At 40.3% G+C, this 72,089-nt stretch overlaps 3 protein-coding genes across 4 annotated transcripts in view; 1 reads left to right on the top strand and 2 right to left on the bottom strand.

Annotated features, from left to right (window-relative positions):
• Nucleotides 1–12,626: 12,626 nt before the first annotated feature.
• rnd1b (Rho family GTPase 1b) lies at nucleotides 12,627–27,001 on the bottom strand. Its single transcript, XM_014982210.2, has 5 exons — nucleotides 25,555–27,001; nucleotides 24,970–25,057; nucleotides 16,379–16,488; nucleotides 16,147–16,281; nucleotides 12,627–13,830 (listed from the first exon to the last, which is right to left on the bottom strand). The coding sequence occupies exons 1-5, from the start codon at nucleotides 25,672–25,674 to the stop codon at nucleotides 13,585–13,587; spliced, it is 699 nt and encodes a 232-aa protein (XP_014837696.1). The 5' UTR covers nucleotides 25,675–27,001; the 3' UTR covers nucleotides 12,627–13,584.
• Nucleotides 27,002–33,068: 6,067 nt separating this feature from the next.
• Nucleotides 33,069–40,287, bottom strand: LOC106914965 (voltage-dependent L-type calcium channel subunit beta-4-like). Its single transcript, XM_088007540.1, has 12 exons — nucleotides 40,168–40,287; nucleotides 39,897–40,085; nucleotides 39,643–39,765; nucleotides 39,428–39,549; nucleotides 39,152–39,204; nucleotides 37,946–37,965; nucleotides 37,673–37,753; nucleotides 35,318–35,376; nucleotides 35,030–35,130; nucleotides 34,745–34,896; nucleotides 34,471–34,566; nucleotides 33,069–34,251 (listed from the first exon to the last, which is right to left on the bottom strand). Exons 1-12 carry the CDS (start codon nucleotides 40,285–40,287, stop codon nucleotides 34,069–34,071), a joined length of 1,299 nt encoding a protein of 432 aa, XP_087863666.1. The 3' UTR covers nucleotides 33,069–34,068.
• A 19,922-nt stretch (nucleotides 40,288–60,209) lies between these two features.
• Nucleotides 60,210–72,089, top strand: part of LOC106914961 (adenylate cyclase type 6-like) — a 47,181-nt gene continuing 35,301 nt past the window's right edge. Inside the window, exons 1-4 of one of the 2 annotated variants that reach the window (XM_088007387.1) lie at nucleotides 60,210–60,403; nucleotides 60,763–60,885; nucleotides 65,271–65,448; nucleotides 65,736–66,609. In XM_088007387.1, coding sequence (XP_087863513.1) covers nucleotides 65,737–66,609 — 873 coding nt within the window. In that variant the 5' untranslated portion in view covers nucleotides 60,210–60,403; nucleotides 60,763–60,885; nucleotides 65,271–65,448; nucleotide 65,736. Of the gene's footprint in view, nucleotides 60,524–60,762; nucleotides 60,886–65,270; nucleotides 65,449–65,735; nucleotides 66,610–72,089 lie in introns of both variants that reach the window. The other variant, XM_014982201.2, reaches the window with a different exon arrangement.

Raw genomic sequence — 72,089 nt, 5'->3', positions numbered from 1 at the left:
AGTTAAAATTATTTTTTAACTTTAAAAATATATATTTCATTGTTCTGTGGCTGGTGAGTAAAAAGTGTGGACACCACTGACTTAGGTGTGGTCCAGTAGAGGGGAGGGTCAATTACCCACTGCACAATTTTTTTTTTTGTTTGTTTTTTAGATTGTAATTTGTTGAAAAATCTAAAACCACAACTCATTTTCGGAATTATGCAAAACTTTGTGTTGGTCCATCACACACACACATAAAAAAATTTCAATAACGTACTTTGGAGCTATATTGAAGGAAAACAGTGCAGAGGATTCCTAAGAGAATTGAAATCATTTTGTGCCCCTCTGGACAGGTACTTTGCCATTTGGTCCATCTGGATAAGAGGGCAAAGAATGACAACAACGCAAGCAGCTCCATAAATATGGACATAATAAAAATTTTGCAGAGCAGTAAGGTTTCAAACATCCATCAAAGTAAATTGCCATGAAAAAACCCCCTCTAAACATTAATAATAATCACCTGAGCTCTTGGCATATGTTTTAATACGGGTGGTAGCTTCGTCCCTCTGATGCTTTAGTTGCTTTTCATTGATTGTTGCTCTCTGCTGTTTTTTTTTTTCTGTTACATCCTGCTGCTGCAGAGCAGTAAAAAATAGCACTGAGACTGTTGCTTGCATGCTTCTTGGTGCGACTAGACGTCTCCTTCTGAGACGCTCCCTGGAAGCACGGAGATGCATGCGTACATCCATCAGATGAGAGGCGCGCCGCTTTTTCTGCGCTGCGGTTGATAAGAAAATCATTATGTGACAATGCAGAGCTGTTGTTCTCCGCTCCATGCTCCTTAATTAGAGGGTTTTTTGGCTGTGAGGAGGGAGAGCCGTGGCACACCGCTTTCCTCCCTCCCTCTTTCCTTGTCTGCCTACTCATCATGCTAAAGGTGCCCAACTACAGACAAACTACCTGTGAATCGTGCACTCCTACTTTTATTTCCTCTTCTCTGTAATGAGAATCAGCTCCAGCAGATGCAACCTACTTCTGCATGCCTTTGAAGGTATTTTATATCTTCACCCAGTTTTTTTTTCTCCCCCTGTAATGTCAAAGTTGACAGAATAAAAAAAAATGGTTTGTGGAATCCAAAAACAAAAAACAGTCTATCTGTGCACCACAAAGATGAAGTAATGAGACACGAGGCGGTGCTGGCGTGTAAGCCGAAACGCACAGGAGGATGCTGAAGAGGCATGTGTCTCCATCCGCTCTCTTTGTGTGACAGAATGTCAGCCCACACCACTGACATGCTCATCCTCTGAGCCTCAGGCTGTTTGCTTAAGAACAGCAAAGTGAAGGTGGGTGTGTGGGTGCTCGCTTGCGCTTCTGCCACTTTTTGTCTGTCTGCGCGGACCTCCCTGCATCCGTGCGTGCACCGTGTACGCAGATTGCAATGCATGAATGTGCAAGTCTATGTTTGTGTGTGGCGGTCAAGGATGAGTCTAGCATTCTGCTCTCTGATTCATAGCCGGGGTTACGTGGCTTTTTGCCTGCCTGATTTAGCCTAACAGACCCTCGGCTTTTCTTAGTAACGCTGACAGATTTACTGACTTGCTTTCCTGACAGGACACGGCAGCAGAGACGTTGTGCATCAAGGTTTTTTGGGCCAGGCCTGTTGCAGATTGAAGTCTTGCACTCAAGCTGCTGCTCATCAGCAAAAACCACAGTTCCTGCATGAGATCAAAACAACAGCTCCAATAATAACTTTCTGTAAAAATGTGCTTTTCTTCTAACATCATGCAAAACCTGTTCTTCTTTAGTACGCAACGAGAATAACGACATAAAGCAAAGCGGCAGGCTTTGCCGGTTAACATTTTGTTGTCCTTCCTGTCTGCAGCTCGTCCATGGCCATCCATTGTCAGACATCATCGTGTTAGAGCAATTGGCTTCGGCTGCCATGACAACTAGCATGACCTTTTATGCCGTTTTGCAAACAGGAATCTTCTTTGCCGAGGCCTTTCTTTTCAACGGCCACAACAGCAGCTGTCTGTAGCACATCGGGGGACAATAAACGGGCTTTGCTGATGACAGAAGCTGGCAGAAGCTTTCTGAAATGTGCCTCTGTTAAGAGACTGCATCCATCACATTTCCACTGGTAATAAAACACGGTTAGCTTGGAAATAATTTGCATTTTACTAAACACTGGAACAGGTCTGAAGCTGCGTCTCGGTGTGAAAGAGTCACACCGAAACAGATACATGTCGACGGACATTTTATCTGCTTTGCTTCTGGTTTTCCACTTAGTGGGATGCACATGTTGAGGAGTTTTAATTTATCTTTATGTTCTGAAATTGCCATTGAAGAAAGCCATCTCATACGATCTCATTTGTTGTCTCTTTTACAAATATTTTCATGACTGGTCTCTGGAAGTGGATAAATTTGTCGGCCTATGAATACTGCTCTCTCTGTAAATTGTTTGTCCCTTTTAAAGATCCACTTTAACATAAAACTATTCCTGTACATCATGAGTGTTTGACAGGACTTAGAAGTGCGTGTCGGTCATTCATTGCGGACGCCATGTTTAGCTGTCTTGAATGAATGAATTGCACAGCCAATTGAGAGAAACTCTAAATATGGCTGGAAACAGCATCCGAGCATGGATTTCATCACATTTGTGGGTTGGTGTTGAGGGATTAAGAGAATTATTGTTAACCTGTTTGTTTATTTTAATTAAGCCGCCAGATTGTAACATCATGATGTGTAGGCTTAAGCACGATCCTGTGCGCAAGCTGTTCAGGATCCGCAAATTGAACAGAGACGCTAAATATAGACCGGCTCAAGGAATGCTTTGTGTTTGCACAACTGCTTATTTTGTGTTGAGATGCCAAAGTGTGGGCTGCTGCTGCTGCCGCCTCAGTTCTTGGCCAAATAACCATGGGCCATGCAGTGGGGTTATCTAACAGAAAACAGGATATACTGTAACCCTCTTATACCATCATGCCGGGTGTTGCATCTTTGCAAATTCCTCACAGACAGTCAGGCGGTGGTCATAGATTTTAAAATACACTGAAAGTTAAGGTTGAAGAGACAGGGGGGGCGGGGGGGGAGAGAGAGAAACCCTTATAGTAAATGAAATGCGCCTTACCTCTGTTGCGGTTTGAGGACGTGTGTTCGTCACACTTCCAGAGGGTCTCAGTGGGGGCTCTGATGATTAGCGAATGAAAACAGCTGCACCTTATAGCAACAAACAGCTTACGCAGCAGTGCAGACGGTGAATCATGAGCACAAACGGAGAGCTTAATCACATCAGATAAATATAGAAAGAGTTGTGACTGTTGTAGGCTCTGCTATACGGCATGCTGCATAAGTCAAAATGAGTCATAACGCGCATATTTATACGTACTGGTTTTAGTAGAGCACAGGGGGAAGGAGTAAAATTAAGTTTGTTGCAGATATAGGACACCAATCGCTCGCACGCACGCACGCACACGCACACACACACACACGCACACCAGCCCCTCTCTCACCCACTGACACACACTGAGGCCTTTTGTAAAACTGTGCAGCTCTATGGTCAATACAAGTGCATAAGTTCTTAACTGAACCTAAACACAGCAAAATGAGTGTGAAATGAAAACACGACACTGCAGTCAAATGAGATGAAAACATCGACACTTCCTAGTTGTTCTTCCTGACAATGCAGGCCATGTCACTAATTAGAGGGGATTCTGATAAGAGTCGGTGTTTGCAGAGCGGGAGACTGATCCCTGCCACAGAGACGCCTCTAAGCCTTTTACAGTCAACATATCAAGGCAGGAAGGATGGCAAACTAGGAGAGAACACTTATTTACTTTTCCTGAAAAGCACCCCCACCATTTCCCAATTGCTCAGAATCAAAAGCTTGGGAATATGTGAGCCAAACAGAGGGAGAAGAAGAAGAAAGAGAGGAGAAGAAGAAGACGAAGCACATAGATTTTCAGAGAGAGAGAGAGGAGGGGATGCAGGCAGATGGCAGATGAAAATTCTCTACGGGGATATCTTTGCAGCTGATGTGTTGCGTAGTAACACACTGCTTTCCGCCATGTAGAAAACACATTCATTAAGCCGAGTTCCTTTATTTTCAAAGCGGCCGTTCTCATCAAAAACAGAAACTAATGGAGGAGGGAAGGTCAGGGTAAGGTAGTGGAGAACAATGTGTTTTGTAGCAGGTGTTTGGAATATTCAGTCCACCCCCGTCTCTCACAACAGGAGATCTTATGCAAACTCACCTGCTGTGTTGTCATTAACGTGTGCTTGCTCTGTCTTCATTAAATTTGATCTGTTGGTCTTGCAAAGTCTTGGAAGATGTTATTTGTTGTCAGCTTGTGCCGTATACATAAACTGAATTACATTTTATTTAATTGAGTTGATCGTCACTTTTGTAGCTGCCTTAAATTGCAGTTGAAATGAGTTTTATGACTTTTTCTCCTTTAGTGGTTCAATCTGTCATCAAACTGTGTGTGGTTGTGGGCCGCCACGTCAAAGTACAGAAGTATACCTGACAATTAAAACTGCTGTGCGACTTAGGGACTGGTGATACAGCAAAAATATCATATTATTTATCATTTCTTTTTATAGCTTTATGCTAAAAAGGAATATTATTCTGTTCAGTTTCACACTTTAATCTGTCTTTTTTTTTTGTTTCTTTTGGAATAATGGCTTGGAGGACCATGCTTCTAGTTTCAACTGTATATGCTCACTTGCTAAAGCTACCTGCCTCTTTTCTGCATTTGGGTCCTTCGTCCTTGCCATTTATGAAAATGTCTCCAGACAATGATGCTCTAACTTGTCTATAAGACTTACCTCCTGATTGTGTTTCTGATCTAAGACGTAAAATTGCTGTTGTTTACATCTTCAAAAGATTTTAAAGGACAGCTAATTTTCTCAGAAATCCTTTGATCATCTTCTCTGCGCTGCATCTGGGATCCCTCCAACACCTTGCAGATATTGCCAGACAGTAAATACTCCCCCCCCCCAGTGCTTGACTTATGCAATCTGCACTTGCATGCTCCATTTCCCCCTCTGAGCCTGGACATGTTGGGGTGTCCTATCTCAAGCTAGTATTCTTGGAAATTTCTCAGCTCACTGGTCATTAACAGTCAGCATCATTACTCAGGCCAATATTATCCCTCAGATCCAACGTGTTTCTGCAACACTGTAGTTTCTTCAATGGCGCAGAAGGAAATGAACACATAAGTTCCCTCTTCATGTCTTCCAGTCAGATCTTAGTAAAATTCAGAGGAGACAGTGAGGATGTTTTCAGATTTATGCGCTCTCTGCCTCTCCCAGACCTTGGTAACTCCTCATCCATCTTTTTTGCCCAACCCGCCTCTATGGCACCCTTTCAAGTAAGAGCAGGGGAATTAAAGCTCAGTGGGAGGGCTCTTTATTCCCAGAATAAGCTGCACATACACATAAGTCTCTCTTGGACCACTGAAAGCACATAGTTTTGCCTGTAGCCATGGATGTTCCCTTAAGAGAAATGGCGGAGATAAAAATGAGCAGAGTGCAGCTCAGAGGAAAGGCTCGCCGTTCTTTTGTCCGCCTCCCATCTTCCGCTTGCACCGATATTCCTCTGATAGCTGCAGGGAACTTTAGGGTAACACATGGACTCACACACACACACACACACACACACACACACACACACACACACACACACACACACCGATCTCTCGTGGATGTGCTCCGTTTTTTTTTTTTTTTTTTTTGAGGAATGCTCATTCCTGTTAATGGCTCCTTTCTCTGAGTTGTGCAATGAAACTTTCTGCCAAATTTGTACTTAAGGTTGTACTTTTGCAGCTGACCCTGGAATACAAAGTAGAAATGCGGCGGTAAAACACGGCAGACACATTGTGGTGCAATTACAGAGTAATTATTACTGCTGTGCACTTAGTCTGCTGCAGCTGACCTAATCTGGCATTTTAATCAGCATGAAAGACACCGAGCTGAACCGAGCTTATATCTCCATTGGTGCTGCGGAGGGGATGGTGCTTCAAACCACTGCATGGGATCTCTCATGTTAGTTTGGCTTGTGCAGACACATGCTGGATGTGGCCTGTAGCCAGATCCACAGTGTGTGTGTGTGTGTGTGTGTGTGTGTGTGTGTGCGTGTGCGTGTGCGTGTGTGTGTGTGTGTGTGTGTGTGTGCGATCAGGGTACAGCTCAGTCCTCCTCGCTAACCCACTCATGCACAAAACACTGTCACATTGGGTGCAGCAGAGCAAGCAGAGCAAACTCTGGGTATTGTGTGTGGTTGCCCCAGTGATTGGAAGCAGGGACATAAAACATGTTCCTGGTGTATCTGTGTGTGTGTGTGTGTTTCTCTACATGAGTTGATGGAAAAAAAAGTTACTCAGAAATGTTATTTGAACTTTTTTTTAATTAATTCATTTTTTTTTACATTGAATTTAATGGAAATTGGAATATTATTTTCTACCCCTCACTGAGAATTCACATATAAAACATTCATTTAACTTTGAAATAGTTTTGGAAATTCTCATAATTCCACTGTTTGGATTTAGAAACTACATAAAAGATGCTGAAAAGAAACCCTAAGATACAGAAAACTGTTTTAAAATGATCTACTTTCAACAGAACATGTTATCGCAACATTTCTATCTTTGTCCACTTTAGAATGACAATTATTTCCTGTTTTTTTTCCTTTTTCATTTTGTTTGTGTTCTGTGTCGCTGTGGTTTTACCCAAGAGTTTACAGTTGACTGAATGGAAACTGACCCAGCTGACCCAACTGACCCATATCATCAACCCCCCACCATTATGCTTGACATTATGATGAGTTTTTACCAGGTGGTTAATATTAATGCATTTCGGTGCTTTAATCTAACAACCAAAACAACCCAAGTAAGTCACGCGTCTTCAGCTTTTCTGACTGCGTCGTCATAAACTTTATAGTTTGAGATGCTCTGAGCATTGCACAATTTGACCTTGGAGTTACATTTGAGGACGATTGTTGAGGAAGAAAACCCAAATGAAAACAGGAGCGCCGTATTTGGTGGAGGATGGAACCAAAACTGAGGAGCATCACTGCGGCGCCTGCGAGCGCTGTACCTGTCTGACTGATTTAGGAGTTGGTCTACGTTCCTGCCCTCATCTATGACGGATGGAATTGACCTCTGGAGATAGGGACCAGCCCCCCCGTGACCCTGCACAGAACAAAGCAGGTATAACAATGGATGGATGGTGTGCATGAGGCTGGAATCCAGCTAATCTGATGATGAAATACGTTGCTGACGGCTGGAACCTGAGGCAAACCCTCCTGGACTCTTTCAGATTATTTGAGAAGATGAGACGGACAGGCTGGACCCTCCTCGCCGCTTTGGAGAACTTGGAAGGCCCTGTTGCAAAACTGTGCAGCTTGAAGTGGACACTGAGAGCCCCTTGGAGAACGCAGGAGCATGAGGAAGATCGTGTCTAATTCTCACAGCGTGAACCACCAGTGAAACCCTGCGGCTACAAAATGCTAAAGGAGAAGATGAAGTTCTGTCCTTCCAGTGGCGCCAATACTTTTAAAAGCATGTTTTGTAAGGTGGGTTTGCTTCTCACTGAATAATTGAAGGCCAAATTTCTCTGGTTTTAGCAGGAGTGACGATATAGGGAAGAGATTACTTGTACATTCATGATGATCTTTCAGTTTGAATCAAAGCAGTGAGCAATTTGACACGGGACTCTAAGTTAAAACAACGTAGTGTTTTTTTTAAATTGCTACGTTAACATTAAAGACAATCTGTTTTAATGCTAAAAAGGATCTTATTCTGCTAAATTGTAAGTAAGCGTGTGGAGCAGGAAGTCGATGTGTTTGGTTATTCTGTCCATTTCCCTGCACTGCGGCAGAGGCAGATGATCTGGTGTTGGTGTGTCTGTAAGCAACAGAGAGGGAGACACAGAGACGAGGCGCTTGCTGCAGGATCTGACACCTCATCACACCTTATCAGTAATCAAAGATTAGCACATAACTGCGCAGATGGCTGTGCGTGGTTAATGTGTGCAGATTATGTTTTTGTGCCGTTAACGGGTTTTTTTTTCTAAGCAATACGGCAGCTTTTTTTTTCCATCTCCGTGTGTACAAACAGGAACTCTAGAGTGACAGGTTACAGCTGAGCGTCATTTGAGAACATGAATGTTACACAGCAGCACCTGAAAGCTGTCAGTCCCGTGTTATTCCCTGTAGATGACCTTTTGCAGCCAAAACCTGGAGTGCAACTGTCTTAGTGTGAAGCTGTTGATTCTGTTTAATGTACATTGTGACGGCTTGTTTGTGCATCTTTTTTTTTTTTTTCCCGAAACTTGATTTAAATATCCATATTTGGGAATGAATGCTACAGTTTTGGATTTGTTATCTGATGAAATGAAACAGAGTGGAGTTGGGATTAATCCAGTGTGTTGTACATCCCCATAAATCCTGGCCTTTTGTCTCTTTAAGGTGGCTGTGGATGGCGAAGTGATAACACAGCGGCAGGAGAGGTGCTTAAAGAAGACTGAACTATGTCCTGACACCACTTTTCTCAGCCGAGCCCTCCAGGTACAAACTGCAGCTGAGTGGGTAACTACACTCTCAGCGCCAGTCCAGATGTTGACCTAATTTACAAAGGCGAGCAGCGTATGTGGCCCAGTTGTATGTCCTCGTGGCCACTGCTTGTGTATGCATGCATGGATGTCAACAATGTCAACATCTACAGAAATAGTTCTATGTTTCCCCAACGGTAAGCTCTGGAGACCTTTTTGACCCTCGCTTCCTGCTCACTGTGTGTGGACGAAAGAGAAAATATTCGTCAGCTGCTCTAAGCTTTCAGTTAATGCTCCGTCTGTGAAGATGTCCAGGTTTATGTGTGTGATTATTTTTCTACAGCCATTTTCTCTGATTTATGAAGATCAACACACACCTTTGTCCATCCGTCAGCTATTTCATCCCAGCTTTTATTTCAGTTAACTGTGATGATTTTCTGCTCACGTTTAACGAAAACATCTGATCTGAGACTGGAATGTACCGTCAGATTAAAAACATTTTTGTACATGTGGGCTTCATGTAAAGTATGTTTATTTTTTTTAAATGTTTATTTTCAAAAGGTACTGAAAATTGTAATTGCTTGAATGTGGAATATGACTCCATAGGATATATTTTATTTTTAAATCAACATTTTCCAAGGGTATAAATAATTTTGACTTAGCTGTAAAAGAGGAAGAGACCACAGGAATGTTATTCTGCAAATAATATTTCATGATTGTCATCTTCATTATTTAGGAGATGCTACGAGATGCACTTCTGCATTTTTTACCAATATTGTTTTTATTTTTTTAAAAACATAAATATTTTTGATCACATGGACAAATTGTAAATTCTTATGACTTTTAACAAAAATAAAAATAAAATCTTAACTAAAACTAAAAACAATGTTTGCACAATAGGCAAGTCTTATTTTTTGAGGATTAATCTCAAATCTTAAACCTCAAACGTGAATGTGTAGGAAATTAAAAGTGAGATTTTTGCCTTATTAATCGAATATCTACATATACGTGCTGAATTATTGGGCAACTAACTACTGAGCCAACAATTTTCTGTAATCCATCACTGCTCTGTGAATGTTTCAGAGTCAGAAACAGACCTGTGGGTAAGTTCAAAGGTCATTTTGGGCACGTCCAAATGTGTGCATTTGCAGAAAACCAGTTGGTTTGAAAACAGTGAAAGAGACCCATCTGCCAGTCACCTGCCTGCACAGTCTCATCGCAGTGAGCATATACATGTGCTGGTTGGCCTGTTGGCACTGCAGCTGTATTCACGAGGCAACAGGCCAGTGTTATTACACATCTGCAGCATAGTGGTGACCAGATGTGAAGCGTTTGAAGGCAGATAAGAGATGCAGTCCTTTGAAATACAGATCTGTCTAAACAGAAGAGTACTTTTTACTCCCATTTTTCTTAGCAGTGTTATCAAAAAAAGAGGGGGAAGAAAAAAGGTCAATAAAGAATCTTTGATTAAAGCTCCTTGAACAGCAGCTATGATCTGATATCAGGGTTGATGTAATGGAAAGTGACACTAATCCGCTCATGCACGCTCATTTAAATTTGCTTTAAAATCAGACAAGGTCCTCTCGCATGTTTGATTATTTATAAAGACTAAGAGTGATAAAGACGAGCAGCTGCCTCACTGCAGGGAATTTAATTTCACTGAATTTATTTGATAAAAAATAAATAAATAAAAAAACGATGGAGGGAAACGTGTTCCAGGACAAGCTTTATTTAACACAGTGGTAAACACAAACAAAAGTATTAAAACAGGAAGGATTTCAAAAACGGATATTAAACAAATGTACAGGTCACTGAAAAAAAAAGATGGCCACCAAATAAATACCAACATCAGGAACAATAATTTCATAACTATAAAACAAGAGACAGTATATATAACCATATAATAGGACATGCGTAGAAGTTTGATTGCACCATTTGTACCACACATTGACTACAACACAAAGGCTGCATAATAACTGACATGGTCACTGAGCCGCCTGAACAACCCATCATAGAAAGGCTTTGCATCAGACAAAATATATCAGCCAATACTTTTAAAAAAAAAAAATTTATTTGAAAGCTTGGTCATAAACTGTTAAATAATGGTTTAGTAATAGATGCAGCGGTGTCTACCTGTTGACTGAAATGATCCGTCTACATAACAGAGAGCTGCAGTCCGAACTGTAGCGAGTTGCTGAATATTGGAAGCCTTTGTGGAAACGACCGCTTCAAGCTCTCTTAAGCCCATGGGGGATCCACAGCACAAAGACAACAGCCATGTCAGGAAGATATTTCCAAGATAACGAGAACTCACATCATGCGTTAAATAGTGAAAAATACACATAAAAGAAGAATGGAAAAATAGCTTTCTTTGGACAGGGCCAGCCTGTGCAGTTTGATTACTTATTCCCCTCAGTCCCACTTTATTTATTTTTTTATCTTTATCACACACTAGCCCTTAATTAAAAATTGTTCACTTTTGGAGTTAATCTCTAATTTGAAAAGTGTGCAATTGCCAACTCACTCAAAAAACACAGTTATAGAGCCTTGCATAAGCATTCATAGCCATTCAGCCTTTTTCCCCACATTTTGACAAGTACAGTTTTTCATTTGGATTTCATTTGAAAGGCCAATGCGGAGTAGTGCGTTAATGTGAAGTGGAGTGGAAAGCATGCACAATTTTTATTTTAAAATCTAAAAAAGGTCACCAGCAGTTGGGTTATATGTCATTTACTCTGACATCCAGTTGAAACAATAACCCTAAGAAATAATCTAATTGTTAAAAAAAATACAGTCCCATTGTCACTAATTTAACCCCAGAATATATCCAGCGTTCTGTGAAGGCCTCACAGATTTGCTAGTAAACATAAATTTTACTGCACTGTTTAACCCGCCATCTGAATTTAGAGCAGAGTAACCAAGAACTGCAACCAAGACATGATCAGCAGAGCTGCAGATGAAAACAGCTACATTCATATTGATTTGAATGCAAATTACTCTCTTTGGGCAGATCTAGTAGATCCAGCAAACATGGAGAGGAACATACTCTGGCAAAGCAGGATGCTAATTAAACTATTATCTGCAGCTAACTAAACCAACGTTGCACATCACCCTGAACACGCCATCTCCATGGTGAGACAAAGAGGTGGCAGCATCACACAGCACAGAGATGAAAGATTTAAGATCAGGGAACAGGTTCATCCTCAAGCAGGTCAGCAACCTTGCACATAGATCCAGAGGTTGTAGATTGGAACTGGTCAAAGTATTTTGCACTGTCAGAATGTGAAAAAGTTTCGGCAATGTGAATACTTTTGCAAGACGCTGCAATTCCTACGCCATCAAAAAGCCTAACGTTTTTAGCCGACAGAAGCGTGTTCCCTTCTCCTCCCTTTTTTTTTTTTTCCCTCATTTGTTTTTGTCACCGGCTCTTCCAAAAACCAGCGACTGCACAGAAGAACGGGCAGACATGAGCTCAGCAGCCGGTTTGTACAGCAGAGATGGTTTCAATCAATGACGCGTCTGTCCACCGACCACTTGGAGCACGACAGTAATCACGAAGCTGCATCTTTTATTGCCACACCTTGTATCACGAGCACTTCAATCGTTATTGCTTTACGGTCAGAAGCGCAGAACTCACAGCTGCACAGACACACAACCATGAAGCCAAAGATTTAAGCCGATGACGAAAAGCGTTCGATTTTTGCTCCGTCGTCGTCGTTCTCGCCAGCAGTGAGCGAGGCTTGTTGGAGGTCAAGAGATTCAAGTGTGCGCGAAACATAAGCTATAATTTGTCTTGGAAGAATGGAGTTGCATTTGAAGTGCTACATTAGATCAATGCAAATCCACAGGCATTTTACAGTATTGGTAAATCTCACTGACCTTCATGGGAACATGAAATAAAAAGACATTATTTTTCAAACTGCAAACAGTTCTTTTCTTAAAAAACAAAAACCGTCATCATTGCAATGCTACAACTCTTTTCTGAAGAATATTTGATGAAACAAAGCACATTTTTAGCATCAATTGACCCCAACAGCGGCGATCTGACATTTTAAAATCGGCCTTGAACCCTGGAAGCAGTGAAGCCTCGTAAATAAGACCCACACAGCTTGAAGCTCGAGTGTTTGTGATGCTGATTTCAACAAAAGCCTCTTTGCCTTTCTATTTCTGATGCATTAGCAGAAGTCGGGGCTCCTGCAGTGGATGGAGCCCATTTCAAACCTCCACACATGTTTCCCGGCCTTACGTCTGCTGCTATTTTTTCAAATCCAGAGCCTCGCCGGCCTTTGCTACTTGCTCAACTGGAAGCTGGTGGAGCAGAGTCGTTCACAGCCACGGCTCTTCTGACCTGTCCAGGTGGACGAAGGCTGGACTCTGAACGCACAGCAGCGCTGCTGCCTTCTGCCGCTCGCATCGCCACTGAGAGGGCAAGAGAAGCTCTCTGTGGATTGTGCCTCTGTTCTCCCTCTTTATAATGTTCCTTCATCAGGAAAGGGTAAAACAGGCGACACCTCACAAACCACGCTTAGGAAGGGACGTACGGGATTTTTGCTAATTCCCCAACAGTTTCATGCTAGATTTATTTAAGTACTTAGAAAAATATCTATTCAGTTTTTCTGAGAGGCATTGACGTAACAAGGTTTGAAAATCGCACACTTCCATATCGGACTAAATTGAGATGTGCCTGTAGATGCGTAAAATCAGACAGATGGAGCACTGTTCTAGTTTGTCTAGAGGTGGGAGAATAAAGAAAGTTCAATGGACCCAAACCTTTACTGTTTTAAGTTTTGTTTCAAAAGTGAAATAATAATAATAATAATAATACTAATAATAAAAAAATAAAATAAAATACGGATGTGCGCTCAAAGGTTTCAGGAGAGAGCGGACAGCTGAGTGTCCGCCTCTTCTGAGGGTTCGTTTGGTTTTCGGGGGGGTGAGGGAAGGATTCAGCAGGAGAGCCCTGATAAAACCATCATGCCCACCCCCCTTCCCCGAGACCAAATAGGCTGGGGCTGGGAGTCGCGTACGAGGACCTGGAGCCCCTCCTGCCCTTCTTCACATCACAGAGCAGCTCTTGGTCTTTTCCTTCTTGAAGGAGGAGGAGAGCAGGTCCGACTTGCTGGGCAGGTGGAGGAGTCTTTTGGAGAGGCGGCGGGTGGGGCTGGACTTTGGGAGGGGCTGCAGCTTGTTGATGCAGGCCATCGCCGCGGTGCGAAATACGCTGTGAATGCTCTTCTCCGAGGTGAAGGCTGAGCACTCCAGATAAGCTTCGGCACCAAGCTGCTTGGCCATAGCAGAGCCCTGTAGCAAATGATGTCAGGAAATGCTCTGAATTAGCATCTTGCAAGATGCAAAGTTACATTTTTTCCCCCCTGCATGCAGTGCAGTGGGAAAGCATTTCCATCTGAAAAGTTTCTTCTCTTTTTGCTGTGCTGTCACACTTTAATATGTCAAAAATAAATCTGTTTTCTAACTAGTGAATAAAGTCAACATGCAGTTTTCGTAATGATGATTTAGTTTACAAAGAGAAAAGAAAACAACCCGAGCCTCGTGTCAAAAGTAATCACCCTCTTGTTAAAAACTGAATCAACTGTGACAAAACTTTTTTTGTTTTGCATAGTTAAGATCAATTGATGAATGTCTCATCAAACCCAAGACAGGTTTGGGACAGTGTAGGCCTCACTACATCTGCTGTGAAACTAACTCAACATTTCAGGAAAAGAACTGACAGACATGATTGTGGTTCTGTGTTGGTCTGGAGTACTCGCTATAATTGATAGAACCAATCAGAAACTCATCTGACTTGTCAACAGGATGTCTGACTATCAGTTACTTTAAGCTCAAGAACATTTAGGTTATCCAGTAGGAGAATGGGCCACATCCACCTCAGAAGGGGTACAAAAAAATAAACAAGCAAACAAAAACAACTAAGGTTTTGGAGAGGCCTAGTCAAAGTAGGGACTTAAATGTGATTGAGATGGTATGGGGTGGCCGTTTCTGCTCAAAATCCCTCAAACGTGACTAAACCGAAACATTTCTTCAAAGAAGAGTGAGGCAAACATAATCTACATACAAACTGATGGCAGCACAAGCACTTCTCTGGTTTACCACACAGAGTCAGGTTGCTTTGAAAACTGCATTTAGCATTTACTCTTGGAGTCTCATTTTAAAATGTGTTTGATATTTAAGTGTTAAGTATAATTTACCATTTTAAATTAGAGAGAACAATTACTCCAGAGAGGACAAAATGAAACATTTTCACTTTAAAATGCGTTTCTTTGACATTTAAGTACAAGTTAACATTTTAGATTAGAGAGGACAAATACTTTCTGACGACACTGCGTAGTAAAGCAACAGCCTAAAAGCTTAAGAAACTTCTAAAAAAGGCATCAAGACAAAGGCATGTTCTAACAGATTGGTTAGTTCATTCTGAAAACCCATTTCCCACTCATAATCATGTCTCCTTTAGGTGGAATTAACATTTTTCAACCTCTCTTACAGGAAACTACAGACATAAAACTAATTGCTTTCAAAATGAAAAACATAAAACGTAGTTTTGTTGTTCAAACAAATCCCTCCTCACTGGGATAATTTTATCAAATGTAAAACTAGGTGGATGAAGACGATAACGACTATTACGCCCCATCACTGATCCCCTTCGGTTTCTGATTGCATTTGTAAAATACTTCGTGACAGGAAACCTAATGAGTCAGCAGCCAGCTTTGAGCCGACTCTCTTTTTACATACGAAATGTTTTCAATTGATCTGATAGGAGAAATACTGTATTACTGAGCGAATGCAATCAGCAAAGGTTTCATTTAGCAGGGTTCATATTTTCAAACTGGCAAAGTTATTACAGAGTTGACACCAATTTAATTTTTATTTTTTGCCTCTTATATTTGTGATCAATGTGATTTGCACATTGATCACATTGCTAGCTGCAGTTAAGTGCAGCTAGCATTGCTAAAACAGAAGTGTCCAAGTATACTGCTAAAAAAAAATAAAAGGAACATTTCACTTTAATTTTGTGAACTGTGGCTCCAAATCCAGGCCTCCATTGGTTAATAAATTTGATTTCCATTGATGATTTTTGTGTGATTTTGTTGTCAGCACATTCAACTTTGTACAGAACAAAGTATTCAATGAGAATATTTCATTCATTCAGATCTAGGATGCGTTATTTGAGTGTTCCCTTTATTTTTTTGAGCAGTGTATATTCCCCATAAAAAAAAAAAAAAAAAAAAAAAACATCCTTACCTCAGATTTCCAACTTACAGCTTTTTAAATCCAACATTTTCCATCACACATTCACTTTTTAATTTTTTCCTCCATAGTAGCAGATCCTATACCAAACAGATCTGTTACGAGCTGGCAGTGTGTACATATGGGGCTTTCTCTGACCTAAAACTAAATCTTGATTACGCGCTGCTGACCTGTCGGGACTGATTAGGCTGAAAATCATCTGGTTCTGGTCAACACTCCAGTCTTGGTGCATCTCTACAACTTATTTTTAATTTATTTCATGAGAAAAACACACATTACAAAAGGAAAAATATCTGATCCTCCTGCCAGTTTTAGTTTAGCCTTACTGAGATATAAGCTCCCTGTGGTTCTCACCTGCTCATAGGTAATCGGAGTCTGTTTCAGGTTGGACAGCTCCATCAGTGTGCACACGTCGGTGCGGAGGTCTATCTTACAGCCAATCAGCAAGATTCGAGTGCTTGGACAGAAGTCCAGGATTTCACTTTTCCACTGTGGACACAAACGTATAATTGTTAAGTTCTCTTTTGTGAGAGTATTTAAGATGACAGTATTGAAAATAAAATTAATAATAATAAAAAGACATTACCTTTTTGAGACTGCTGTCCATTGTGTCTGGGCGGCTGATGTCAAAGCACAACAAGACGGCGTCAGAGTCACTGTAGCACAGGGGCCTCACATTGTCATAGTATGGAGAACCTTAGAGGGCAGAGAGGGAAAATACTATTAATGTGGTTAAAAGCAGGAATGTGCAATTTCTAAAGAGACAGAATCTCTTTAGAAGATGTTTTAGATTTCATATTTTACCTTAGTTTAATTTTTTTTAGCTCCTTAATCCCCAATTAACCATTTGACTCTCATTAGTTATGAAACATTAAAACCTTGATGAAACAAAAGGCAAATCTGACCAACATCCACTAGATAGAAACAATTATTTCCTATCAAAATAGATATTTTTACAGTCAATGGGAGGAGAATACAGTTGACAGAATGCAGTTCCTGTGTGAAGCTTTTCCAAGAACAAAGCCTCTTTTTTTATCTGAAAAAAAATGTTAGGTACAAAAGATCCAAAATGGCAAATATTTAAAATTTGACAGAGCAACATGACCATCACCCTTCTGGGAAACAACAGCATTTATATCCATACATGGTTGTCACTTGGCAAACAAACAAACAAAACAAAAAAAAAACAGCATTTGAAGATCTGGCTTCCAGGAGTTTCAAACTGCAGCTTTTCTTTTTTCTACATCTAGCTGTACTGCAGAGCTTACGCTGGCTAGCTTCTGTTGAAACAGGAACAAGTGAAGATTCATTTCAGCTCTTTTTTTTTTTTATAACATTCCTGTTCTACAGCAGCACTACTTTGCCGCTGACTTATTATCTATTGAGTTAGTGCAGCCGCCCCCATTCCGGTATAATGATTGGAGATATTTTCTTATTACTCTCAATGTTGCTTTACAACATGTGTAGACGTTTGCCTAGTGAGCCAGTAATTTTTGTATAGAAAGAAAATAAAAAAATCAGCATGCAGCTGTAGGGTTTACATGCAACCACCATTGCTTCTTCTTGATTAGCTTCACTTTTCTGTTCTTGAAGCTGCCGTTTTCCTTGCCTCTGTACCTTCTGCTGGTATTTCAGAGACAGGAGAAGATGACAATCGGTCACTAAATCCTCATTGATCTTCCCTTGCACTAGATTATGCAAGTGGAACGGTGGGGTTTGGGGCAGGCAGACGCTCCCACTCATGCTCAGAATCCTTAAGTAATCCACCCCCCCCCACCCAAAAAAAAAAAAAAAAAAAAATCCTATGCTCGGCAGCAGTACCTCCAGTCCCTCTGTTTCCACAGCAACAACCTCAGAATCCACCGTCTACATCAGCCATTCCTCCTCCTCCCACCTCTCCATAAAGGCTTGCCCTTGCTGCCAGTCAATCACTTCAGACCAGAAAAACCAACCCACCCACCTACTCCTTCTCTGCTTTAGAGACTGAGACACACATCCAGTAGATATATAAATATATATAAAAAAAACGACACACCTGATTACACACAAGACTCGCTATCTAATTTTGGCTCCATCCAGAGGTGAGCCTGATCCGCTATCTGATGAAACAGAAGAAGAGTTCTGCTCAGGGGGGATTAAAATGTTTACTTCAGTCCCCGCGCGGACCCCGTTGGGATCCGCGCGGGGACTTATCCGCAGCTATAAAAGGTGCATGCCTTTTATAGCCGCAGATAAGGGAAGAAGCATGTGTAATCACTCATTAGACATTACACAACTGTTCCGATTGTTTTCTGCGGAGGAACATCGGAAGAAAACACACAAAAGCACACGCAAACATGGATGAGTGCATGTGAAGCAGTTTCATGAATATTTAATGATCCTTCGCATTATCAAAGGTTGAAAGTGAATTTGCCAGCTGCTGGGTGCTGTGAGTGGAATAATGACAAGCTGTGATGAAATTCCTCAGGAACCGGAGTCCTGAAGAACAACGTGAACACGGTGGGAAAAGAACAAAAGGACGCGCTCGTTTCATTCCGACTCTGGTTCTGTGCTTGAAGAAATAAACATGCTTTCAATGCTGTCATTTGAGACCTTGTTATTTAGATTTTTTTTTTTTGCAAGAGAAATGCTCACACATAAATCCTCAAAGCTTTTTTTTTTTTTTTTAAATCTACCTCAAGTAAAGAAAGTTGTCGGTACGTAAAAGCCAGAAATTAGTCTTGTTTTAGTGATTGCACAAAAAATAAAAAGAGTGCATTCTGGCTGAGGAAAATGTTTGGCCACACTGCTCATGTTCAGCTGAAAAATGTTTGCTGGGTTTTTTTTCCATTGTGCAGCATCTCAGTGACATCAGGGGCTGAAGCTTTGGCCAGGCAGGAACCATTATTTAATTTTAAGCCAGGAATGTTTTTCGGTTATCGTCATGTTTCAACATCTAGTTCTGCTTCATCTTTAAGTTTTTTTTTTTTTTAACAGCTCGTCTCATATTCCTCTCTTTGATACACGGCAGATTTCACAGGATCATGAGCTGACCAGGTTCTGCTGCAGGAAAATATTCTGAAACCATGACACCTCCCATGCTTCACAATTGACATCAGTTTTTTTTTTTTGCGCCATTTGATGGATTCTGTTTATGCCAAGTAACCCAAAAACTCTTCCAATTAAGACTAACCTGACCAAAGAACAATACTCCAGAAGTCCCGGTCTTTGCATTTTTCTTAGCATGCCAACAATTCCTCTGGACATCTTCCTTATTATTATTACCAGTAAGGTAATAATAATAAGGAAGACATGAGGAACATGTTAGTTTCATTTAGAAAATCCTGGAGGCACATGGAGTGAAAGGGAGCAGGAAGCTCCCATGTGAGCCAACACAGAGGAGGGAGCGTCCACCCCAAGAGGATATTATTGCTTGCGTGGTCGAAATATGCAAAAAGACATGAATCCTTTCCACGCTGCCATCCTCCCCCAATCCTGCGGCCCGTATAGTCGTCCTCTACTTCACATGACTGTGACAAAGATTAAACACTCAGCCTGGGACAAAAAGTTACTGTAACTGCATTTTAACAAAAGCAACAAGCATCATCAATATCCATTTAAACCAAGAGTCACAAACGGCCTGAAAGAAAGTCTGCATTCAATGGCTTTTAAATCAGCACACATTTGAATCAGAACAATCAGAGGATGCGTTTCAGTGTTTCTTATCTGTCATGCAGGAGAGTCTGCAGGGTGCTCTAAAGATCTCCTCCTCCAGTAAGAGGTTATCTCACAGCCAGGAAACAGGATGTGATTCTGCATTAAACAACCCCTGATCTAAATGCAGCAATCAATAGAGGGCTGCACCAAGGGGGCCCCGAGAGCCTTTGCATCTAAAGCTGACAAATACGATATCCTGCCAGCATAGAGGGAGAGAGAGAGAAAAGATTAAGTAGGATGTTCCAACCTCCCCGTTTTAGATCTCTGCTGCTACAAACCGAGGGATGATTTGGACCGTCAGATCGATGCCCATGCGGCGATAAGCAAGGCCAAACGTTTCCTCTCCCCTCCTTTCTTTGCGACAGATGGAGAGTTTCTGAGGCATGAAACATGCGGAGCGAAGCTGACTAACTGGGGGATGGCAGATGAAGAAAAGATTGCAAGTTTTGTTGCTGAGATCAACTTCATATGTGTTTAATGGTGCAGCACCCACAGAGGAGAGAGAGCTGGAGATGGGAGGGCGAGCTTTACGGGCTGGGAAGACGACTGTCGGAGCACACAGGTGGGGGAAGGGAGAACCTCGTCTCCTCTGTGTGCATGGGTGACTGAGACAGAGCTTGTGTGTTCAATCAAGTGAGCGACGGAGTCCATTTTCATCATTAGCCGTCCTCTCGCCATCAGAATGCACAGGTCAGACAGACTAATGATCGAGGGATGGGATGACTCGGATTGTTTTTTGTTTTTTATTGGGTAGGTGGGAGTTTAAGTGCTGCCACAGCTCCATCACTCACACTCAGCCGACTGAAGCTGTGGCGCTTCTTCAGCCGATAACTGCAGACATTAGTTTACAGTCAAAAGAAGAAACGCACAAAGCTGCCTCAGATTGTCATTTTACAGTTTTGCATCTGCCAGGGTTTCTGTTTTTAGAGGGGGGAAATAATTTAGTTCCCGAAATACTGGTTTACTGTTGGAATGAGGATAATTATTAAGACTAACCCACTTTTTTTGATACTTTAGTTTATTTATCATTAGTATCCCGACCAACCCTGTGAGCCTCAGCACCTCTCTTTTGTCCTGACTTTGTTCTAAACTGAAAGTCAACCATCAAAGAGGTTATAACTGAGAGCAAATGGCAATGTTGCATCATAAAATAAATATCTTTGATTTAGTCTAGCACTGTTTAGCTTTGCTGAGGACTTTCTTCTTTTAAATCTTGATATTTTTAACATCTGCATCACAGCCCCCTCCAGGCCCGGAAGAGCATTACATCTCCTTTGGCTGCAATTCACACAGTAAAGTTTTGTTTTTTTTTATCCAAAATTCCTGAAACTTACACAACTCTGGATATTTTTGACATAGCCCGAGTCCTGAGTCACAGACGAATTACATGAGCTGCTTTAAGGTGATGAGAAGAGCAAGAAATGTGCAGAGAAAGCAGGAGAACAGTCAGGTCACTCTTAGAGGATAAGGTAGCTCCAACATTTAATAAAAAAAGAAACCCTTTTTTCAGGTCAGTGAACACATTCACTACACCAAAGTGAAACCAGGTTGTGATAACCACAAAATTTTTAACAGTGCAATTTGTTACTCACGGAAGAAAGCTCAAAATAGCCATTTTCAGCATCTGAGGTATTTCCAAATAAAGCAACAGGAAACTGTTAAGTTTTTATTCCTAACATACTAATTTAAATTGACCAATGAGAGGAATTGTCTTCACAATATCAGACTGAAGACAGAAGCTAAAAACACAAAGAGTCGTAGTGCAATATAGCAATATTAAATATTCTAAAATGCAAATTATTCTTTATTCAGTTATTTGAATAAGTAAAAAAAAAAATCTACTTTATGTTCTCTAAATAAACTGTAAGATGTTTCTAAAGAGAGGAGGATGTCTTGTTTGGGAACTCTGTGGTCTTATAGTGATATGGCTCCGTTTTCACAATAAGGTTTTACATGGACTGTGGGTGACATCCACTTTTAGTGGCTGGAACAATTTTTACACCAAGTTTGAGATGGATGCAGATCAGGAGGCAGCAGATGGACTGGGCCTCTGAATCACAAAGGTCACCTTAGCTTAAGGTTTCTGACCAGGATGCTGCTGGGTGTCCGCCCTCAGGAGATTTCCCAGGCTCATCCCACTGAAAGGAGACCCAGAAGCAACCGAAAGGATTACATTATCCCCTCTGGCCTGGGAACACCATGACAGTCACTAAATCATCCATCCATCATCCAAAAAGGAGCTGGAAATTGTGAACATCTGGGATTTTCTCCTGGATCTGTTAGATCTGCAACCTGATCTCTGACAATCAGACGACACGTGAAGCTCTAAAGATATGACACTACAAGCTGAGCAGTATACAGTTAAATGTTCTGTTCAAACAATGTGTTCTCATTTTGAGTTAGACTGGAAATAATAGTTGCCAAGTCGATGGCATCAATCTGAATTGTACACGATACAGTAAGCAATTAGATTACACTAAATTCTACCAAACTCAAAGGCCTAATCAGCAAGATCACTGACCCTGAAATAAATTAGTTAGTAACACCACCAATAATGAGATTCATTATTAAGTATTCATGAGTTACAGCCAGTGGACAGTGTTTGCTTTCCCCTCCTCCTCTCTCCGCCCTGTACGTCCGATCAGATCAGCCTGATTAAAACCGGAGGATTGATTTTAGCCTGTAAATCCATGGCGGAGCTGAGAGAAGGAGCTGCCTGCCGTGTGGAGCCGGTGAATCGATGAGTGGGAGCTGGGATAATGAGGAGATGCTCTCGCCGTGGACGGGCCACAGCAGCACAACTCCGCGCAATTAGAGGATATTGCAGTAAAAAAACAAAATGCAGAGACGGTACACAGAGACTAAAACACATTGCTTTAGTCTGTCATCTATCGTCAGGAGTCAGAGGGAACTGACGTTCTGATCTCAGTGAAACACAAAGTATGTGTACAGAGGCAAATGATTTGTATTGGATTACCATCCATCCAGCCATCCAACCATTTGCTATACCAGATGACTGCCTCTCATCTGGACATGGGCAGGTCTTGTTGAGCTTACATAGTATTAATTAGTTAAAGGTCTAATTGGGATCCTGTACTGGAATGTGCAGGTTTGGATAAGTAGGAGGAAAAATGGCACCCTATGGGAAAAATGTTTGAGTTTTCAGACTTAACTGTATTCTCTAAAAATTTTTAAATCTAAATTTTCACATTTTAGACGTCAATATGTACATTTTTGATTTAATGACTGAGAAACTCAAAGCTAAATACACTCTCCAAAAACAATAATAATAAAAAAACAATTTCACAGCCTTTTCTGTTTCAAGACAACCAGACTTTTTGTTTTCAAACCAGTCAGGTCCAGATGCTAGCCAACAAAACTAACAAAATATTGTTGCTTAGCATTTAAAAATACAGTAGAAAGTACTAAAAGACCCCAAATGGTGCATTACAGAACCCGTTTAGTCCTAATTTTACAAGTCTAAGAGACTGGTAAAAGTGCTTTAAACTGATTCATGATTTTTAAATATATATAGATGGTACTATCTGACAACTACAAAAGCATTGTGAGTATAAATGGAACCCTGCTTTGCAAGTAGATGGATGTACTCATGCATGTTTGGGTCAGTTATGTCCACTGGTCCTATTCAGAGTCTTAATCCCCTGGATGTTGCTGTTCGAGTGCGTGACCCGAGCAGCATATGGAGGAAAATGCAGGTCACCACATTTTCTCCACTCTGTCTGCTCTAGAAAACCTTTCTGCTCAATAGGAAACCACATCATCCCCGGCCGGGCAGCAGGCCCACTCCCACTGGCCAGACCAAAGGTCCACAGTCTGGGATTAAAAGATGGCATTTGGTCTGGGGCAGGAATTATACTGCTCCAGACCAATTACATTTTTATCCATTTATTTTCCGTTTTTTCTGCGAGAGAGTGAAAACATTCGCTTATACATGTGGGTCTGTTATATAAAGGATTTGTCCTAAAACCGATGCACATGACACGCGAAAACACACGTAAACAACACTCGCGGCCATGGGATTTGCTCCGTCACGCTGACCCAGTAATTCTGGAGACGTGAACATGGAGGGCGAGCAATGAGCACTGAGCAGAGAAGGTGTGGAGCGGTGAGCAGAAGGGAAGTCTGACTCCAACAGGTGCCGCAGACCCATGATGGCAGGATTCAGGTCAGCACAACTCCAGGGATATCTACAAAGACACATTGACCCTCTTTTCAAGCTTGTGGTGGAAGCGAACACATGATGCCCAAAGTCACCATTGAAAGCAAGTGAACTGGAATAATAAGTGTGTTTTTTTCATTCTGTACATGAAAAGTATTTTGAAATGTGTCATTCCTTTACCAAGCCACAAAGAATAAAAGGGCAATGAGGCATCCAGTGTCCTTTCACAGCAAGGCAAAGCACGAAGCATGGCAAAAGTATTCAGGCCCCTTACTCTTTATTTTCCCCCCACATTTCTTCTTGATACAAACAAAAACATCAGGGCTTCAATGCATTTCTTAGAATTGTGTCACATAGAAACATAAACCAGTGAATTCTCATGGTTTGGAATAAAGTTTTTTTTTCTAAATAGAAATCTTAAAAGCATCTCCTGTATTAACACGTTGCTGCAGCGAGTCTTTGTGGGTATGTTCAGCTGAATGCGTTCTCTTATTTAGCAATTATTGTTAGTCAAATAACTTCAAGTATTGCTTCTGAAAGGTTTCCTTCCAGGCTAAAAGTTTCTTTACTTTGGTGCTTCTGCAAAAATACAAAGTAAAACACACAGCACAGTGGGGGGACGACTGCTCTAACCTTCTGCAAGTTCAAGGTAGAATTTAATGAAAAAAAAAAAGAAGAAAGCAAGAAAAATCTCAAGAAATTTTGCAAAACCAAAAAAACTATTTGTTAACATAAGAGGAATAAAAACAGATTGCTGTGTCTAACCCCATCTTCCATTCTCACCACAGTGAAAGAAAGCAACCTCAGTATGAGTGCAGTGTATTCAGGATGATGTGCAGTACTTTGCCACACACAGCACCGAGCATGTGTCGTCAGACCAGAGTACTGTCTTCCTGCCACTATTACATAAAGGCCGGCCAGGAATAGTGCATCCAACTAATAGTTGTTCTGTCATCAGAATAACTAGATAAAGATGTCCTCAAGTGCCTTCACTAGATTTTATTGAGGTGTATTCAAGTAAAGGGGCGGTGAATACTTATGAATAAAATACTTATTAGATTTTTATTTGTAAGAATTTTGAAAACCTGGAACGAATACTTCAGTGAGGAACTGTTTCTCATAGCATTTAACTCTGATAAGTACACTTGTTAATCCTCCTTATTGCTTCAAATGTCTGTCCAGGTAATAATGTCTGTCAAAGAAGCTCATTAAACGCATCGGTCATCGCCCTGTTGCGCATCCCTGTGCGCTGCAAGCAGCGCTGAAGGTCTTAGTCCACATGGGAGCAGGCGGTCGGTTACCTGAGGTGTCCCACAGACTCAGCTCCACTCGCTGCTCCTCCAGCTCCAGACAGGCTGTGTAGTTTTCAAACACCGTGGGTACGTAGGTCTAGGGAGTAATTAGCAACAGGTTGCAATTAGCAGGAAGGTGTCAGTCACTCAGTTACACACAGTGGAAGTTTGTTTAGTGCAACGAACACGAGAAAGGGAAAAACAAGACAGCAGCAGCAACAACAAAAGAATGTCCTTTGCTTTGGTCAGTCGCTAGGGTGCAACTGGATACTTATATATATATATATATATATATATATATCCAGAGTCTCTTTTTAATCGTAAAAAGAGACACTGTAATAATCTCCATTCGGAATACAATATAAAGCTTGTGCAAAGTGTATAAGTCAGTGAGCACAAAATAAACCAAAATAGCCAAATCCCAGTAAATGCGCATGCAACAGCGCACTCGGGTCCCCCCCCCCCTCTCATTTTCTGCTTTTTGTTTATATTTCACAACACTTTGATGTTTCATAAAATCATAAAGTATCTTCTTGTGGATGAATCCCAGTCATGTATTATTATTATTTTACAATTATAAGTCATATTGCATACCTCCGGGTAGCAGTCCTTCGCCAGCACTTGCAACATCGCCGTTTTTCCGCATTGAACATCTCCCACAAGAACCAGTTTACATCTCACCACCAGCGGTTGCGTATTTCTCCTTTCCTTCATGATGACGAACACGCTCCAGAGTTTTCTCCAGGAAAAAGAAAATGCTATAGACAAAATCAAATAATACCACTACTACTACTACTACTAATTAAAAAAAAAAAAACAAGCTGTAGAACAGCTCAGATACAGTCCCAGTAAGATAAAGCGTCCCAGCTTCTGTCTGTTGGAGGATGCCCGCAGTTGATCTGATTGAATTTGCCACTGCGGCTCTTTATACGGGCGAGAAGCAGCCAATAGGAGCTCACAGTCCACAGGCTCTGTAACGTCGCTTCGCTGCGCTCAGGAATAATACGAGGGGAACTACAAACATGCACATTATTCAGTCAGGGATCATCCATCTATTTAAAAAAAAATGTATTAAGAATTTTCTTCGGAAATTTCATTATAGAGCTCTATTAGCCACAAAGGAAAACATTTTTATACACTGTAAAAACGAATTTTGGATTGTATTAAATTTCAGTCATTAAAACCTATTTTAAAGCTAATCAAATATAATTGTATATGTAAATATAATGTGCAATAATATTTTTTGAGCCAAAGCAGACTTTCGCCGTCTGAAAACAACTCCGATCTCAGGAAGCAATCAGGAAAATGTGAAACACCTGTAGCTAACAGGCTAAAGAAGGTGGCGAAGAAAGGGAGGATGAACACTGACAAGGGAATTCCTGAAACTAATATAAACAGAAGAGAAACTGCTTAACTAAGGAAACTAGACTCAAATACACAAATAAGAGATAAGAATAACCTAAACACATGAAGGAAGAAACAATACGATCTCATTAGAATAAACAACAGGGAAATTATCAAAACAAAACAATCACATTGTACCCAAAGTTCAAACACACATAGATCATAACTTGAAATGGTGAAAATCTGCTTTAGTATTTACCTAATTCATTCTAGATGTTGTTTCTAACTTCCCAGACCAGCTAATCTAGATTTATGCTTATAATGATTCAACAGAGCTTTATTTCAAAAACACCCAAAAAATCTATTTCATATATAATATGACCATCACCAACTGACATACTTTATTAATTTTAACTGTTTTGGCAAAAAAAAACAAAAAAACCTTCCTTTTCATAGTGTAATCTTTCTTTGAATTGAATGGTATTCTGCGAATAATGTCAGGTAAAAATTGTTTGGATAAACTTCATGATAAATTAATGATTGTTCCCTTTGAAAACAATGCATTTTAGGAAACATTAAATAAATTACCATACGCAGGCAAAACCATGATCTGTCACTTGACCCATTCCAAATTGATTGGTTTAATGACTTAAGTGGCTGGATCGATTACCAACCAGCACAGGGATAATTGGTTTAATTTTCTCTTCACCTCAAGATAGTCGTCTTATTAAAAGCAGCAACTTTCCCTCTACAACAGCTGTGTATTTTTATCAATGAAACTCAGTTGATTATTGAATTTAAAATGATCCCACATAGTTTTAATAATGGTTAGAAGTAGTTCCTGTGTCTCCTGTTGACCTTAGGTCCTCTCACACCATATGGACTAGAATGGTGACTGTTATCACTGGGGAGCTACTGGGTCAAAAAGCACCGGGTGGTGTGAGCCCCGTCCTTTGACATCAGTCAGAAGTTTTCACACACGAGCACCAGAGATGTAGTTTGACACCCTGGTTTTAATTGTGTTGAAACAATGAGACGGACTGAAAGATAAAATCAATTAGCTGCCCTCCCTGATGTCTGACGCTCCCCCAGATGATTTACATACTGATGTCTGTGATCGTTATTGGCGCTTTGTCCCAGTGGGAAGAAGCAATTTGGTTTTGTTTGCAAACAGCCCCCTTCTTCAGATCTCCAGTGCTAAAACCTGTTTCTGTTCCTGTTGTTGATCTTCAGACTGTGGGAAACTATAGATGATGCAGCAAATCATTGCCATCGGTATCCGCATCTCAGCTCCTTACTCTCTGGTTTTATTTAGACAAGTTCTCTTCTTCACACTAAGTTGTAAAGGAAAACTTAAACATTTCTCAGATTTTGCGACACGCTGAAATAACCCTACATCAAATTGTAATTTAGTAAATTTTATCAAATAAATGTGAAGGATGCTCTATTCATTGTTGATATAGCAAACAATTGATTCTTTTATTTTTTTTTACTGCTTAGAGAGAGTTGGAAAGAGTTGAAAATAATAATTAAACAAATGCAATCACTGAACTCTTTCTGACCCTTGTTTACTTACTGCAGCATAAATGCATGTGGGATCACCAGATCCCCTCTGATGGGGGCAGAGAGACAGGTGGCTGTGAATAATAATCAGGTATAAAGTGACACCTTCCAGAGTGACCTGGCCAGATTGCAAGTCCATCACAGAGACACACAACCCTGCACACGCACGCGCGCGCACACACACACACGCACACCCACCCCCACACACACGATTACTCACAAGGTCAGTTCTGAAATCTCCAATTAACCTAACAAGCTTGTTTTTATAAGCAAGAAAACAGGTGCAGTCAGAAAGCTGAAGCTCCAGAAAGACACAACTCAGATTTGAAATTCAGACCTTGCCGAGAACTTTCTGATCCACCTTATTCATACACCTTAAGACATTTTCAGTGGAAATAAAGGAGAAGTACAAGAACGTTAACATCTACTGATTGCATACAGAGTCTCTTCCAGTCATGATGTCTCATCATGATAGACTGAAACATTTAAAGTTTTGATGTTTTTTGCTTTTTTTAAACAAATCTAAATCTGTCTATATCCCACTCCACCTCAACATCACTCATGAACAAAATACAAGAAGGTATTTATTTATGCTAACGTACTTTGAGGCGAAGACTTTAACCCCCAACCCGAGGGAGCCGCCATCTTTTAACTGTTGAGACTCACGGCCTCAGACTACCATCAACATTTAAAACCATCAGGAAACCCGAACCAGGACACGAGTATGGCTTCTCTTCACTTCGTTTTCCTGCCTTCATAACCGCACAATACACGCCCTCTGCTGGTGGATATGTGAATGTCTTTAAATAAATGCACAAAGAATGTCACTGTAATATTTTTATTTACCCCTTCGTTCTCGCGTGGCGTTGACAGATACACACACCAAGCACATTTCATCATCAGATAATGTCGGACTGCTTTAGTCCTGTTTTCGGAAACCAGCAGCGTTGTTGGGATCACAGCTGGAGGTACATACGGCATACATTGAGTGCATTTATTGCATCAAAAAGAGAGAGAGAGAGAGAGAGGGAGAGAGAGAGAGAGAGAGAGAGAGAGAGAGAGAGAGAGAGAGAGAGAGAGAAAAAAAAAGCATCCATGTAAACAATAATAGTGCAATTATACCCCACCCCAACCGAGGAGATATCTTGATAGTCTCAGCTTGTATCTTAACAATACTAAACTTTATATTGCATCCAGAATTTAGGCCAGTGAAATAAATAATAGTAATAAAAACATTGTGCTTTGGATATGGAAAAAAAATAGTTTAGTTACAATAGAATTATTCTGCAATACAACTCAAAAAAACAAAAAACAAAAACAAAACAAGGATCTGGTTTATCCAAGGTTTAATCCTAAGAAGGTCTTGTGCTCTTGGTGTTTTATCAGGTGGAAGGTATTAATCTGCAACCTGACGTATTAGAAGTGTCAGTCTCAGTGAAAGACATCTCTGGTCCTGGATAAAAAGTGCATCATATTAAAAACAGAGGATATCACAAACACATGCTTTCTGAGCTGTGCACTGTGAAAAAAACAAACAAACAAACAAACAAACAAAAAAAACAAAGAACTGAAAACTTTTTGTTGGTCAGAGTTAGCAACGTTTGCATGGAATTTAATACTAATCATTTACAGTATTTACATCTTATCTTTTATAATGCATATGTAAGTGGTTATGTAGGTCATGTTGATTTGCTCATGTGAGGATGATCCTTGCAGCCCTTCTGATGCAACAGGAGTACAATATATGCCATGCACATACAATAGGTTATTTACATGAGTTTAGATGAACATTGTCTCCTAATAATTTCGAAGCAGTTGCACTGAGATGGAAGTTTAAGAACCGTGAGGTGTCAAAAAAAACAAAAAAAAAAACAAATGAGGCAAATTTGGAGACAGACTGTACCACTGCATGGCTTGCAATTTCAGACTGAGATTCAGCTAAACATCTTCAGTAATCACCATACTGTTTAAGGTCTGCCATGCTTATTTGACATAAACATGCCAGAAATGAACAAAAGTCTCCCTTCAGGAACTTTAAAATCTCACATGCACAAAAGACAGCAGCCACTGGGCGAGTTAAGAGTTTGTTGCTTTTCAGTCACATTGGTTGGACTTGCTTGAATGACAGGATAATTATTATTTACTTATGTTAACACACAAGTCCCCAGTGGGTGAGTATTAAAGTGTTAATTCGTTTAAAGTTTAATTTAAAAAATGATTGAAGATTAAGATACGATAAAATCTTGGAGTTTTTTTTTTTTAAATGTCCGAAGCAGTAGTTGAACCTTCTCACAATATTTAGGAGGAGGAACAGAATTTAAGTAGAAACAAACAATATAGTAGACAAAAGTCTTTACTATTAATGCGGCTTAATGTCAGTCTTTAAGTACATCAATTGTGAAAAGGAGATTGCACTGTCTTGGATTTCTTGTTTGTAATGCGGTCCGCACTGCGCAGCTGAAACTTTTCTCTTTTTAAGGACAGAAAGTCTTCTATATTAATAGTTAATCCGCAGAACTGACACAAAGATCTGAGTTTCAGACGAATTATTTGGCTTTAGTAAACGCGATGCTGAATGAATGACTCTGAACTGGTCTGGACATGGATTCTGAAGCATTTTCATTCAGTCAGATGGATCTAGTATTTGAGGAATACGCCTGTGTTGCGAGCCGTTTAGCCTTAAATGTCTGAGCCACAGCGCGACTTTGATGACCCACGAGCCAAAATGCTTAGTAACGCGGCACGGAGGCTGAAACAAGCAGTGAGGACGACAGCAATGGTCTACGTTGCAATCGGTGTGAATAAAAATATGGTCAGCAGCAGAATGACTTTGACGAAGACTGTAGCTGTGTGTTTTCAGCCTTCAACAGTGCAAAGTTGAACTGAAAACACACAAGTTGCGACAGAGTATCAATTGCCGTCAACTAAAGAATGAAGACTTGAGCAAAGTTTGGAGCTCAGTAGGTATCGGCTACAGGTTTTTTCTCAAGCACTCAGATTGGTATCAGGGACAAAAACATCCTGACTGAAAATATCGACTTTCTAATCAACACAGATAAGTGTTTTACTTGCAGATCTTCACCATTCAGTCCTAAATCCTATGAATGTCTTGTCACAATCAGATTTGATTTTATTCCTACTTCATTAATACAAGACTGCTGTGATCATCATTATGAAAAAAAAAGAAAGAAAAGATAATTCCTTTCTGCACAAACCTTAAAGCTTAATATCAGCAGCAAATGACATTTTCATCAGTAGTGGTTAAATTTACAAGAATTTGATTCTGTGTATCTCTCATTTGGACTTGTGTGAGAATATACTGTCTTAGGTTTAGTTCATGCATAAATATTAGAAATTCACAAACTTAATTAAAAATGTAACAATATAATTCTGTGAATAAAATTGTCTAAAATATTTAATAAATATGAATAAATGTGTTGGTAACATGTTGAGCTTCAACCAGTGGAGTTTCTGAAAATGCAAAACACATTTTAGTCAGAAATGACAGACGCTACTCCTTTGGCTACACCCCTGGCTACAGCTTCCCATGCATCATAAGATCATTTATTTAATAAATAACATACCTATAAGTATTTGGTGGCTGTCATTGTTACACAAACATCTTTACTTTTTTGGAAGGGACAATGTGACTACGATCAGTGGATAAATTTATTTTAGATTTAAAACTAAATGTGACCAATTTCCATCTGGTTTTATTAGTTAAAGGAAAAAGTTACAATCCCAGGGCTGGACTTCAACTGCCTGCGCATTTTACCGTAAGGACTCTGTAATCGACCAACACACCGGACTTAACTTACATTCACCAGCAGTGGCAAAGACGTAGAAAATGTATGCTATCAGTGTTTGTTATACATTATTTGCATAAAAGCTACATGTAGAGATATGCATTTGGTATACTCAGAGAAAATATATGAGTAACAGATAGTTGTGTAGACTGTTTTAGTACAAGGGCAGACAGAAAGAAGAATCCTGGATAAACCAGGAGTGGAAAGTAAGAGGATAAAGGAAGACAAAATCGCTATTTTCCCCCCCCCCATGTGTCTCCATGCAAATGTGATACTGCAATGACTCTGACAGGAGCAAACGTACTTTTAAGGAAGCATTTTAGTTAAACATTTAAAATGGCAGCTCACTTAAAGCTGCAGACATGGAAGACATACATAATAGATTTTCTGTCACTCCTTGCACCCGCGAGGAAGCAAGGCGAATCAGACATTAAACCCTAAGAGCCCTGCACTGGAAACCTGGTGATGTGCCAACAGCTTTTCTGTGCCAGTGGTATTATGGACTAACATACCTCAGCCCCTTAGATGTGTGATGCATCTCCGGTGAGAGATGAATCAGCCTTTGTGTGCTTCAGACAGCTACAGACACTCATGGGCTGGCTCATCTTTCATGGATATTAGGGATTTTTTTTCTTTTTCTTTTTTTCACCATCTGAATTGAAGAAAGTATGACATGGGAGGATTGGTGGTAAGGAGGTGAACAGTGACTGCACTGTTCCCCCGGTTTCTGTAAACCGGTGCTTTTGCAGCGGCAGAAAGCGGCCCTGAGTTATCAGTTGACGGTGGGAGCAGGGATGTCTGGCCCCTGGGGCAGCAGTGAGGCTGCAGGTGGGTGCATCTTCCTCCCTATGTGGAATATTTCTCCTCCTATCCCAGCTCACCACACTTCCGCTCTTTCACCCTTTGCGTGGACCCTGCTCTTCTCTCTGCCCCACATGTGGAGAAGGTGATGGCTGGCTTTGATGAGAGGAGGAAGGCTGCTGCCCCCTGGTGGTCCCTGTTCTCCATGTCCTGACTGTTCTGACCCCAGCCGACAGCACAGGCTGCACCTGCAGAAAAGGAAACACACACACACACACACACACACACACACACGCACACGCACACACACACAAATGTGTGTGTTTAGAAATATCCTTTAACCTTTAGTCTGGCTTTGATGTGAGAACTACTCTCATTTGTCCTCATTTGTTTCCACAAGTTTTTGTTAAGTAACATTTTCTTAACTAAAAATGTTACTAATGAATTTCTGAGGAGGAAATCAAATTACTCGATGAAACATCTTTTTAAGTAGGGTCTTGTGTGCAGCGAATAACGATCTTGATTTAGATAAGAAATCATAGGGATCCAGTTGCAAAGCAGTTTTCTGCCAGCTTAGAACCACTCCTGTCTAAAGTGTCAGGATCTTAGGTTGTTTTGGGAATTTTTCTGGGTTTATATTTGTGATCATTTGTTGTCTGTGTTTGACTTTAGTTATTCTTTGTTTTAATCAAATCAACATCCATTTCTGTCTTACTTTAAGTCACTCTGTTCTTAGTTATTTTAGTGAGATAATGTTTATAGTTCTGTCACCTTGGCTCCCCTTGTGTTTACCTCTGTATTTCTGTAAGTTGTTTTGAAACTATTAAAACTTATTTCATTATTTGTCTCCAGGATACTGGCTTGCGTTTTGGTCCAGCCTCATCCATAAACACAATGACAGAAAGTTTTATTTCGGTTCATATGAACTGTTACTTTGCATCTGTTACAAATTCGTAGCCTGACAGTTTTTGTGCAGCATCAGCCTTTATTCTAAAGTTTGGGACATTTATAGTGAAACCCACGAAGACAGATGTCTAACAATCTGAACACAAAATAAGAATTTCTAGCATCTGTTTCTGTTCCACACCTGGACCCATTATAATAATAATAAAAAAAACAACTTCCTTCCTCTTGAAACACTGCAGTCTTTCCAGGATCCAATATGTCCCCTGTTTTCTGTGCCGTCAGAGGGAACATGCTCTTTCATGCAACACCTGGAGACATCCTCCACAGTCCTATAGTTCCTTTTTCTATGTTATAATCACAGCTGCCATCTTGACCAGATAACAGATTTCTGATTGATACTCCACAGAACCCTATTTAAAACAACTTTTTTTTTTTTTTTTTTCGGGTGAATGAAGTTTTAAAATATAAATAAATGTCACATGGTTTAACTCGTTAAAAAAAAAAAAAAAAAAAAAAAAAAAAAAAAACCCATTCAAACAAACAAAAACATTACTTTCTGCTCACCTGCATCTGAGGCTGGGATCATTCTATCAACTCTTGAGTCTCTGAAAACTGTTTCGGACAAAAAAGCAGAGAAGGTGAAGCTAATTAATGGAACTTCAATATAAGGTTAACATTTTAGTCTGCTCTATGTTTGTACCTGCTGGCTGGAGTTGGCTGAAGGTGGGGTGACCATATTTTGATCCTGTAAGGGATTAACTGGGGCAGAACCAGGGAGATGTGTAGCTCGCCAGTAAATTTCCAGGTACTCCGCGAGGTGGTCGCAGGCTTCTTCCAGCTGATTCTCATCCAGGATTACGTCAAACATCTCCTGAAGGACCAAAAGCACAAAAAATACTTTATAAAAACTCTCTTTAGTCTTTGTTTCTGTGTCTTTTCTCACATCAGACATTGGAACTAGTGATGGAAACTAGTCTGATGGATTGCTCATGTTCATTTAGCTGTTTGCTTATTAATGTGTGCTGTACCTTTTTAAATATTTTAAATAAAACAGATGGACTTAGATTGAAATGAAAACAGAGGGACATACAGGAGGACACTGAGCCAGCTTGTCTCCGGCCATCATCTGGACATTGAGGTGCTTGCTTTGGGACTTCCCTCGAGACTTTATCAGCCTCTGGAGAACCTGTAGGATGAATCAAAGACGATTGGTCATTGGTTTCACTAAATCAATTCAAATCAAAGCAGCTGACTGTTTGCTTCCATATTAAATCAGCCTGGTTCGCAGTTATGCTTTTTGAAAAAAGACCGTAAACCTGTTTTGATTGATCCTTTTTCAAAACACAATGCAGGCTTTACTGTACTTTGGGTGATGAAACTTTAACATAGACGATGATGGGAGCCAGAGATGTTTTGAGGAGCTGGGCTGGATGGTTGATGGTATCTGCATCCAGGACGACCAGCTGAAGAGACTTTGCCAACTCAAAGATCCTCTCTATCTCACTCTGGACTTCAGCTGAGAGCAAACCAGAAAAAAAGAAAAAAAAAAAAACATTTAATTCAAGAGTCAGTGGAGGTATCTATTCTTAGCTCTTATTGATCTTCATTCACCACCAAAAAGATTGAAGGCAGCTTTTCTCATTATTTACCCAGACTAGAGCGAGTGTTGGATCTCTCCATTATCGCCTTCTTGTTCAGCACCGAGCGCTTTGCCAGGGACAGATCAGCAGTCACCCGTGTAATGGTGATCCTGAGGAAGGAGCATCTTATCACATCTTATCCACTCCTGTTCCATTTCAAAGGAGTGAAACTGTACTCTCAGGGAGCTAAAAATAATTCCTCATCATGCTGTATCCTAGCCACCATGAAACGTGATAGGCAGAACGCCACAACGAACCCAGACACGGTGTTTGTGCAGCAGAGACAGCCGTGCTCACCTGTCGACAAATCTGTGCTTTAGGAAGTCAAACAAAGCTTTCTGCATCATGTCAGTCACCTGAGAGAAACAAAGTGCAAAGGAGTCAGAAGACAATTGCTCTAATAACACAACGAAGACACAATGTGTCATATCTTCGTCTGGTTTGTAAGGCTTTGTTCTCTTTCTCATTGCAACCACGTTCCAGATCATTAGACGCTGGTACAAATATTGTTTTCACTGGACTGTAAATATATTCCTTGATTTTGTCTTTTAATTTTAGGCTAGTAGGCCTTCTCAAGTAAAAATAATAATTGTCAATAAATGTGACTATTTTCTGAAGCTGTGAGAAATGGACCACTTGAGGCTCTGGGGCTGTTCTCAGTGGCATTTAGAGGAAAAAGAAAAAGACATTTAACCCAAAAAACAAGGACATCTACCCAACTAAAATGTGTTTTAGTTGAAAAAAAAAGTTGATGTAGTTAGTTACCATGGTAAGCTAATGTTATATAACTAAATAATGTTACTACAATACATGTTTGAATAACTTAATGAGATACAAATAACCATAAGCGTAAATGAACAGATTTTATTACTTATTAGAAAGCTTTGGATGTTAGGTGGCCACATTCACTTCAGCAATGAGTTTCACCGTCATTACCTTGAAGCTCCACGAGCTTTAGCATCGATTTGTTACGGACAATTAATGAACATTTCAACTAAAAGAGGGACAACCCTAAAGCTGTAGTTCTAAAACAAAAAAAAAAGTTTCAACATGACTTCATTCTGGATTTTTCTAAGGCGGCATCATCACGGTCTAATTTTCAGCAGTTGCAAAAAATATCAATGGCTTTTAGATAGGATTGCTCTTCCATTCTGATGCAGAGAAATGGAGTGACCACAAGAGGGGGTTCAGAGAGGAGAGAAAGGAGTTAATGTGGAAGAGCATCAAGGAGTGGCAGCATGCAATATGTACAAGTGAGACAAAGCAGAGAGAATGAGAACAAGAGGGAGAGGGAGGCAAGCTGGTGTTCACCACCGGAGCATCCCCGAAGCACATCGCACCACTGCAATGCATAAATATTTCACACACATGCACACAAACACAGACGGCTTGGCATGCAGTGTGTGAGATCACAGCGGAGAGATCAGGGCAGAGAGAAAAACACAGAGGCTCAGAAACACACCACTCGCCTTGCATTTCAACATACTCAAACGCAGACTCATTCCATGCTGAAGGGTTCGTAGGTTTCATACACGGTGCGACTGTCTGTGAAGTAATTTTCCAATACGAACTGTGTTAGGATTTATGAGGAGACATATTGGTTTGGCTGATCCGAGAGGCAGCAGTCTTTGAAGAATGTGACTGCAATGTTTAGTAACGCTGTGCATTGGATAATTCTGGAAAAACAACCAAAAAAAAAAAAAAAAAAACCCACTGGATCTGAAAATCCACTCCACTTTTGACTGAAGCAACATTCCAACAGACTGAGCTCAAACACAATTGAATGTGTCTGGTACATTTCTAGGGTTACAGTTATTTTGGTGTTCTGCAGATTATTTATGAACCGTTGCACACATTTACATGGAAGTGTATTTATTTTTTGGTACCCCAAACAATGCCTCTTCTTTAAATTTAACATGACAAATTATAAATCTCTTCTAGGTTGATCACAGTGGCTAGAGGACTTTTAAGTAGTAATCCGCAATTTCCTATTTCCTATGGGAAAAAAAAATATTACAGAGGCCAATTTCAGTGAACTACTCTACAAAATAGGAAAGACAACAGAACATGCTACTCAAACTGTGCAGATAGTCTGTGTCATTCTTTAGGTTGATAATGGGTGCAAGAAAAGAGTCACTCTCAAACGGCCTGTAAGTTAGCTGAGGCATTTGTTCCTTTATGGCAAGTGGCAACAAGTGGTTTCATAGTTGACAACTTCAAGAACTCCAAAACCTGAGCTCTAAGAGAGGGAGTCCTTAACCTCACTTATATCTACAGTCAGAGCAACTATTTCCAAAAAATTGTTTCTCGGTCTGTGACGGCAAAGCCTTACAGGTTGATCCTATAAGTGTTTAAAACAGGGCTGTTTCTCTAATTTAATAAGTATGCTTCACCTCCTATCTAAATGGAACATTTATGAGATGCAAAGTTTACAAATGCCTGCATATTTTTGTTTTGCTCACTGCTTGTTTTAATCTGAATAAAGTATTTTGTAATGAAGGGGATAACGTGAACTGTAAAGTCAGTGTTGTGAAAATGTCCCAACTGGGAGTCATTGACGTTGTAGTTTTGAAGTCTCAAGGTGTCTGTCCTATTTCTTTCTAACAGCTTTTGCACAGTGAAAGCAGATAACTCGGTGGGTAATCAACTCACTTCATAGCCTTTCAGTGAAGGGCCCACCAGCACCACGGGCCTCATGGAGGGAACCACGTCATAGGGAGGAACATGTTCGGTCTGCAGAGGTCACAAACGCAGGCAGGGGGTGGAGGACGGGAGAGCACAGAACCACTGAAGTGAATGGAAACACACTCCAGGAGATAATTTGTTAAAAATTGGATGGCTGTGCACTCAGTAGCAGAGTATGAACTGCAAAGTAAAAGAAAATAAAAAATACAAAGAGACAAGGAAGGAAAAGGACAAACATACCTGTTTCTGCTTCTGTTTGGCTTTTAGGGCAAATACAATTAACATTAAACATGATTTATGAGGAAAATAGCAGAGGATACAAAGCTTTAAGTAAATAAAATACCCAGAGAGTCCAGAGTTGAGTCAAAGGGTTCCTACACATTTTTCAACATGCAAACTCTCAACTGGATGGATGGATGGATGGATGGATGGATGGATGGATGGATGGATGGATGGATGGATGGATGGATGGATGGATGGATGGATGGATGGATGGATGGATGGATGGATGGATGGATGGATGGATGGATGGATGGATGGATGGATGGATGGATGGATGGATGGATTTTACAGTCAGGTAAAAATATTAGGGTCCATGTGCATTTCTAACAACTCTGGACGTACAATAAGTAACATAAATTATAAAACAATATCGTAAAACACCAAGTAATGAAACCAAGCAAAAACAGCAAAAAAGACATTTTAAAACTTTCTCTAAAATGTAAGAAAAATTTCGACCCAACAGTTGTTCCCTGCTAACTTGGCTAAATTCATGTAGGGTCACATATGAGAACAACAGAGGATGGGAACATTGCTATTCAGCATTGTAAGGAGTTTGTCCTGTTTAAACCTCAGACAGCTTAGACAGAATATTGGATTAGCATACGAGTCTAGCAAAGGATTCAAAGAGGTTTCAAATGAACATGGACTTGCTGTGATTGTATCGGATAATAGTTTATAAGCTCTGAACATGTTGTCAAAATGGCTGCCAACATGGTCATCCAAGCAAGTTTATCCTAAAAGCAGATGACAAGGATGCTAAAAGAAGTCTCCAAAAACTCCAACATGTCATCATGGGACCAGCAGGCTCTTGCAGAGACGGTCCATTTACAGATCTATAACGTAAATATTGAGTTCTGTAGTTTTCTGTGAAGTTGCCGGGTGTGATTAACCTGATCATTCGTCACAATTAGAAAATGGTTCTTAACCAAAAAAAGTGACTTTCTACTAGTTTGTGTGAAATCTTTGTTTCATGCAAGCAAAGACTTTATCAAGTCCAGAGGACCCAAGAGTCATTCACATGAATGTCATTCCAAATGTTATTTCCTTTCTTTGGCATTATTTTAAAATGAGCCTTTTCACTACTGCATATATAAATCTGACCTATGGGGATCACCAGGCTCCAGCAGACGAGAAACGTAACGCAGCTCTTCCTGTCCCCCTTACCTGCAGATGGAGGGGTGGACCTCCAGCCTCCCGATGATGCGTTCCCTCCTTTCCTGCAGAGCGACATAATGCAAAACTTTATTATGCGTGATGAATCCCCCCAGGAGGCAATTTGGAGAGCTCCAAAAAAAAGCTCAACACATGAGCAAAAGCTATTTATAGCTTTGAAAAGTTTTCAGTGTGTACTGAAGAGCTAGCTGGTAAGAATCAGGGCAGAGAAACTCAGAAATACAGAGTGGCAGCAAACAAATCCATGAGGGCCGTGTGTGTTTTGACCTGGCAGCTGCTTTTTGCTCTTGTTTTATCCTCATGGCCTCCAGTTTCACTGGGCTCGGGATAAATGTAATGTCTGCCCCTTCTTTCACTAGCCGGCCAATCCACCAGTCATTGTTATATTTCTGCAGGGAAGGAAATTGCACAATGGCTTAACATTATATCTAAAGATTAATTTGCCATGGATTATTGTCATGTTGAGTTTTGATGTTTTCTACCTCTTTTATGTGCAGAAAGTCTTTGGTTTCAAAGTTGATAGCAGCACCTTGGACCGGACAATCTTCATCAAGGGCCCCACAATAACTCACATTGGTTTTCACTGCAAATGCCACCGGCTTGGACTGTTGAGGACAAGTATATAAAGCAGTTTCCAGCAGTCCTTTGGGCTCCATAGACGTAGAAGACTTAACACCATAGTAGAGATCTCGTACTACTGATTTTTAAGGGATTAACATAAATTTGAGCCTCTTACCTTGGCTCTTTCCAGCTGCAGCTGAGCCTGGCGCTCGGCTTCACGCCGAGACGCCTCCTGGTCTTCCTCCAGGGACAGGTCGGAATCAGAGGGTCGACTAGCGTAGGAATCAGCTGAACCCTGGACAGGGAGAGAGAAAATGTAAAAAAAAAAAAAAAAAAGTAAAACTCTCAGAGGTGACCTGAAGGAAGAGATGAACCCGTTTCAATGCAACATCCGGCAGGAATTGCTTATAATTTTATTAAGAGTAAAAGGAAAGTAACAAATGTACCACTTCACACAGATAATCCGTGTCCTCCATGCCTGTCCCATCGTATACCTGTCCCTGCACCTGCTTGTCCTTTCTTGTAGCTTTCCAAAGCAGCCCTTCCCGTGGGAACATGGTGTTCATGAGTACCGCAACACTAACAACAGGCACAACCTTCCCTGTTTATCCACTTCAGCATGTGTTGGAAGAAATCCAGTCTGCGCCCAAAAAGGTTGAGTGTAAAAATAAAACACTATTTGGCATTTTATAGTTTTACTGGTTTCAGTACAGAAATTCTTTGTGAGCCAATAAATAACCTTTGCAAGAAAGAATAAAGGACAATAGAAAGTGCTGGAGAGATCCTGAGATCTGTCCTTTTATATTGATTAAAAATTAAAACACAAACCTCACCTTACTCATCTTCTCACACCAACATCATATTTAGAAGTGAGCAACCTCATAAAAAAGCCAAATAAAGTATCTTAAAAGGTTTATTTGACCCTTTTCGTCACGTCTAGCTCACTTTGCGCCTCTTCCCTCCTCCTGTTCAGCTGCAGCTCTTTGATATCAGCCAAGTTCCCCCAAAACAGGTTGAGCAAAAATCTAAAGCAAAGGATTTTGGAATTATTTATATATGAGAGCCATTTGTAGAGCCACAGAGTCCATTAGAAGAGAGAAAAAAGGGACTTTATTCAAGATAAAAATGTTCTGCCTTGTTATTTTTGGCATGGTTCAAATCCCAAAGATCTGAAGGAAATCACCTCATCTCCTAAAACGCTTCGCCTTGACCGCTCTGTTTGTAACCATTAAAAGGTTTTCCAACTTAGTTCTCCTCTATGGTTTGACCAGTTTCATCAGAAATGATTGATTTAGTTAAAACCAACAACTTTCCTGGGCATATTCTTCAAATGCTTATTTGAGGACATGCCAAGGTTTTGAATAGGCCGTTGCAGTAGTCTGCCTGGTCCATCCCAAAGCTGCTGTAGGCGTGTGTTTGAAATCACTGTTCAAGTGAAACAATCACGTTGAAGAATTTGTACGTAGCACTCCTTTGTTACTCCGCAAATATTGAATAACTACAGCAAGCAGAGAAACAGCCCCACAGCATGATCCTGCTGCCACCATGCTTGACAGTTGACACTGTGTTCTTAGTTTTAAAAGTATTTGTTTTCTTTAAAAGATATTTGTTGCCATCGTGGTCAAATAGTTCAATTTTTATCTCAGCTGAAAATTTCAGATAAGCTTTAGGGATTTAATTTTGAAACAAGGACTTCTTTGTTGGTTGGCAACCTCTGCATCCACAAACGAGAGGAATTTGTGTCACATTAGACACGGTTGCACATCTGGAAAACCTTTTGTCTGAACTGATCGCCGTCGACTCTGTAATTGGTTAGAGCTTCCTCAAGTTGTGGAAATGTACAAATATAGTTTCCAGATCTTTAATGAGATTGTTGGATTTCCCGTTTTCCTGAGGATTGCAGATGAGGGTTGATGAGTGTGCTCCAACAAATGCCCCCCTCCGCTCACTCTAAACAGTCAGGTCCTTGTTGAAAAGTTAAAAGTCCAAAGGATTCACATAAACTTAGCTGAAAGTGTGAGCCTGAATGTTGAATTATGACCTCGTGAATTAAATAAAAAATACAAAATGTTAAGAATAAACCTCCGATTATTTAATGAATAGCAAAATTAACTTAAGTATAAAGGGTCATTGCTGATAAATGATGTGTGTGCTTGTGTGTGTAGTGTATGTGTTTCACAGACAAACATGTTCAGGTGAAAATAACTACTTGGTACGTTGAAAGGAGAGAATTTGGCACACTAACCCACTTTACTCTAAACTTTTAACCATAAAATTTGTCTTTCTCTGGTGTTTTAGCTCAGGTAATCAGGTGAGTTTTGCCTCAAAATCTAATTTCTATTTTCTTTCTTTGGCTTTGATATTCATGAGTATTTATTCATTTAGGACTGCTGTATCCATGGTTACTGAAAACGTAGGTAAAAATGTGTTAAAGGTTTTTTAAATAACTTCATTTTTGACTGTAGTAGCATACTTCTAAAACAATACAGCATTAAATTTTGAGCATATGATAAAAAAAATATTTCAGAATTTCATTGGTTCCAAAAACATGCAGCTTTTTACAGTTTTGTGTTGATTATGCGTGAAAACGTAAGGGTATACATGTGCAAACAACACACAATGAGTCTGGTTATGCTAATATTCCTGGTGCATTCAGGTGCATAGAGTATGGGAAGCTATGTGTATCAAAAATTGTGTGTGTGTTGTTTGGCTGACAAATACCCATCAAGTATTCACATGTAAACAAAGCAAAAGCAACTCATCAACATTGTCTTATTTATGTGCAAACAACCCGTCAACAATGCATCCAAGTTTCTAGTGGTCTGGTTTAATCACTTTTGGTCTTCCATACAAAGCGAAATTCAAATGCAGGGATACATAATACAGTCAGTTTCTGCAGCAAATAGGGTTTAAAATGATGTGTAAGAGCAACATCACACATCACATTAGGTATTCAAAGCTTCAGCATACAGTCCACACAGGTAGAAATGAACAATTGTCAGACTATTAAATCTTTTATACAAAATTTAACATATGCCAAGATGCTACATATGTTCAAGGGTTTTGGGACTATTTTAATCATTCAGTCCACAGATATGTTACTTCCTGAGCTGTTAGAGGTTTTGATCCCAAGTGTAAGCACATATATATCAAATAGAGAATCTCATTCCTTTTATGAGATGTACTTTATTTTCTTTTGTGAGGATTGTAGGGTTGTAATTATTTTTCTGTCTGTTTTTGCTCCCCCATTTTAGGACATAAACTGTTGTCTCATGACATGATCACAGAAATTAAGACATCAGTCTATTCTCTTTTAAAACAACAAATGCCTACTGTACTCAATAATACTGTTAATGAGAAAGCCCTCACATGCTGGAAGTCCCACCAGAGACTGAAACACGAGATGATGACACTGCAGCAGTTATAGATCTCCACCAGCAGAGGACAGCACATTCACATCACTAACAAGTAAGACAGACAGCAATGCATGTTTGTTTTCACGACACTGGCTGAGTTTGTTTAATCTAACGGGTTTTATTAAGACTTTGTAACGCAACAAGTATGGAGGTCAGACATATAAGTAGAATATATGTAATGGCACTTTGTTGTTGTTGAGTATCTATCCTAATTTTATGAAACACATGCAAAGCCACAAGTATAGGCTTAGCTGAAACACTGACAGAAACTGGAGCTTTAATAGAGTAAAAAAAAAAAAAAAAAAAAAGATACAGATAGTAAATTAAAACATGAGCTGAAAAATTACAATACTGGCACATAAAGAAGACAAAAATTTGCAAAGCAGTAAACATAGTACGGTCTTGAATAACCCCAGTAATTTTAAAATAATTATTATGGCAATGCATTAAAATAGCACTCACAAAAAGCATAGGAAAATAAGGTTAAGGATTCACAAAATTACTAAAACATAACATAAACATTATAAAACGTAGCTTTATGCCCCTTGTGACATCCAATGAGTGTTCAAAAACAAAACAGTATAAATAAAAAGATAACTGAAAATATTATAATAAATAAATAAATACAGACAGACAAAGACACATATTTATCCCAAGGAGGTTGTAAATGTTCCAGGATATCAGCAAGCTGTACAACAGTGGTACGTGCAATTTTATGCCTGTAATCTCTGAGTCCAGATGTACTGACCCTCAGTGGGACAGGAGCCACACGGCTCTCTGTCGACTCAAAACACATTCCTAGCTGAGTGATGGACTTTTAAAACAAACTATTGATCCAAATTGATGATGTTCAACAGATGGGCCGCTCAGTGAGTCGCAATCCCAGTGAAATGCTACAGTTTGAGCTGAACACAGTAAGCGTGATAAAACCTGTCGCATGTGTTCAGTGCAGCATGTCAACATTGGGTGAAGAACAGGGGGGAGGTGAAGGAGAGACACAAGAAGGGGAGATGCAGGCAAAGTGACTGAACCCGTGCACACTTCTGCCGAAACAGCGGTGAAGTCCCCTGAATGTCTCTGAGCAGCCATTTAGAAGACTCGTGGACGAAAAAGCTGAGTTTGCATGCAGGGAGATTTTCCTCTACAGAAACGGAGGCAGCGTTAGGAGCGTACCTTGTTGATCAGTCCTGTAGCACTCGAGTCGGAGGCAGACATGATTCTGCTGCCAGTGCTCTCCTCTCCCCATGGCACAGAAAAACAGCGGAAACCTCCTCCCCTCCGGCCGTGGTTACAGTGAGGGGAGCACAGCGAGGGAGGGAGGCAGAGGGAGGGAGGCGCGCTCAGGGTAAGTGCTTCACAGCCATTGCTGCGCTGCCTCAATACTCATTTCCCATAGAAAATTGATGCTCTGACTGCAGCACTGTTTTGTGTACACCCGTGGAAATCTCTACATCCTAGGCATGTCAGAAAAAGGAAAGTCTCCTCATGTTTCTATTGCACAAGTTGCTCCATCATAACTTAGGTTTCACAAAAGCACCATAATAACCCTTAAGGTTCATATGGAGTTGAATCATTTCTACACCAGAAGGTCAAGAGATGCTAAGTACATGCATGAAGAAAAGGCAGGCTTGTATCTGCACTGTACCATTAAAATACAAGGTATTTCAAAATATTTTGTGTGGGTGGAAAAAATGTGAAACTACCTCAAAAATAGAAAATACAACAAAAGTAAAGAAGAAGAGTAAAGTTCAACATAAGAAATAATGTTTTCCATCCTGATTTAATGGAACCAACTGTTTCTGCATACCTCGGGTTTTCGAGGAGTTTGTTCCAGACGAGCATTTAGGAACTAAATGCTTCGTCTTCTTGTTTAGTTTTAGTTTTGAGAACACTGAGTGAGATCATATTTAAAGACCTGAGGGATCTATCTACAAGGTTCGTACCTGACAAGCAGCTCTGAAAGGTTTTTAGGCTTGAGGACATTCACTGCTTTATAAGCCAAAAGCAAGATTTACTTTTTATCCCTGACTCCAGGTAGACAGGCTGACCTAACGTCATCCTTTTCCCTGGTTTGGGTGACGATCCAGGCAGCCATATTTTGGATGAGCTGCAGCTGCCTGACTGATTTTTCAAAAAGATCTTTCACTGAGATCTGTGATAAAATAACTTACCCACAGAACATGGCAAGGAGGAATAAACTTTGTGTGGATGTTAATTTTGGTATGAGCACACATCACAACTGTGATTTATAGTCTCATTGAGTCAAATCAATGATTTTAGTCTTTTCTTCAGTCATTTGGAGAAATTTTGCATCGTCCACATGCAATGTGTTGAAATAGAAACATGAAGTCATGTCACCAGAATTCATATGTTAACTATATATTTTATAAAATATAGTTAATGGATAAAAATTGGTCCCAGATGGAGCCTGGAGGAACCTGACATTTATCTGCTTTGGTTAACACAAAGCTCTGCTCTGCAAGATAAACTGGGCCAAATTATTCCCAATTTATCAGTCAGTGTGTACTCAAGCACACCACTGTTATCCACTAATACCAACAAAGATCATTTAGATGTGACAGTGTTAAGGTCTATTTTTATTTCAAACCTTTACCAAAGTTCTACAGGAAGCACAGCCACAAAATGCTTCGGAAACAAACTATGGATCCAGTTCAAGGTTAGTGACTCGTTTTTGCAAGATGAAAAATAAAATAAGCCGGGTTTAATGACATGGTTGAGGATACGCAAACAGGGACTCGCGGAGAGCAAACTGTCTGCCCGCCCTGACAAAAAGGTGATGCGTAAGTCTACAAATCAGAAATGCGGTGGTGAGTCAGCAGACAGCCATGTTGAGTCCATCAGCAGTGGTAATAAGCCAGCAGAGAGGTATCCATTATGGAAAACATCCTTACAGTTCCAGGCTGCATGCCTGCTCGTCTGGTCGCCTCAGGCACTGAGAGACCCTCCGCTTTGGGGTCCACGCTGGAAAAAATACACTCCTGCACAGGCTCTAACCCTCATTCAACTTTGACTACTTATGAATTAAGTGCACTCTAGCAAGGCTTTTAGTAGAAAATATCTCAGGGCGATACATTTCTGCGTGACTTTTCAAAATTAAAGGGAAGCGAGCAGGCAAGCACTCACTCACACACACACACACACACGCACACACACAGCAGCAGCAGCAGCACATTATTATTGCAACAACTCCCAGATCCCTCTGGATCAGAGATGATATGGTGGCTATATTTTCATCATTAGTGTATCAGTATGCACAAGGCAGCAGGCAGTGGCCAGCAGAGGCAAAAATAGAACGAATACAAAGGAAAAACAGAAAGTGGGGCAACACAGATTTGAAACACAAGTGATTAGTTTTTTTTAAAAAAATGTATCTACCTTTCCGGTGCTAATTATTCCAAGTATTTTCAGCTGTTTGCGATGAGTGACAATAGTGGCAATGCTACAGCTAATTTATTGGAACAGAGGATGAGAGATTTGCAGGAGACTTTTCCCTTTTTGTGTGTTTTGTCTTTGCTGTTCAGTGGTTCTAAATATAGCTCTCCTCTGCTTTACTTACACTCCTCCTACCGCCACCGACTGGGGCCGGCAGTGGGGAGAAGATGGCTGAGGATTGTCAAAGTTCACTGAGTTTTCATGAATGCTTCCAAGTAGGAGGAAGCAGATTTGAGGTTGGTTCAGCTTCAGTTGTTCTGAAGCCGGATTGAGTGTGAACTCAATGAGAACAGACAAACCCAGAGACATTTATGCCGACTCTGCAGGCGGGTTCCTGTTTTGAAATAGGCACAGTGAGCAAGGTGGACTTTAAAAAAATAAAATAAAATAAAAAATCTCATGGTTATCATTACAAAACATGTTTTTTCTTTCGCTTGTATGAGTCTGTTGGTGACATACTGCTGAAAACAGCGACTTCTGATGAAATGTTCTGGTTTGTACAAAAGTTCAGACTTTTTTAAACTAATACTGCTGCGACCCAAATATGTTATATTTTTTGTTTGCACAATAGGATTTATATATGCTTCTATGCAAGTGTCTCACAGAGGATTATGCTATTTCATGAACTTTTAAACTCCGGGTGCGCACTGTACATCGTCCAAAGAGTCATTTTTGGTCTCAATTTTAACCAAATGTAATGTGGTGTAAAATAACAATTTTAGACCACTTTTTTTAGAAAATTATCAAACTTTTACAAGTGGAAATAATTCTGGAGTAGAACGAGACCAATTTAATCTTTCCCATATTTAGAAAACAGGAGGGGACAAATAAATAAATAAATAAATAAATAATTTTAAGCCAAATGATTGAAGCAAAAAAAGTGTGCTAATATTGTGGAAATTTTATGAGGATCAATAGAAAAATTAACAAAACCAGCCTCTGTTATTATTTTTCTATTTATATAAATGGTTCTTTCCACTGCATTTCTCAGAATGTGTTTCACACAGGAATATTATTATTGGTGGAACGCCTCCAAACACCTTTTCCTGTATGTTTGATCATCGGCTGCTGTGTAAATGACCCTCCACATTATATGCAATAGTTTAAATGTTCATAAACATTGCACACTATAAACCATTAGCAAATTTTGAAGAGTGCAGTTGCTTCAAAACAGTAGAACTCAAATTCTCTGTAGACCCCATTAGTTTCAACCTCTGAGATGACGACAATAAGCATTATCTAAAGCAAGTAAGATATCAACTATTTATAATCTTTTTCTGATTTTGCTTTAGCAATTTTGAACTTTCACACAGAAGAAAACAAACCATGAAATACAAAATAACGAAACTCAGGAATCAGGACAGGAAAGAAGTGACCACTTTAGACACAAAAGTGAAACATGGGATGGGAAAATGAATGCATAAACAAACTATTGAACCAGAGAAACATGTGATTCCATATTTAAACTCAAGTTCTTCTTTACTAAACTGGTCTTCAGGTCAGAGGATCAGAAAAAAAAAAAAGGAAAAAAAAAATCTAGAGATCCTATGTGTAGATGTAACAAAATGACATAATAAAAATTATGGCAGACTGTCGTGTCAGGCTAAATCTGTTGGAGTGGCCCAACATGAGCACATATTTCTCTAAGCATTCAGCTCCTCCTTTAACAATCAATTCAGAGCCGTGAAACTGTGTTGTCTGGAAGCAATTTCAGATCTTTGCACTTACAGCAAGGCAGCAACAACAAACACTCGAGAGTTAATTTTCCCTCAGTCATCTCTGATTGTGACAACTAAAATCTTTCTCCAATACAAAGTGTCTAAACACAAAAAAATGTAGCATTTTCAACCAAAAAGGGACTGACAAACAGAGAATTTTGTAAAAAAAAAAAAAAAAAAAAAAAACATTACATGCTTTGATGGACATATGAGAATATTTTTTTTTGTTTTTCTCTTGGATTGAAAACTATTACCACAAACAAACAAACAAAAAAACTACAGAACATATGATGCAGTGAAAAAGAAAAATTCAATTGACAGGTCCCTGCCAAAAAAAAAAAACTCAATCTGTGTACCCTTAGTTCCTCCTCTACATCAGAGGACTGCTTTTCAAGCGTGTGGACTTGTGAAAAAAAAAAACTAAATCTAGCTTGCATGCAGTGGCAGCAGCTGAGGCAGCATCTCTGACAGAGGTGCATGTTTCAGAGCCTCGCAGGGAAGAGTGCAACCAGAGTAGGGCAGAGCGGATCAATACCAGAGCCACCCAGATTGATACTCCACACTGTCCTCAGCAGCTCCACCCTTCTCCCTTCTCCTGCTCTAATGTAACTTCACAGTACGCTCTCCCTGCAGCCATTTTACTTCCAAGTTATGACTAATTTACAAATGTGTTTTAGTATATATATTACTAGGATCTTGTAAAATAGGTAGCGGGTCACAAAAGCACTACTACAGACGGGTGTGACGGTAGAGAGACGTTTCTTATCTCAGACAGGCTGAGGCAGAGAAGCTTGGATGCGATGGAGGAAGTGGAGCAGGATGAAGAAAATCTGGTCAGGAATCTTTCTTCTTCAGTTCGCTGTCAAACGCCGCCTTGCTGGCTACACTGCACATTCGTAGCCTCTTCTACTCCTCAGGGGATCCCTCAACCTGACTTCACTGTGCTGCTTCAAAGCAGAGCTTGAAGCTAACCCACATAGAGGCTGTCTACCTGGAGCGCAGTGTTGCAGTCAAATGCTTAATTAAATCACACATGTTTGTTCGGAGCTGACCTGGTTCGGGCTCTGGGTTTGAGTCGGGCCTAATTGGTGCGTCTTGACTCGTAGGCTGAGCTAACTGTGGGAATGTCAGCCTTATTAATATGCAATGAACGCCCTACATATTCAACCATTCCAGCTCTCACCGATGGACCTTAAACATTTTCTGTGCACGCACATTTTCTGAGTAACGATGTTGCTGGAAAGGAAATGGATGAAACTGCAGCTTGGTTGCAGAGGTACAAGTGTTATTTATCTTAGTTTATAACACATAACAACATATGTTCCCAGTTCCTGTGTAAAACCTTTTTTTTTTTTTTTGCTTGAATTGAGCTTTTTGGTTGTCTCAGCATTGCTGCTTCATCAAATTTAATCAAAGCTTGCACACTTATGTACCAACACCCACACACACACACACACGCATGCATACACACACACACACACACACACACAGAGCACTTTGCTCCTCACGGGACAGGCTTTTAGTGCTCTGTCTCATGCAGTATTTAATTGACCTCGCACAGGAAGCCTAACATTCCCAAATGCACTCCTTCCCCCCATTGCTGGAGAAAACACGAGCCAGTGCCCCCACATCTTCCCACTGATGCTCCCGTGCCACACAACTGCTCTCCAAATGCCCTTTTCTGCTTTAGAGCAACTCAGACTTTTCTACGGAAATGTCAGTGCCGAGGGCAAGGGATTTGGATGTGCATCACATTTGGTCGAATCACATCAGAGTTACGCCGGAAATTGAAATCTCTCAAACTTTGAGGCTGGAATTTTTTTAAAAAAGTAGAGTTTAAGACGTGACAAATTTCTAATTCACAAACATCTAACCAGGCATCCTTTAAGAAAGCAATTGTGGATGTATTCTCCGGCTTTGGTAGGTGTCTCAGCAGTTGCCGGATCAGATTCTGAGGAGATGGCAGTACTTACTCAGATGGAGGTAGGAGAGCACTCTCCCCGTCTCTCTGCTCTCTCTGCTAGTCAGTCATGGTGTGCGCTCTCTCTCGGGTAACAATGAAGTGTACTGTAGCGTGCTGGTAAGCATTCTATCCCTCTCTCTGTCTTTACACCCCCCCTTCCTTTTCTCCACCACTCTCGGCTCTGAGTCTCTTGCTACGTCACTGAGGCGCTCTCTGCTCAGCGCATCATCCTCCCCACCCTTCTCCTCCACTCCCCTACTTGCTGTAAACTCTCCATTTTCTGTCCAATGGGGCTGTCCAGTGACAATGTGTCATGAGTTCATTCACGACTCCGTCCTGATTGACAACAGTGCAGCGTATTACAATCATGAGATGTTCAAGCGGCTGTTTCTGACAGAAGTTTGAATCCACTCCATCTCGTATTAATTAGGGTGTTGTTTCAGACTCATTTGAACTTTTCCTTTTACCTTCCAGAATGATGACATGATAAGAAATTTCAGCAATTTGTGTGCACTGATTTTTTTTTTCCTTCTAATTCCACAGATTGTCAATGTGAGGTTTGGGTAATGCGTGGAGATGGGAAGTTACGTTTAAAACGCCGATAGCCACCATCTGCTGTGACCTCACAAAACCAACGCTTTTTAAGAGAGGAGGAAAATCTCCAGCAAGGCCGAGATCCATAATTCATTTGAGATGTTGCGGGAAACAGAGAGGCAGAGGAGAGAAAGAAAAAATAAAGACGGAGAGCAAGGCGGATAAGGCACCCCCTCAAATTCAGCGTGAGCAGAAGATGCGAATAAAATATGAATGAACGAAGGAAGTTTGGAAAGTTAAACTTCGCTCTGCTTTGCACTGAGCAGAGCAGAAAGAGGGGGAGAGACAGAGAGAGAGAGACAGGAGCTTTAGGAGCTGCAACCAAGCATTGAGTGCAGATGTCTGTCAGGCTGTCCCAAATGAAGCGCCTCTGTGGGCAGAGATGCTGCTGGTGCATTATGGATGAGGGGATATTTTAAGACACTGGGGGAGCTGCCTTTTGATTTTTGAGCAGAAGGAGATGACACCTGACTGCTGCCAAGCCCTTTCGTGGCGCGTGTTCAGCCCTTGATAGGCTCAGACATGCAGGTACAGAATGTGATCTCTGCTTGAAGCACAGAGAGCAAGAGGCGGGAGGAGGTAAACAGACCTGGAAACCACTGAAGTGACTGCAAGAGTCTCTGAGCATCACTTCAAACGCAGCATATTTCATGAAGTAATGGAGATACATTGATTTAAATTTACATAAGAAGGTCTGGGTAATGAGGACAAATATTTGTAATAAATACAGAAACAATTCCCCACTATATTATCTTTGAATTTATTATGCAAGTTTGTTATATTAACAAAGTAATTAGTTTAAAATGGGCAAGGTAACATGCAAGAAACACGTGACGACAGGTGAATGTCATCCAGGTGTGAAATTTAACATGACATGTTTGGCATACATAAAGCTCGTGAGATTACATGTGAAGCCCATGGAAAATCTGTGGAATAACATGAAGCAGATATGTGAACTTCAGCTAAACATGAACACATTTCTACTTACTTTGCGTTAGCAAAGGCACTTCAAACAACAGCTAATGAAATGCTGAGCGGAAAATTACAAATGTGAAAAGTTTTTCCATGCGTGTTTGAAACACGGATGTTGGAAAACTTTGACATGTGAAACATATTTGCCAGATGTGTTAACATGCTAAACTATAACATGTTTAGCATGTTGTAGTTCAGTAGCATGTTAAACATATTTAGGAGAAACTTCCACATGTTAAATGTTTTAGCCCATGTGTTTCATATTCAAAAGAGTCTTTCACATCTTATGCTTATTGGTATGATTTTTTTTTTCCCTGTGATTTTTGTTTTAAATACATTCAAAAGATGCGATGACATGTTCACAACCATATCAATGTTTTCTGTCAAGTTGGATAGAGTAAAACCGAAAAGTAAAAAAAAAAAAAGCAAAAAACTGGATTGTTTTCAGGACCTCCTTGGATGATCTCATCAAAGTACAAACTCAAGTGAAATAGTTGAGTATTTTCACACGCTAAGCAGTCCAATGAGTACCTTTTAGTTTTAAAAATAAATCCTACCTCTGCGCTTAGGTCACACAGAGCATACCGCAGAGACGCTGCAGTTTTCCTAACACAAAGACACCGAAGCAAAGGATGGACCTTTTCCAAGTTGGCAGCAGGGTAAGGTCATCGTTGGTGACTTTTTTGTCACCTTTAACACCGTCCAGGCCCTCTGGGGGGGAAGCAAGCTCACAGAGATGCAGATGGATGCCCTGATGGTGTCTACGATGGTGGATTATCTCAGCACCAGGATTTAGTTTTCAAACCCGCAAACATATGTGCTTTGACTTTGAAAACCAAGAATCCATAAAATAATAATTTTAATAATAGAAATTAAATCTGAAGCAAGTGACTAAGCTCAGAGTTTCAAAGGAAACAGTAAAAGATGCAACCTACTAAAAATAAGATGAAAGGACTTTTGATGAGCGAATTGTTGCATTGTTGTTTCATCATATTGTTGTGCAGATGATGTGATTCTTTTTATTCTTTATTCAAAAGTTTAAAGTATGTCTAATCAGAGCCAGCCTGAGGTAAAACTGCCCAGGGCCCCCTGCTGGCCTGAGGGCCCAAGAGATTCACACAGGACAGGTTCACACATGCATCACAAACTGTGGTGGTGTGTGATTGAACTGTGTGCAAAATGGATGTTGTGATTTACTACTATTGTAATTTTTTCTTTACGTATTTACCTGCAAATTGTTCTTTGCTGTCTGTAAAACCAAATTGCCTCTTTGGGAAAATAAAGTTGCTACTCTAAATGGTAAATGGACTGAACTTATATAGTGCTTTATCCAATCATTTTTCACCACTCAAAGCGCTTTACACTAGAGTTACATTCACCCATTCGCACTCACACATGTATTCACCGATACGCAGCTCGGTAGGCAATTTGGGGTTAAGTGTCTTGCCCGAGGGCACATCGACTGATTGCAAGACGACTACTCTACCCACAGAGCCACAGAGTTCTTTGTAATGCCTCAGTGTTGCAAAAAGTTTCACTAAAAATTTCTGATCTGTACTTCAACTCTGCACTCAACGGTTGTAATACACAGCTCTGGTGTTCAAAATATATTTGCCACGACCATTTTAATAATCCTTCAGAAGGTAGAGCATTTATACTCCGATGCCATTTCATGCAATATGGAAAATGACATAAAGTTGCTGCAAGTGCAGATAGCTGAAGAACTGATTAGTCTCCATCATATTATTTATGCCATTTAATATAAAGTGAGATTATATTAAATTTGTACTAATTGTTAATGAGGCAACTATTATTCTGAATATAAGTAAAACCCATTCTATTGTTTCTAAAAATTGTTTTATAAAAATGTCTGAGTGTTCATTTTCTGATGAAATATGTTGCCAAAGTAAAGCCACTAATTGAAAATTGATGAGCAAAATGTCATGGTTTCAGTTTTTTTATTTTTTATTTTAGTTTTTGTTTATTTAATGTCTTTGTTAAATTTTCACCATCTACTCGCCGAGCTCTGCCTGCCATATTTGAGACCTTCTCAATCTCCAACTCATGACACAATTGGACGAATAAAAGTCCTGAAAGAAAAAATGTGACTCTAAGCTGTTATCAAACCTTTTTTTTCTTCTAACACTTATACACTTATGAATGCCGTTCAACGTGATTCACCAAGAAAGTTTCAGCATTAGAGTAAATACCTGGAGATTAATTTATTCCTAAATTCCAATTTAGGAATAAATTAAACAATACGCATGCAGGAATAATACTAATTTGTGAAGCATGAGGCGATTGTGTAATCTTGATTTCCTTCCGCCGCTCTGCACTAAGTCTCAAATGGGTGACTGATCTGCAGTTTTTTTTTCTCCAATCCATTGCTCACAAATTATTCGTCTGAATGCTTTTCTATAAATACATCCACTTTATGACAGTTGACAGAGTGCATTACGGTCTGAGTTATTACATATCTCCACCCGTGTCCACACTTCTCATGTGTGAGAGTGTATCTGTTGCGCTCCATCACTTTAAAGGCAGCTTCATCTGGTCCTAATTTTAGCTGGCATTGTGACAGCCCCGATGGGAGTCGAGATTAGAAAGTGAAAGACTCCCGGTGCAGCCAGGTTGTCTCATTTACTCATCACCACCCACACGGAGACGCTCCCATCGTTACCGCGCGTTCACGTCTGTATGCTATACAGACCGACTACAGGACACTGCAGGATGCAAGAATTGTTTTAGAAAAAAATCGAGCTACTTAGTTATTTGGAAGCATCAAGAAAAGAGGAAAAAAAATAAATAAATAAGTCCCACCTCGTTCAGCAGGAAGACGCTTGAATTGGTCAGGGACATCCGCAGTTAACCGGGATCTCCTCCAACACCGCTCTTCAACTTGCTGAATGGGGAAAAAAAAAAAAAAAAAAAAAAAACGACTCCGGTTTTTTTTTTTTATGTCTTTTTGCTGTCAGAGTATAAAAAGTATCAGCTAAAAACAGAGCACCGTGTCTCTGTTTCACACGGAAGAGACGGAAAAACGACCTTTTTTTTTTTTTTGTCTCAGCTCTGCAAAGAGATGTGGAGCTCCAACATCATCCGTGCGGTGAAAATCTCCAGTTTCTGATTCACAGAATCATCAATGGCTTGTACACAAAGCCATATCTCCCCGCGCGGTCACACGGGCGGATAGATTACAGCTTTCCCAATAAATTATGCAAAAAAATCCTGCACTTTTCTCTCCGTCTCTGGGGGCTGGTGGGGGGGGGCGGGGGGGGCGGGGGGATTTTTGTAATCTCATGTCAGATTTCTATTTTTGAAGTGTGATGATCTCTTCGAAGTCTTATGTCTGCCCAACTCATTTAATCCAAGCCAGAGTTGTTTTTTCCCCCCTCTCGGTTTTGGAGATCAACTTCAAAAGAACAAACGTGACCCTTCAAGATGGAACATTTTATAGAGATCCAAAGGGACCGGCATTCAATAAATAAATAAATAAAATAATTATTTGATTGTCTTAAAAAGTAGCAAAGAACAAACACGGAAAATCTACAAGTGAGTCTTGCAGCTCTATGGCCTTGTAGAGTAAAATCAATCACTTTCCCATTCTGTATGATGCCCAATATTTCAAATTAGGTAATCCAAAATCTAAATTATTTTCCAATTTTTAGTTAAACAGCTGACAGCCTTGTATGAAAGTTTTATCAAAGGTTATGTTCTGCCTTTTTTCCACTTAGAAATAAGGAGAGCTTTAAATTCGATTCAAAGGTTTATTGTTTACAGTGCAAAGCGGCTAATTTTCTGTTTTGTTCAATGATGTGATCACATGTTTGATATAACATCTGAATGTGGAAACATCAGCAGACATTATAGTTATTTTGGCTAACGTGACAAATTGTAGTTATTTTTGACATTTGTGACGTGTCGGATTGTTCTGAAGGTTAACGTGGAACAGCTTTTAAGGCACACAGTTTTATTTAATTCACTTAAACTGCACACTGATGTTTTTATTTCTTATTTGACATTTTGTATTTGTTGTTCACTTTATAGACCTATTATAACCCAATGGAAAGCTCAGCCACACGCATCAAGAAATTACTAATTTGCCTGATGTCTTTTTTTTTTTTTTTTTTTGCTTTATTATTGCATAAAGCTTTTCGTTTTATTTGTCGTGTCTTGTACTCGCAGGCTGACGGTGTCCAGGCAGACAGGAACAAGAGGAACGTGTTCTCGATTTTCCCTTATCCAGCAATTCATCCTCCAACATCCTGTAAAGAGTCCTTCACTTGCACAGGACCAATCGACCACTGCTGTCGGTACTTTATACCCCTTGATGCTGTCAATGTCAGAAACAGCAGGACAAAGTCACACGATGAGCAGGCTGCAGGGTCACAGAGGGAACCGAAGAGTCTATGTGTTACATCTTTGTCATGTTTGTCTGCTTTCCTCTTTGCCTTTTCACCTTAAAAGAAACAAATCCATGTCATTTATTTCTGCCCCCCTTGTGTGTCGCTTCCTTCATTGTGACAGGACATTTCAAATTATGGCCATGCTTGCATTTTGAAACACAGCAAATGAGATACGCTGGATCAGGCATATTATTATGACTACAAATCAAGTTTATTTGTAAAGCGCATTCCAGCAACAAGGCCGATTAGGAAGTATGTTAATCAATGATCTGGCTATAAATGCAGCTCTAAACAGGTGAGTTTTTAGCCTTGATTTGAAGGATCTCAGTGTTTCTCCGATTTTGCAGTTGGACGTTTGTTCGAGATTAATGGATCATAAAAACTGAATGCTGCTTCTCTGTGTTTGGCTCCGGGGCTGCAGAGTAGATCTGAACCAGAAGACCTGAGTGGAGGGTTGGGACAATGACAAAAAGACATTTAATACTAGACTCTTGAAAGTGAGCAACGGCTTCTTGCACCAAGATCCTTCCAGCAGGACCTTCAAATTGTGTTGCCAGGTGGGGCCTCCGTGGACTGGACTTGCTTTTGCCACACCGTTGATTGAATTAAGGTGTTGACATGACCGAACGTGGACGTCCTGCCTGGTCTTCAGCTGTGCAACCCCATGAAAAACAAACTGGTGCCGTGAGAACAAGTTATAACTTCTTCAGTCCTGGAGCTACAGTAGTTTGAGCTGCGCAACATAAAACACATCAGTTTGACTATTAATAATTATGATTAATCATGTATTATTAATGAAATTGTTAACAGAGTTGAAGTTTCAGGGCACCACACCGGTAGGAATAAATTAGGATGTTAAGTTCATTCTCATTTAAAATGCTGAAATTACACACAGATCCAATAAGGAGCACATGCGGCATTTTGAAGGTGGTTTTTCCTTCTTTTAGCTTCAGAAATTTAGTTTGATGTGTTGCTGACTGTTGGAGTGAGACTGAACACCATGGTGAGATTAAAAAGAGTTGTCCAAGGCCTTCAGAAGGAAAACTGTTGCGTTTTAGGAGTCTGGTAAGAGGCTTGTAGGCCAAATCAGTTTGATCTCAGCTACTTTAAGGTATGGAAACGTCGACATGTAGAAGATGTTAAAATGCAACATGCACAGGTCTGACAAGCAGGCAAGTTCACCTAACCTGCAGTGGGATCTGTTCAGAGAGAGACTGGAAAATATTAACTTTTACGGAAGGTGTTCATGGAGGAAAATATGTCCTCTGTGGCAGTGTTGCCTCAAGCAAGATCTTGGTTTCAAATCCCAGCTTTGACGTTTCCTTGTGGTTTTTACGTGGTCTCTCTGCATACACGGATTCCTCTCCTCTTCAGAACAGCCCTGATAAACTGGATATATAAAGTGGAAATGCCTAGTTTTGTGTTACGGAGGGAAAGTAAGAACGCAAAAACTCATCTCAGAGGTATTTAAAGCATTAACTGCTGTTGAGGAAATGCTCTCTCTGGTCTCCAGCCCCCCAAAACCTCAGGCTTTCACGACAGAGTCCTGATTTAAAGTCAGACTCCTTCTGACAAAGAGCAGCTTGGATCATTCGTCAAACAATACTGCCCACTTCTGGACAAGCTGTGAGTAAAGTCATCACACTACAAGAATAAAGTTAGAGAAAATATGTTTTCAAAGTGCTCGTTTGATGACTTTTCTGTGTATTCGTTGTTAATCCAGTGTGATTCAGCCTAGCACCTCACACGCTAATGGGACAAGTTGAAACCTGTCTCCTCTGTTCAACCGTCTACGGCTCTGTGTTGACGTGAGGTCTGAACGCATGCTGTGTACCGAAGAGTTAATTCATTTATTCAGTGTGATAACTAAACCACTGAGATGTACCGTGCTCCGTGAAAAGAAAAGAGCGTAAGGCGACCGAATGGTCAGCTCTACCCATTTGTTTGTTACAGTGGACATTTCTGAGTGGTGGCACAGAATTATCAAACAACCTGCAGATTGAAATGAAACGTCCTATTTGTATGGCTTTGCATTTGCATAGTTATAAAACAATTCACAGGATATATATTCTGTGGATTACATTCTTTAGCTTGGGAAGGAGAAGACAAGCAGTAAATGGCCCAGGGTGAGGAGTCAAACCCAGGACTAGAGCCAATGTGTTTCTGGTTTCTTTGTCCATCTCTGACCTTTTTTAGAGCTTCATGTCTCCTCTTGTGATCTCATATCATCTGGTCAGAGGTTGTCAGTGCAACAGATTCATCTTTTAAGACCTGGAGGAGAATCTTTTAAAGCCCCAGGTTATGAAAAGTGCCTGATTATTTGCATTGACTTTGACTTTGCTGAATCTTTTTAAAAGTGAGTAAAGTTTTTTTTTGTTGTTTTTGTTGTTTTGCATTAATAGCCTTTTAGTGTATAGGTATCAAACTATTTTCATTCAACAAGCACCTTTTTTCTCATAGGAAATGAAACAGGCAACTCTCAAAAGAAAATAAAAACAATCTAAAAGTTTGAAAAACCCTCTTTTCCATCACCCTGATGTCTAGCTCTCTACACAGAGGGCAGAATTGTATTAAAATCTGCCCTTTTCGTGTTTTTACATTTTAAATTTATTTCTTGTTTTCAACTGTGCTTCTTTTTATTTTCAGTGTTTTAATGTCCCATAATGATATCTGTGTTCGTTGTTTGTTTTAATCTGTAAGACTTGCTGCATAGATACGCTTCACTTACTTACTTTTTCACGTCCTTGCAGGGATCTCTCAGGGTGTTCTGTGGTTTTCAAAACAAAAGAGTTGATAGTTCTTGTCAGTCCAGAAGCTGCTTTACAGGTTTACAGATTAAACATAATAGACACGTGACTTCTGCTTGCTGCTGGCGCTAAGGTTTTTTCTTTCAGTGTTTGCTTTTCAAACTATAAACATGAAAACCAAGGGAGGAAAACTGTATAAACAATTGAAACCGTATATTTACATACACTGTGTGAGATTTTGTTTCCAATTCTCTGATATTAACTAATTTATTTGCATTCTAAGGTTTTCGTGTTTAATATTTACTTGTTTTCCAGAATTGTCTTTTTACTGGGTGTCTACGGAAATCTTTGAGCTAAATGTAATGCTTTTTAATATCTTTTTTTTACTACTCTTGGATTTTTTTTTAAAATCCATCGTGACGCTGAGTTGCAAGTGTTTCTCATCAACCTTTCAAACATTTACACATGGATTCCTGTTACCAAGTCACACCTCCAGAGGAAAGGTTTAACCCCAGACAGATGTCTGAGACGATAAAAGGAAGATTTTATCATCCCATTAACTTGGCCGTCGAAACTAAGGATCATCAGTTTTTACCTATAGGTTGATGACACAAGACGTCAAATGAGCAATCAGTAATCCTTCAACCATTTTGTAATTAATTTTGGGATTTAATCAAGGATATCATTTAAAATGTAATGTTTTTTTCTAAAGTTTTAACATCCTGGCCAATGTCTCTTGAGAAGCTGCTTCAGTATTTCAACACGTTGTTCTTTTGTCAGGATTTCATCTGTTTTGTGAAGTGCTTCATTCACTCCCACAACAAAACACAACATGATGCTGCCACATGATACTTCATAGATGAGAAGATGTTTTCCCTACTTTTCTCTACAAATATAACAGTGGCCATTGCGGCCAAACACTTGACGTTTTTAACACTTTCTTTTAGTAGATCACAAAGCAAAACAAAAATCAGTTCCTTGCAAACTTTAATTTGGATTTTATGTTGCTTTTTAATTGCTGGCTTCTTCTTCTTCTCTGTCTGGCCTCTCAGCCCAGGTAGAGAACTCGTCTCACTGTGAATAATAACATTCATGTTTCCAGCTCAGCCTTCATCTTTTTATTTAGTTTTTAGTGTCGGTTTTACACGCAATCACGTGAAAACATTCTTAAAAAGTGGGATGAAGTTATACATCTTCGCCACCAGATAGAGCTCTCTGGCTTGATCTGATTTTCTTCCTTAGTTTAGTTTTTGTTACGGACCACCTGCCACTTTTGATCTGCATGTTTGGAACCAGCTCGAATCACTGGGTTGATACTGAACCACCGTCAAAGCAGCATTGAAACCTGTCACCTCTAGGGGGACTGATGCGTCCAACGGGAAAAAAAAAAAATGCAGGAGCCTATACGAGAATGTATGTTCCTGCTTTTGCTGCCTCATTAGGACTTTGTTTTGGTGTATAATTTCTGACCTTGTCGACATTATTAGTCCTTCACTGGACAGGTTGGAGCGGATATATGCGCTGAGATGAGGGGTAGGGAACGTGTTCGGTTTAATTATACGTAGGTTAAAGTTTTAGTTTGGCTGAATGAATGGGAGTTAATGCAATGTCCAAATAAGGATAGCAGGTTATGTGTGTGTGCGTGTGCGTGTGTGTGTGCGAGAGGGAGAGAGGGAGAGAGCGATAGAGAGAGAGAGACGTCCGGATTGTAATGCTGAGCTCTCACTGGGAAGAGCGAAGACTGTCCCACTAATTTCCCTCCTGCTTCCCAGAGCCCTCTCCATTCGGACGGATCCGCATCTGAAGCGCGTCGCGCCGCCTGAAGCGGAGCTCCACTGCGGCGTTGGAGTTTCTTGTGTATCGGATATATTCTGACATACATGGATATCCCGACGGTGAGTAGCCCACGGCGCTTCTCTCGGTCGTTTCTTCCGTGCGTTGTAAATCTGTCAGAGCTGAAATGCAGTCAGATGATACAGCAGTCGGGAAAAAAAAATGCCAACAGCTGAACTGTAATACAGGCTTTTGGTGTTATAATGGTCTCGGTGGCGTTTAGCAGAGCCAAGACTGTTCTGCAAGAATAAACACAACAATGCTGCTCAGCATACCTACAAAAAAAAAAAAAGAAAGAAAAAGAAAGAAAGAAAGAAAAAGGGACATGTCATTCGTTTACTTTTTCACAGTCTTCGCCGGATTTGTAACAATGTCATGTCTAAAGCTTGCCAGCTTTAGACATGACATTATTCTTGTCCAGTGATGTTTGGAGTCAAAACATGATGAGGGAGAGGCCCGTGTACTCAATTCTGAGCAACCCAGACTCGATTATCAGCATGTAGTGACTGTTCGTCTGCGCATACTGCCAGTGCTGATGGATCCACATCCAGAATCTTTTACTTTTGATTCAGTTCTCCCCAGTTTGCTCTGCAGTCAGTGCGCTCCGGGCTCACTTCAGCCCATCAGGTCCAACTCTACGTCCACGTGAACTGTGGTAAAGAGAATACATGAGAACACACAGAGCCATCGACTTTCCCCTGTAGGCTACTTGGTGCGTCCTGTTATGTAATGCGCCCCGGTTCGGCCGGCTGCCCGCAGCCAGACCGACAGGGCCTACACGTGTTATTGCCAAACATGTTTTCTAACATCAGGCTCAGCAGTGATGGCAGCAGGACTAATGGGCCGTGTCAAAACCTAAAAAAGGGGGTGAAAAAAGCTATAATAACACCCCTTTAAGTTCTTTCGAGAATGCCTGCATGGAAATTACAATCCTAATTTGTAATGCATGCATGCAGGACAGCTGACTCCAATCGGCCCATGTGATGCAGATTCAGCTCATGATATATAGCAGATGTCTGTATGCAGACTACAGAATGTTTTCCGCAGGAATCAGAGGACAGTCCTCAATTAAAAACAGCAACAACAATAACAAGTAAATACCAAAATGATGTTCATGTAGTCCAAGAATAGACTAATCGTTGAAGTGGTATATGCTTGGGCAACCTGGAATTCAGTGACCCTATTGTCCTGTATATGACAGGGAGTGGAGTTGATATGGTGATATGGCTCACTGCCCAGGGTGACATTTTGTCAAAGGGCTGTGCAACACTAAAAAGATTTTAAAAAAAAAAAATATATAAAAAAGTTATGGCAGTGAACATGTGGCACTGCACATGCTCAGTATGAGGGACTTCTGCAAAGTTAATGACTCAGTGCAATAAACTGTATACTGTTGCCACATGGTTCATTAAGAGGAGGAGTTGCTGTAAAGTCAGTGACTCAATGCAATCATTTAAGTTTCCTGTAGTAAGAGAACTTTGGACCACTTGGCATAATAAACTCAACTAACTGGTGTATTTATAACTATGCTTGATCTGGATATATATTGATCTATTTGTCTTATAAAGTGCCTCGAGCTGACATTTGTTTAGAATCTTGCAGTATAAATAAACTATGTCCAATAAAAATAATCCATTGAAGGTGGGCGCTCCCCTGTGTTATTACAATCTAAGCACTTTAGGAAGATAAGGCCATATATAACTGGAGGTCAATAAAAGAAAATCCTGAAGGGATAATAAATTAACTGTTTTAATTTGTTTGAAAAAAAAAAAAACAGCAAACAACAAACAGGACTCTAACATTTTCCACTGAACAACCCATACCACTGTCAATGACCAATGCTCTAAGGCACAGTACACAGCAAACCTATTAAAACATGTTTTATTCAGAAGCATTGACAATTATGATGAAACCAGCCACAGCTAGAGTTCAGTAATCAGTCTTTATTGGTGCACTTTAGCACAACACATCTAATGAGTGTTGAATATGAGAAATAATGGACATCAACAGTCAAGACTCACCATGTCATTCCAGTTCAGACAGATTTTTGCTGTTTCTGTGTTGTTTTTAAAGTAAAGAGATGAAAAGGGGGCTAGAAATCAACCTGTATGCCTTTGACCAGCGGATCCTCTTTTCACGCATGACGCAATATGGACTCACCAAGTAAGAATAGCAGCAGGATAATGTGAAAGTGAGTTTGATTTTAGAAACTTATGTTCTATATAAATTTATATTTATATGGATAGACCACGATAAAGTGCACTGAGAAAAAAAAAAAGATTGATGCTCTAGTGTGGCTCCTTGTCTAACAGTGACACTTAAGAAATACATACTAGGCGTCCTACTGCACAGAGGTGCTTCACCTTTCAAAATGAGAGACGCTTAACCCTGAACATCAGCTCTGTTCAGTTCCATACCTCATTTTGTTCCTCAAGGCCAGCTTGATTTTAAAAGCTGGCATGTGTGCAGGACGAAGCAGGCTTGAGTTGAGTTTTATGAAAGGCCAGAGGCAGCTTAGGGCCCCCCCACAGCTTTATGAAGGAGCTGCTATGTGAAAGAGGCTATACATTCCTATTCAATACTAAATTAAAGTGCTATTTCAATAAAAGTAATCTGGATTACTTTTCACTAGCTCCATGTAAAATAAGAGTGGTCAAACCAGAAGCAGGTATGTATGCACTGAACAGTGATTCTTTTCACGTGCTTTGAGATTTAATAAACCCCAGAACTGTTTGTGAAAGAAAAAGAAAAGGTCATTCCCTTTTTCTGTGTTTGCATCGCAGGGATGGGTTACAGAATGACCCTCATAAACACAAGCAGCTCATTGAACACAGAGAGCTTTTTTTTGGTGTAACATCTCCAATAGATAAGAATTTAAATGAGAAAAGCTATGGATTTCCAACATATTTAATTACATATGTTATATTTTACTATAAGCAGCAGCTTGTTTTATATGGCGTTAGCTAGCTATTCCAAAAGCAAATTGTAGCTTTCACAGCTTATTTCCAACTTACTCTAGAACAGTTTTACTTCTAATAAGATGTTTATGATGCTTTCTCCTCGTGAGAAAAATGCAGTGTTAGTTATTGTGTGCTTGTGTGAAGCACTGCTCTCCCCAAATCCCACACTAATGTTGACGAATGTACTTTCCCATCACTCATATGTATTTCAAAGTCAGAATTTGAACCAGCTGTGCATTTTATGCAACTCTCAATAGGTTGTTTTCCTGTTGTGGTTGAATAACTCATATTCAGGACTGGTGGAGATTATGCATCTCTTTAAGTGCCTTTTTATATGTGTTTTTCTCATCAATTAGTGTCAGCTTATCGAACATAGCAGAGATTTGCTTACTAGGTTTGGAGGTTTGCAGAGTTGTGTCCTTGACACATGCCGCTGTAGTTAGCCGTTAGAGGTCAAAGGAAGGGGAGGAATTGGACAATTTAATCTCCATTGAAGACTTCTCTATCTTTGATGATGTCCAGTCACTGGGTCTTTGTTGTCAAATGAAGCACACCCATCCTTGGCCACAGATGTTAGGGTAGAGTGCAGTGATAAAGTGAAAGCAGAACGCAGTCTGTCTTTGTGATCCAAAAGTCCCCAGCGGCAAGTCCAGAAAAACAATCCCTGTAAAAGAGTCATTGGAATAGTTCTGTGTTCTGCTTTGTGGTTTGATGACAAAATGCCGTGATGGGCAACACAAGGACATTTTGCTGTCAACAACAAATACTTTTTTGTGCTAACAGAACAGCAACATATTTTGTCTGCCTGTTAGAAGCAGCTAATGTGGAAAACATTAAAAAGCCAGATGACAATTGGCTCATCGACTCTCGAGTCAGAGTGACCTAAAGATGCGCACACAGACCCACAAACTTATCAGTCACTATGACAAACTTCTTGCTGTACCAACATGTATTCAGGATAATTGTGTCTTTAGAAATGCCCTAATTCCCCTTGGCAAATATTCAGTAAGGTATGAAATATTCCTCAGAAATGTTGGTCCATACTGACATGATTGTATCATGTAATTGCTTCAAATCCATCATCTGAATCTCTTTGCAACTCATACCAAAAGTGTCCTATTGTACATCCGGAGACTGCTGATGTCATTGAAGTACAGTGAACTTATTGTGATGTTTGAGAAACCAATCTGAGAGGTTAGACATGGCGCATTATCCGTCAGAAGACGGGTACACTGTGGTCATCAGGGGACAGACATGGTCAGCAACAAAACTCAGGTCGGCTGGACCGTTTATGAAATGTCCAATAAGAGGCCCAAAGTCTTCCAAGAAAATATCCACAGTGAATCTACCACTACCACTCTGAATTGTTGAAAAAAGTCAAATGGTTACACCATCGGAAAATTGCAGCTGGAATCAAGACTCACGCGGTTTATCCTAACTCCTATTTAATGCTCATCAACATAAAATGTTCTTTTCTTTCCTTTTAGGTGATAAAAATAAGTGTGAGAAGTTGAATCTGAAGGGAAATAAAAAAGAGAGCGACTTCAACTCACCCAAACCTCTGATGCCTCTGGCGACTCTGAGCTCATGTTGTGTCCTTGCTGGGATAAACAAGTGGCCTGGCCAAAGAGCACAGTGTTTCTACACACATTAAAGCCCACACAGGTGAGAGGTTCCTCAATTTTATACAGCTTAAATATTCTCCAGGAGCTACTGTGGCTCAGTTGGTAGAGTAATCTGTATGCAATTGAGATTGTGGATCGATCCCGTCTTCCTTATCCAACGTGTTGATGTGCCTCTTGGCAAGACCCACAGAGCTGTATCAATGTATGAATGTTGATATGTTTCCTAGAGTGACTGGGGGAATGTGACTCTAGTGTAAAGCTCTCTGAGTGGTCAGTATGACTAGCAAATTCAGTAAATTTACCTGGTTGTCTCTTGGTTTTTGGCAGGATGTCGTGGGCCAGAAGCCTCTTCGTAGGCAGAGAGGATGACCAAAAGACGGCATGGGGAGAGCGCAATGGCAAGAAGAGGAAGGACAGCTCGTCACTATGCAACCCACGTTACATGAGCTGCCTGAGGGACTCAGAGGACTCAGAAGTCCCCAATGTTTCCTCCCAGTATTACCACTGTGAAGCAGGTGCAAGTGGGGGAAACTTTGGCCTGCGGTGTGGCTGGCAGGAGGACCATTATGGGAAAAGGGTGGTTGGTGTAGGAAATCCCTGCGTGGAGGATGGTGAGCTGAAGGACAAACCAGAAGAGGAAGCAGGGGAATTACCAGGGAGAAGGTGTAAGAAGATGACTGCTGCAGACTGTTGGAGATGGCTTTTGTGGGTTTTTCAATCCAAAACATTTCAGTCTGCCAAGCTGGAACGCCTGTACCAACGCTATTTCTTCAGACTCAACCAGAGCTCCCTCACTATGCTAATGGGGATGCTGGTGGTCGTGTGCGGAGTCATGATTGCCTTCCACTGTGTCCACGCTGAACTTAATGTGGCCTACATCGTAGTGCTGTCAGTGGCCATGACTCTCTTTCTGGCCATGATGGTCGTGTGCAACCGCAACGGCTTCCATCAAGACTACATGTGGATTGTGAGCTACCTGGTGATCGGGGTCCTGCTAGTCCTGCAGGTTTCTGGGATGCTGACGGTGTCCCCCCGCAGTGCCTCAGAGGGGATTTGGTGGACGGTCTTCTTCGTCTATATTATCTACACTCTGTTGCCTGTCAGAATGAGAGCTGCTGTGCTTAGTGGGACTGTGCTGTCCACCGTTCATGTTCTCATCGCCTGGCACGTCAACCACCAGGACAAGTTCATTCTCAAACAGGTAAGCGAGAGCAGATCTGTGATAGTTTTAGAGCATATATTTTCATATTATGACCAAAAAACCAGAGGATTTGTGTCACTTTGTTGTGTCACATTCTTTAATGTAACAGGACAAGAGTATATGTTTCATATTTTATTTAAACCACAGATTAACTGCTTTGAGAAATTATGATGCCCACATCCCACTGCCTCAATGAGTTCTTATTTTATTTCATTGTATTTTATTTATTTTAATGTTTGATTCATATTTAAGCCTTCTTAGGATTAGATTAATTAACCCTTTAACTGCCACCCTCAAAATACTTACATGTAAACTTGGTAGAGCTTTACATTAAATGTGATATTTCCAAAGGCCTGCCAGGATTTCCAAACTTAACATATCACAATATAGCTAAAATTGAGCTCTTCAATAGTATAAACCAGAGCATTTCACTGTATTATGTTTAGCAATCAAACATAAAATCACTCGATTTCTCGGTGCGTCTCTTAACCCCTGACTGCATTGCATGATGTGACTAAATAATACCACAGCACAGAAAAACCACATTGTTTAGTGACATTTGTATTTTTAATTTGGTACGAGATCCTTATGGTTACAACAACAAAAAAGAAATCTTATTTCAAATGACATTCCTTGTGTGATGGTAAATTTGTAAGAGGCGAAAAGGAAAACATTCCCAACATGCTTGTCACCATACAGTTGAATACAATGTTGTCACTGTGGTGAGCAGTAGAAATGGCCTACTTTCTTGCCTCGACACAAAAGGACAAACGTTGTACTGACTCCTCAACCACTTTTCCATGTCAAAGGTGCCATACTAAAAGTAGAAAGTTCTCTAGATCTCCGCAGCTTTTCAAATTAGGTTTTTAATGAGCCCGTGTTTTGTGCTGTGGGGCAGCTACAAGCAGCTCTTTGGGATTTGTGGAAGGTCATCTGGGTTGAATGAGCCCGTTTAACTGCATTGTCAAGGAATATCATGATAATGTAGCATGGTGCCATTCAGCCCGAATTCCCCTAAAACAAGGAGTCTATTGTAGTTAAATGAAACAGGGTGGGGTGGGATGCTGGGATTGTGCAATTCATTTTATGGAAAACAGGATCATTACTTCTCCACTTTGGAGCCAGTTTGTAATCGCTTCATCTGGAAGCTCACTGGAAACATTTCTTGCACATTTTATATTTGTTTTTGTGTCTTTAGTCCTTTTGCTCCCATTTAATCTTTTCATAAAGTAGACGTTTGCCGTTGTAAAGTTGTTTTTGGTTTTAAAAGCTCATATTATCTCCACAGGCGATTGGCTAACAATCACTATTCTCACCAGTTTGTTCGAAATACCTTTCCCAGATTAGCCACCATGCCATAAGCACAAAATGCACGAGTTTGGTCCATTTAATATCCCAGAATATTGATCTGTCATATTTACAGTTGTAAATTTACCCCACTAATATTAAAATCATCTTGGAGTTTGAGCCAGCATGTTTTTATGTAATATCAGTTTTTAAAGCGTCAAGTGCTATCTTGGTTAGATTGTTTATATGCAGGTCAGAACCAATTTTAAGGATATTAGTAAGACAACTACTTACTAGCTGGGAAGCAAATTCAGTTTATTAGTAATATCCTGGGTATTTTCCTTGCCATTTTGTAGGTTGCTATAATTGATACCAAAGTTCACTTTATGTGTGAGCATGAAATGGAAAATTCCTTCATTTTCAGGCGATATGCACACATGTTGGAGGGTTGTAGGAGTTAGAGAAACATTTTTTGCATAGGAAAATTTATTCTCAAGCAAAATCAGCTGCAAGATTCCTAAATTGAGAAGTTGCATTCATTTTTTTGTTTGTTTGCTTTTGTTGTTTTGGTCGTTAAGCAATCGGGAAAAAAGAGAGAGTCTGAAAAAAGGTAATATTGACATAACTCCACAGGTCGTCTGCGTTTGTGTGCTTCTGCCACAGTCTGAACAGGATGAGGAGCGGCTCAGTGGTTTGATGCCGATGTCTACTTTGGCCCTGGCTGGCTGCACAGATCTGTTGTTGATAGACTGTTTGAGATCTGGACTTTCACCACACAACGTTTCATGTTGTTTGAACAATCAGTAAGAGGGCGAGGGTCTCTAACAGTTAGACAGTGAATTTGGTACAATGTTTTCATGGCTTACACCAAAACACTGTTTGTTGTTTTCCATTGTGCTGTTGCAAGAAGAAAAATGGCGGGGCCTTAAGCTGCTGGTATCTCCGCCGCTCTCGGTTTTCCACCTCGATATCCTTCAACTTAAAAGCTGCATCATATGAATTTGAAGAAATTTCTCCGCCGTACCTGCTGTTAGCATGTGCTTGTTCTAAAGGAAAATTAGCACTTCCTTATTTGATTTCCAATCTTGACTTCCAATGATTCACTTCCTGCTAAAGCACCCCCTGGTGGTTGAAGAAAAATCCACAGAAAAGCCGCACCGGGTTACAAGCCGCATGGCTCAAAGCGTGGGCAAAAATGTAGCGGCTTATAGTCCGAAAAAGACGGTACTAGTTTTACTTTAGTACTTCAAATCTAACAGCAACAGTCTCACATTACGTTCCCCAGATCATAGAGCCTGAAGAGAGTTTTACTACACAAAATGAATGTTTTATCTCAGTATTCCTGAAAACAGATGCTCCAATGCCGCCATGTGAATTTTATTTTGTAAGTGGTGCTGGAAAACACAAGTTAAAACAAAATAATTTAAACTACTTGGAAAAATTAAAGAACTGAATCAGGAATTTAGTTTATTGATTTGGAGGAAAATATTGGCTGTCAGCGCAGCTCTTTATTTTAGCATGATAGGTGATGCTAAAATAAACAGACAGCAAGAAGGGACAGTGAAGCTACTACAAGTGGAGCAGTGGATCCTGTTTGTTAGAAGATGGACCAGATAGTAATGTTTTTTTTGTTTTTCCATCCATGTGCATCATCAATACAATTGAGACACATCTAGCTGAACAGGAACACACTAAACCTAAGGACTGCAACGGGTGGTGGGAATATGGAAATCGCATTATTTTTGAGGTGGAACTCAATTAAAAATTTAAATTCAGAAATATCTTACCTGTGGTAGATAACTGCTGCATTAGTCCACATGACGTGGTCCAAAGGCTAAAGCTAATGCAAGAAAGCTACCAACACAAAGCAGACTTTTACTGTTTCGAAACAATCTTTACCTTAAAACATGTCACGGAGGTTTATGCGATCCTTATTATGGACCTTTAAACTATTATCATGTTTGCACTGGATGGGTATTTGCACAGAAGCTGTTGAGTATTTACAGAGGAAATAAGAAGTGGAAACACATGAGGCATTTATGCAGAACATAGCATGAAAAACATTTGAATCCTGAATAACTAGCATAAGGAAAATTAAGGCAGTCTAAAACTTGGTAAAAGTTCAACTAAACTGCCATAACATTTTACCATTTTACGTTTACGTCAGACACTTTAAATATTCTTTTCTAAGTGTGCGGCACGCTTAGAACTGGAAAGGTTTTGAACGCAACTAACCTTCCAGTGTAAAACAGCGAATGGTTAAATCACGTTCACATAAACATCTGGGACATGTTTTAGACTGGAGCTGTTTAAGTCAGCTGCAGCCTTTGCGACAAGCTATTCTGGACTGGATCATTTAAACAAAATGAAGGCTCATTGACAGGCAGTAGCAGAAAGTCCAAATCATGAAAGAAAAAAGCAGGTACTTGAGCAACAAGAAGACAAAGACAAAGCACTGGCAGAAAATGATGACAAAGCACCTTCGAGAACAAAGGAACCTGTGGAGTAAATTTAATGAAAAGGCAGATGGTGGCAATCAGGTGACCCAGTCCAGGTTACAAACAAGTCTGAGTTTTTACCTAATAGCTGAAAGACGCTTCAAAGAAAATAAGAACAACCGAACCAGTTTCCCATAAAAGGGGGTCTTTGTGTTGCTCTTCTTCTGGTTCGTCGTCCCTCATGAGCCGGCCCGTTCTGCCGTTTGTCGTTTTCCTGCAGAGATATTCATACAGGATCAGATAAGTGGAGATGAGAAATGGACGACGCGGAGAACAAAAGAAGTCTTTGTGAGGGACCTCCACCACGGAGAAGGGGAGGTGGTTGTTGGGGACGGGGGTTTTGGGCTTCAACGGTGGTGACAAGTGGAAAACCATTGATGTCGATCGTGAATAAAATGAACGGCTGACTCACCCTTCTGTCAAAGACCCACCAGTCTCTTCTCTGAGTCATATTTCCATTTTCACAAAACCCCTCTCACATGGAGTGGCCTTTTTCTTTCACAACAGGGAGAGATTGAGCTCGTGCTACTCGTGGGGATTGCTTCCATTGATCCCGGCTTTTCAGCACTCTGCACCGCTCCGCTTTCCTCCGCTCTGTAGGGTCTCTTCAGATAACTGCGGAGGGATGAATGTGGAGCAGCTCTCAGGAACTTGGACGCAACGCTGCTGCCGTTCAAAAGTTTCTCCAGAACCCTACAGGGGAACGCTTTAATCGCTCTTAATAGAGTCGTCGCCTGTAATGATGTAAGAGGAGAAATCTGCCAGGCTCTGCGTGGCTTCCTCTCGGAAAACAGCTGTGTCGGTTTTAGCATTATTCATTTGCACAACACATTTGGATGAATTATATAAATTACACGATTACTTTTCCAACACATTAAGTTGGATCCATCTATCATTGATTGAGTATTGGTGGATGCAGCTTGTTTCATGCCTGCAGATTGTGCAGACCCACCTCCAGATGTTTATTCATGGAGATCGCTTTGGTTACAGCTCTGAAGGCTTCACGGCTTCGTGTTTTCACCACTCCCTTGTCTTCTGTTTTCTGTTTCCAGCTTGTAAATTTGAAGAAGGTGTTGGCTCTTACTTTAACATTCTCTATAGTTTCTGAATCAGACAAACAACAAGAGTAAGGAATGCTTCCCTTCAGGTCTCTAGTTGTTTCAGACAGTTGGCTTTAAATAATTAAGATTATTCATGCGCGTCCTGGGAGAAAGAATCAGCTCGCATCATAATAAAACTTGTTTATTTATGCGCATTTCTTTTTCGTTTTTGCTCCATCTCTTGAAACCATAATTGTTTCTACTCCCTTGATAATATTTCTTGCAAACTTGAGTGTGAGCTGAGTGAAAACTGAACAACTTTTTTGGAAAGTTCGCATGGAATTTTTTACTGCTTAAATCCCTTCGGAGTCGTAGCGTTGGCTCAGAATGGTCGGTTTTTTTCAATGCCCTTCAACTTCTCTACATTTTTGTTGAATTACAACCACAGATTTGATTTAAGATGGGATAATTCAGAGGTGAAAATAACATAATCCATAGCTCCAAAACTATTTTTAACTAAAGTTTGCAAAGTGTGACATGCACTTACATTCAGTCCCCGTCAACGAATAGGGGGATTTAAAATTGCATCGTACAATTTAATCGACCAAATTTTACGATGCAATTGCAGGTGCAAAGTCTTTTAAAGTATGTTTTG

This window comes from Poecilia mexicana, unplaced genomic scaffold (genome assembly GCF_051168715.1).
Source record: "Poecilia mexicana isolate PSO_F unplaced genomic scaffold, ASM5116871v1 scaffold_7, whole genome shotgun sequence".
In the NCBI taxonomy this organism is placed as follows: Eukaryota; Metazoa; Chordata; class Actinopteri; order Cyprinodontiformes; family Poeciliidae; genus Poecilia; species Poecilia mexicana.
This window is presented reverse-complemented; position numbering and strand designations above follow the sequence as displayed.

What these genes read in the sequence shown, in the direction of transcription:
- rnd1b (XM_014982210.2), bottom strand. Translation starts at nt 25,674, where the DNA reads ATGAAGGAAAGGAGAAATACGCAACCGCTGGTGGTGAGATGTAAACTG. An exon ending in CGAAGGACTGCTACCCGGAG is followed by an intron (nt 25,058 to 25,554) that starts GTATGCAATATG and finishes ATTACTCCCTAG; the next exon opens with ACCTACGTACCCACGGTGTT. An exon ending in GAGTCTGTGGGACACCTCAG is followed by an intron (nt 16,489 to 24,969) that starts GTAACCGACCGC and finishes CTGCCCTCTAAG; the next exon opens with GTTCTCCATACTATGACAAT.
- LOC106914965 (XM_088007540.1), bottom strand. Translation starts at nt 40,287, where the DNA reads ATGAACACCATGTTCCCACGGGAAGGGCTGCTTTGGAAAGCTACAAGA. An exon ending in CCAAACAGAAGCAGAAACAG is followed by an intron (nt 37,754 to 37,945) that starts GTATGTTTGTCC and finishes TGACCTCTGCAG; the next exon opens with ACCGAACATGTTCCTCCCTA. An exon ending in CTTCACTGAAAGGCTATGAA is followed by an intron (nt 35,377 to 37,672) that starts GTGAGTTGATTA and finishes TGTTTCTCTCAG; the next exon opens with GTGACTGACATGATGCAGAA.